This window comes from Balaenoptera musculus, chromosome 9 (assembly GCF_009873245.2).
Source record: "Balaenoptera musculus isolate JJ_BM4_2016_0621 chromosome 9, mBalMus1.pri.v3, whole genome shotgun sequence".
Taxonomy (NCBI): Eukaryota; Metazoa; Chordata; class Mammalia; order Artiodactyla; family Balaenopteridae; genus Balaenoptera; species Balaenoptera musculus.
Window position 1 is genome coordinate 45,217,203 of NC_045793.1, and position 68,947 is coordinate 45,286,149.

General features: G+C 40.2%; 2 protein-coding genes and 1 non-coding gene across 5 annotated transcripts; 1 reads left to right on the forward strand and 2 right to left on the reverse strand.

The window, feature by feature from the left end:
• Positions 1-24,956: 24,956 nt before the first annotated feature.
• KBTBD2 (kelch repeat and BTB domain containing 2) lies at positions 24,957-47,678 on the forward strand. Of its 3 annotated transcripts, none has more exons than XM_036863297.1 (4): positions 24,957-25,374; positions 37,012-37,115; positions 42,611-42,776; positions 44,988-47,678. In XM_036863297.1, the coding sequence occupies exons 3-4, from the start codon at positions 42,615-42,617 to the stop codon at positions 46,521-46,523; spliced, it is 1,698 nt and encodes a 565-aa protein (XP_036719192.1). In that variant the 5' UTR covers positions 24,957-25,374; positions 37,012-37,115; positions 42,611-42,614; the 3' UTR covers positions 46,524-47,678. The 3 variants fall into 3 exon arrangements, with proteins under 3 accessions (XP_036719192.1, XP_036719189.1, XP_036719190.1); XM_036863294.1 differs by having other exon boundaries at positions 24,959-25,374; positions 37,012-37,524; XM_036863295.1 differs by lacking the exon at positions 24,957-25,374 and adding an exon at positions 25,572-25,917 and having other exon boundaries at positions 37,012-37,524.
• Positions 43,289-43,361, reverse strand: TRNAI-UAU. Its single transcript has one exon. It is a non-coding gene; the product is annotated as a tRNA-Ile (tRNA).
• An 11,110-nt stretch (positions 47,679-58,788) lies between the features above and the next one.
• Positions 58,789-59,861, reverse strand: LOC118900859 (V-type proton ATPase 21 kDa proteolipid subunit-like). The gene has a single exon (XM_036863682.1). It carries the CDS (start codon positions 59,777-59,779, stop codon positions 59,177-59,179), a length of 603 nt encoding a protein of 200 aa, XP_036719577.1. The 5' UTR covers positions 59,780-59,861; the 3' UTR covers positions 58,789-59,176.
• Positions 59,862-68,947: the final 9,086 nt, after the last annotated feature.

Sequence of the window (68,947 nt, forward strand, 5' to 3'; positions counted from 1 at the left end):
CTCCTATAAAATACTGCTGGTTGAAATTCCTACAGCACATTTGTCTCATTTCTCTACTCAATCTGGATTAGCCCCTTATTGCCTACAGGATAAAAATCTATAAGTGAAGAAAAACACGACTACTTTACCCCATTCTCCTTGGCCTATTTCCCAATTCCTCACAAGTCTTCCCTCTGGCAGGATGGTCTCGAGAGGAATCCTGCGCTGGCTGCCCATTTGAGCTCACGCTACTGTCTCCATTCCCACTCCAAACTTGCTCCTCTTTTGTCTCCAAACCACAGAACCTAAAACTGTGTCAAAATTCTCTGCCTCCACATGGACTGCCCATTCTCAGCAATCCAGCTAGACTGATGTCCTCCTGACTATCTCAGCCCAACTCTCCTTACTGCTATCACCCAGCTTTCTATCATCTTCTACTAGAGAAACTTTGTTTCAAATTACACTGCAATTTCCTAGAATGCAGGAGTTCTAACTTGGGATTCTCTTTGCAAATCCTATGACTATGGGCACCTACAGCTTAAGTGACAACATACCTTCAAATCAGAGAAATCCTATTGATTCACAGCTGCCTTTGTATCCAGGACCTGGTATGGAACCGCCACAGACAACCAGATAGGATGAACCCACTAGTCACTTACATTCCAATGGTTTGTGACAGGCTCTCCTGTACTCCAGTCCCTCTGGCTTGGGCATAGTGTGTTTTCTTCGGAGGGTGACACCAGTGCTTTCACAGCCATCCTGTCGTTTCAACTGGTAAACCACAGGGACGACGTGCTCATATTCACCACCAGCTTGTAATAGCTTGTACTTATTTCTGGTGGGCCAGACCATAAGTTGGGGAGGGACAGAGCACTCAGGTGGCATCCTCATTATCCTTCCAGCCTTCAGATAAGACCTTCCTTTGGAAGATGTCAGAGGGCCCTGTGGACTCACTTCTTCAAGGAGGCATTCTACCTCATCCATTACATCTTCAACTTCCAACTCAGAGTCTTCTGAATCCTCAGGAAGCACAATGGTCAAGGCAGCGCTTTTCTTCAACAAATAGGCTGTCTTAACATTTGAGAAGCTGCTCAGGTCTTTCAGCTTCCTGCCTTTCACAGTCTTTTTAATCTCTGCACACCTTTTCTCTTTATGCACCTCCCCAATCTCATCATTCACCATCACTTCATCTTTGTCTGTACTTAATTTCCTATTTGTGACTGGCTTTTTCCATGACCCCTTGGTTTTGCAGTCTGGTGAGGTCCCTTCATCTCTGGAGGGCATTTGCTGGGGGGATTTCTCTACCTGTGCTTCATACCAACTCATGTTGCACTGTATACCCTCATCTACTTTGGTAAACTGGGCCAACCAGGTAGGGGAGGGAACGCACCCCTCGCAGCCATTGTTCTCTACCTCATCAACTTCATCCTGGTTCCTGCTCCCCATTGACATCTGCTCTGCTCCCTTTCTACCACTTCCTGGTGAAGACTCAGGGGAATTCTCAGACTGTACCTCATACCACCAACTCATATCGCATTGGGTGGCCTGACCTACTTTGTTGAACTGGGCCAACCAGGTAGGGGATGGAACACCCCCCTCAGGGTAGCTACTGCTCTCTACCTCTTCCTCTCCACCCACATTCTCAGGGGAGCCGTGGCTCCCACTACTGTTCTCTGGCATACTTTCCCCTACAGTAAGGAGTTTCTGAGATTCTGAATGTAGGCTCGGGTCTTTAACTGCTTCCGTGCTGGCACAGAGTGGCCTTTCCTGATGAAGCTTGTTGATATCTCCAGTAGACTGGTACAATTTTGAGTTCAGGCTATTCTGGATCTCATCTCTGTCAGTTGGAGGTGGTGGGTTTTGGGAAACAGCTGCATATTCCTTCTTTTCTTCACCCAAGTTCATCTCCATGATAGATCCTGACTTAAACATCTCATGTCTTACAACATCAAGACACTGCTCTGACTGGACAGCTCTGTGTTCATCTTTATATGCAATGCAGTCTCCACCCTCATGAGGGTTACAGAGCACACCTCTACTTTCACAGGAACTCTGTGAAATCCCATTGTGCTGCAGTATGTTCTCTGGCATGGCTTTACCATAAGCCACATCATACAAACCCATAGTTTCTTTCAATGATTTCCAGAATTTTATTATAGAGGATCCTTTGCCCTGTACTAGCCCCCTTTGCTGTTTCTCGGATACACAGATTCCTTGAGGTGCATCTCTATACAGAGTGTTATTAGAAGGGCTCTTGCTATGTAGCTCCCTCTTCTGGGCAACAGAAGTCAAAGCCCCATCTGTTTCTTGATGAATGTTGTCAGTTTCAATGTCAATATTAGTAGCAGGGATACTGGTCACCCTTCCTATGTCATGGCTGTCGCCTTCTGTGTGCATGTCTTGTTTTTCTCTCATGTTTTCAGCCTGTTGAGGTTCAGTCTGTGTGTGTTTCGTTTTCATTTTTTTCCCCCAGCCACCATATTCTCTGAACTGTGCCGTGTTATAAAACATAGGGACTATGGGTCTTCGGTTAAGAGTAGTGGGCAACGGGGATTGAGGGATGAGGAAGCTGGGATACTCATTGAGCACCACAGGATATGGAAAATACAGACTTCCATTTCTCAAACCTAGAAAGAGAAAGGCATAGCCATTTTGTCTCCTGTGGCCAGTCACAACATTCCGCCAGAACACCTGTACAGCCACACCAATGGTTAAAATACTGAGTTTTCTCTCTGTCAGTTGGTAAGGCCCCCAGTTCCTCCCTGGTCATCCACAGGAGTCAACCAGTGAAGGAGCAATGACTAGAACAGTGGGGCCTCCAGAACCCTTCTTCACACTAGAACAGCACTAGAGTAGGCATCTGTTCCAACTGGTTGGTTCCCAAGCCATCAGTTGGTCAGCATAGTAAGAATAGCACCCCTACTTTGTAGCCTTTTAAAAGAGACCAAGCACATACCAGGCATAACTCAGGCTTGTCATGGTTGCAAAAAGAATAACATCAGGCCTTACAGAGCAAGAGGGAACAAAAGTTCTTTGGATTTAAAATCCTTTCTAAGCCTATGTATTCAGCACTATTCATTCACACACACACACACATCTTCCCCTATTTCCACTCTTTAGGGATAACCACTGCAGTGGTGTCAATAATGCCAGACATATTTCTCTCAAACAAATATATTTTGGGGTAAGGCATTTGACCTTGCAAGACAGATTTGTACAACTGACAAATGAAGCTAAGGTAAAACTTCTAACTATATAAAAGAAGGAACAGTCATATTCAAATCAGTGTTCATGAAGCAATTTAGCCAATATTGTGCAGTAGATCTTATGAACCCAGTTTCACTGTTGAGGAATGTATCAGTGTGCCTCTAGTACCTGGCTAATATACCTCTAGTATATTTGTATAAGCACATGCATATGGGTATTTTCCTTTACTGAAGGAAAAGGAAATCTCAGCTTGGGTTTCAACACTGTCTTAAGAGGTTAGAAGCCACAGAAGGAAGTTCATCTAACTACAGAGACAGATAACTTCAAAGCCAGTCCATGGAAGGTCAGGTTTGGAACTTTTGTTGAAACTACTGGAAGAGTGGTCTCTTCTCTTGGATCACTAGCCATAGACTCATTACAGGCCTGGAAATGCTGTGACCATCTTTGCCACTTTGAAATAATGGCTGACAGTGAGGCCAGCAAAGAGAAAGTCAGAACCTAGAAATAGAGGGAAACAGACTAAAAAATGGATTATGTGTTTTGAGTCCCCATCTAGCCAACCAGAAGTGGCTTCACTCTTGGAATTCTATACATTCCTTTTTACACTAAAATCTGAATTATGTTGCAATTTAAAAAAAAATACAAATTTTATTCCTACTCCCAGCACCATCCACTTTAATTCCCCTAAACCACAACTCTAAAGGATAAATAATTTAAACCTTAAGCTGAATGGTGTGGAAAAACCACAGAGGTATAGCATCTCAACCTGTTAATTCAAAGAATGTTTAAGATACAATATGAATTGCTTTCTCTCAGAACTTTCTACCCTCTGTACTCACACAATTCCTTTCTCTGCACCATTTCAAAATAGCATTTCAATGTCTGTACTAATTAGGGAATCTCCAGAGAAACAGAGCCAAGAGTTTATATACGGTAAGATTTCTTGAAGGAGCTGGCTCATGTGGAGGTGCTAGTCCAACATGTGCCAGGTAGAGACACAGTGAAGAATTGTAGGTCACAGGCCATACGCTGGGACAGGTCCCTCTTGCTCAGACTGAGACTACTATTCAGCTGGCAACAGTGCTGAATTCAGAAGCTCTCCTTATCACACCTAGTTTTCTACTTGGAAAAGTTGCGTAATATTTACAACACGCTTTATCTCCAGCAGGATACTCAGAAGAGCAAGTTTAACGTTATCTTTCCTACTTGGAGAGGTGAGATGGGAGAATCACCCCATGGATCCTCCTGCCTGCCTAAAGCCCTTCCCCCACGTACTGAATGAAACGCTAGATGTCTACCTTCCAAACATTTTCAAGTCTTGCTTGTCATTCTCCCTCCAGAGGACTTTTCTGACTTCACCATAATAGGTTTTAGAACCTTTAGACCTTGTCAAAAACAGTACAGGGACTAAGAGCTCTAAAGTACCTCTTCCAGCCAGACTGGTCTCACAACATGAGGAGACTTTGGTTGGATTACTCTGTGACCCTGGGCCAGTCACTGACTAGGAGCCTCAGTTCCCTCATTTGGGGAGCAAGGAGAGCAACAATACCCAGCTCATGGGCTGCTGAGGTCAATGAGACAACCTATTTCTAGCATTTAGCAGAGTAACTGGCATATAGCTAGAATTCGAATGTTTCCTATTAACCTGAACAACAAACACTGCCCCATGCGCTGCTGCAGTCTCTTTGGTGTGAGCACAGGGTGAGGAAAGGGAGGTAATGGACACAGGTGTTAGAAACCTTCAGGCTTTGGCTTACAGGGAGGGTCCCTAATCCCACTAAACCTCTTTGGGGATTCAGATTCCTTACCTGCCCCAGGAATGGAGAATGGATTATACACAGGATTCTGGTACCAGGGACCCAGGTGAAGCTGCTGGGCCACGGGGTGCACATAAAAGAAAGGTCTGGAGTTACTGCCCTCAAAAGTTTCGTTGTTTCCTGAAGAGTTCATTGCCCAGGCTGAAAAGCAGGTGTTTGTAGTTAGGAAAGCACAGCCGCACTCTGCCCTGTAAAGTGCTGCGAAGGAAGAAAGTCGTCCTTGTCCCCCATCAGAACTGGGAGCCTGGGTGGGCAGGTCCCTTACCTTCTTTCTCTTCCCGCTCGCCTGGGATGGGAACACGCGGGGGCTGCCCTGCGTGCGTTTCGACCAGGGCAGCAGCGCCCAGAGGCCCGGGCCCGCGTCGTGCTGAGCAAGTCTGGCTCCCCCGGCAGGAGCACCGTGGGGAGATGAGGCCTTGGAGGTGCGGGGTACCTAGTGCCGGGCGCCAAACGCCAGGGGCCGCGCCCCGCGGCTGCACTGGGAGACGCGGCCTAGGCCTCGGCTGCACCGCCCTTGTCCGCAGCCTCTCCAGCCTGCCCTCCAGCCTCCACCCGGGCCGAACCCCTCCTCAGTCCGGGAGTCCAGACCCCCGGCTCCGCGTCTCCTAACACCCCCCTCCCCGCAGGCCAGTCTGTTCCCGCGACCTCCACACCCTGCATCCCCGCGCCCTGCAGGACCCGCGCTCGCATTCGGGACACCAACCTGCTCTAGCTCGACGTCTGCGACTGGCAGCCTCTACGGTGGCGCACACGACCCGCGCCGAACCGACCTCTGTAACCGAGGGAATTTACGCTGCCGGTGGCCGAGGCTCTAGCCTTTATCTGGGCGGCTGGACGACAACGTGCTGCCTCTTCCGCAGGCACCGCCCCTGACGCATTCCCTCCCGCGCATGCGCCCTGTCAGAGCTTGTAGGCCAGGTGGGTCGGATTGAAGGCGCTGGTAGAAGCCGGGGCTGAGACTTGGTGGAGGGGAGAGGTCCTGTGCACCCTGCTCCCGGGTGAACCCCAGTCCTCCCTTCTGCACACCCCTGTGTGTGTGTGTGTGGGCGCCCTGGCCTTGACTCTTCTAGAGGACAGAGCCCTTCCCGGTCCCTTCGCTCTCCACGACTGTCCCCTCCTCTGAGTGTGTTGAGTTAGGTCGGGTCAGGCCGCTCCTCTGAGCTCCTGGTCTCCTTCCTTGGGCCTAAAGCCGCTGACACTTAAGGAAGAGGAGCCTACCGAGGAGAAGCAGAGAGGAAGGAGACCAACCTGGACGGAGGACAGACCTGAGAGGAGGAAGTTTCACACAGGAGAGGTGAACAAGCGTGCTTAATGCTGCTGAGAGCAACATCTCTGGGCGGCGGGGGTGGGGTGGGGGGAAGGGGCTTCGGCAATTTGGACGCTAGTGGTCGGGGGAAGTGGTGGGACAGGAAGGCGCTGGAAGTCTGTGGGGTGATGGATGCGCAGTTAGAAGGGGGAAGCTGGCAAGTACAGAGTACTGTTTGTGTGTGAGTGAAAGGAAAGTCATAGGACAGTAGTGGGGGGAGGGGAGTCGGGGGGTTGTAAGGAGGATTGTGGATTTCGTTTTGTTTTTGAAAGAAAGGGATTGAGGTATATTTATCCTGGGATGGACTGACAGGGAGACGTTACTGATAGTGGAGAGAGAAGGATGTTAGGACGATGTTCTGAGGATGGGAGAGTAGCCAAGGCTGGTTACAGTGCTTGGCCTTGGACAGAAGAAAGTCCTTGTGGTCGGAGGGAAATGAAATCCTGAAGGCAGGAATTTAAGTGCATTAGCATCTGATGACCTTGTTATTACTATATTTTCAGTCAAGAGGGGTAGGAATAGTACTAACCATGTCTGCCGTATTTCCGCATGGAATGGGAAGAGCAGTAATTTACAGACATGCAAAAAGAGCTGCTGGTAGAGTTGGGGGCCGACCTGGGGTGAGATTCAGTAATTTGTATTGGCCTTCATCTGCAGTGTTATGTCACTTGCCTAGTCATTTTCAGTTGCTTGGGAGAGACACAGTGGTTGGATGGATCAAGGACTGTGGTTTTGTAGGGCTTGTGGGAAGAGAAGTCAGTGGTTCAAGAAAGTTCAGTGTAATGGTGAGAAGTTAAATACATCATGGCATATGATGTATACCCTGCACTCGTGTGACCCTGAGTGTGAGTGCCTCCATAAATTGTGCTCCCTAGGTACCTCACCTCACCCTACTTAGTGGCCTAGCATGTAGTCAGGAAGAGAAAGTAATGTCAGAGAGGAACTGATCAAGTTAAGAAAAAGTAATGGAGGTCTTATACATGAGAATGAAAGAGCTAGAGGAGGGCGTTCGTGGTCCGAGAATGGAAATCTGAAGTTTCGGCTTTCAGAGTTGGAGCAGTTGTAAGTTGTAACAAGGTCCACAGGGTGGCCATTGGTTTGCTGAAGTCCTGTGGGCATGAAGGTCATTTGTGCTGAGAAAGGAAAAGATCTGGGAGGCTGGGGTTTTGTATGAGTCACCCCCTCTGTTGCTGAACCCAAGTTTGTGTGCCAGACACACAGTGAGGGCAAACAAACTGAAACATGGGAGTTTGGAGCAAAGAAAGGTTTACAGTATTTGTTGAAGAGGCACCAACCCAAAAGATGGGAGACCTAGACTCATCTCAAATCCATCTTGCTGGCTGGCTGGCTGGGGTGCAAGGTTTTTAAAGGCAACAGAGGTAAAGGTTCTTTGTGATTTCAGCTTCTTTATAAGACCTCAACTGCAGACTTCCTGGCTTCCTGTGACTTGATGTGTCATTGGTGACTGTGATTGATCTATGTGTTCCTGCAAAGCAAACTAGTGAATCATGGTCTTGTGATCCCTTAACTTCTTTCTAGGAGAGAGCAAAAGCAATGGTTGAGGCATTTTATTCTGTACTTAGAGCCTTCATGATGGTTCAGGAGCTTCAGTTCTTAACTGACCCTCCAGGTGTCATCAATTTTAAGTCTGCTTGGGGCCAGCTGGTTGAAGCCACAGGACATTATCTCGACAGTTTGGGGTCATAAATCAAGGCATTCGTTTAAGCTAACAATCATGGAAAAGATTATGTCGGGCTTGCTTTTCCTTTGTTTCTGCATTCCCTCACTTCCCCAGTTAGTAACTGTTTGAATCTGCTCTTTGGGATTCAGGGAGAATCTAGGAGACTTAAACCTTTTTCTACAAATGAGAAATGGCAGACACAGAAAGGCTTTTGTACCCGGGAGGGCCCTGCTGCACCCTGTTTCATTTCACCTCTTTCGTATTGTAGTCATTTAGAGGTTCCCATGTCCTCAATGAATGTGGCAGAGTGACCAGCAAGGTGAGAGATAGAAACATCACAAGATGTTTGTATTCATAATGTGATGTTTTTCTTAAAGAGAGTCCCCCAAATTTTATAATCTTCAGTCCCCAGAAAACTTGGATCTGCCACATGCTAGTGGCCATGTCAGCCCTGGAGTGCATGGAGAGTGGGAGAATGAAGAACCTCCTTATGAGGGAACAAGTTTCAATGACTATTCAGTAAATAGGGTGAGGAATATGGTGGCTTGTGCTTAGCCAAACAGGGCTTCCAGGTTGCAGTGGCTGGGAGAGTTGGTAGGTGGGTCAGCAGGGAGAAGGACTGGAATGAAAGTGTCCCAGAAATGCCAGCTAACTGGGAACTTTGAATTTGAGGCAGTGCTGGAAGATGTCAAGAATGAAACATAGAATGGTACTACCTGGCCCATAGATTCCAACTAGACCGCTGATGTAAGGATGTTTTTGTGCCAACTGAGGCATTTTGTGTTGGGTGGGGTGTCTGAGGTTAGATGGTGGTTGCTATTTTTGCATTAAGTTCCAGCTAGTAAACTGTGTGTTCTCTGCTCAGGATTCCAACTGGTTGTTATTATTATCATCTCTATTTTAAGATGAGGATATCTGAGATTCAGGAAGGTTAAATAATCTGTCCACATATGTTAAGTTGCAGTTCTACTAGTTGGAAGGGGAGTGGGGTGAGGTCTTTGAATTCCCAGACCCAGTGCCTTTTCTACAGTTTGTGTGGTCAGTGTCACTCTCATTTTGACAGTTTGACAGTCTTCGTCTCCCATTAAAGCAGAGTAATTTCCACTTCCCCCTCAACTGACATGCTGATTTCAGATAGAAGTTTTAAACACAAATGTAATGATAGTCTTGCTTTCCACACCTAAAAACCTCCTTCAGCCTCACTAGTGATCCTTCATTTACTCATTCCATTCACAAAATTTGAGTCCCTATAATGGTACCAGCACAATTTTAGCCCTAAGGAAACAGAGGAAAAACAAAATTGTAATTCCTAAGGAGCCTACATTCTTGTGGTATTTGCAATGAGATGCCATTCACAACTAACATATTGGGGAAAAAATGAGTCTGACAACACCAAGGGTTAAGGAGGAAGTGGAGTGACAGGAACATGTATACATTACTCCTGAGAGTGTAAATTGGTAAAAATCACTTTGGAGAGCAAGTTGACAGTATCTGAAAAAGTTGAAAATGTGTCATACCCCATGAACCAGCAATTCTACCTCTCGAAATATCCTAGGGAAAAAACCTTGTATGTACACACAAGGAGCTGTTTATTAAAAATGTTTGTTACCATAGCATTGCTCTTAATATATATATATAAAAAAACGAAAACCACCTAAATGTCCATGAAACAAGAGAATGGATAAATAAGTTGTAGTATAGATAAATTATGGGAAACTACATAGGAGTTAAATGAATGAACTAGAATCACATCTGTCTCCATGGATAAATCTTAAATACAAGGTTCTAATTTATAATTTCTTTTATAAATATCTTTTAGAGTTATAGTTTTCTTGCTATTGAAAATGATTTATTTAAACTACATTTTCTAACTGTGTTGGTGGTATATAGGAATAATATTGATATTTACATATTGATTTCATATTCCAGCAACTTTGCTGAACTCTTTAGTTTCAATTTTTTATGGATTTGACTAGATTTTCTATGTGAACACTCAAATCATCTACAAATAGTGAAGCTTTTTTTTAAAAATATATTTATTTATTTTTGGCTGCGTTGGGTCTTCTTTGCTGTGAACGGGCTTTCTCTAGTTGCGGTGAACGGGGGCTACTCTTTGTTGCGGTGCGCAGTCTTCTCATTGCGGTGGCTTCTCTTGTTGCAGAGCATGGCCTCTAGGCACGCGGTCTTCAGTAGTTGTGGCACGTGGGCTCTAGAGCACAGGCTCAGTTGTTGTGGCGCATGAGCTTAGTTGCTCCGCAGCATGTGGATCTTCCCAGACCAGGGCTCGAACCTGTGTCCCCTGCCTTGGCAGGCGGATTTTTAACCACTGCGCCACCAGGGAAGTCCCAATAATGAAGTTTTGTTTCTTCCTTTTCAATGAATATCTTCTCATTTCTCTTATTTGTATTAATCTTCTAAGACCTTCAGCACAATATTCAATTTAAAACACTGATAGCAGATAGCATTGTCCTGTACTTAATTTCTAATGATACACTATAAAGAATTATTGTAGGTTATTTTCAAGATACTCTTTAGCAAGTTAGTAGGGTCTGTTATTCCACATTGGCTGAGAAGTTTTAAAATTTTGAATGAATGTTAAGTTTTAGCAAGTGGTTTCCTGCATCTTTGAAATAATATTTTTTCCTCTTTCTTCATCTTGCTAACAAAGCAGATTCCTTACTAAATTTTTCTCTCATTAAACAATCCCTATATTCCTAGAATACACTCAACTTGGTCTTGATATATTTTAATATACATTGCAGGATTCCATTTGCCAGTATTTTATTTAGAATTTTGGAATCTAAGACTATAAGTGGAATTGTTTTATAATTTTTAATTCTCATATTGTCTTTTCTTGGTTTCAAGATATCCTAGCCTCATAAAATAAGCTAGATAACTTGCCATTTTTTTCTGTTCTCTAGAGCAATTTGCGTAAGACAAGGATTATCTACTTATTCCTTGAAGGTTTGATAGAACTTCCCTGAAAGAGTATGTTGTGTATTTTGTTTTGTAGGTAGACATGGCTACTGATGCAGTTTATCTAATGTTTATAAGTCTGTTTGGTTTTTCCATTTCTTGATTTGGTTTTGATGACTTGAATTTTTCTAGGAATTTGCCCTTTTTGTCTGAGTTTCCCAGTTTATAGGCATAAAACTTTTCATAATTTTTGATTTTTTAAAAGTGCTTGTGATATCTGTAAACATGTTTCCATTTTGATATTTAATATTCTTTGTCCTCTATATTCTTTCCTGATCAATGTGCTCAAAACTATATCCATTTCATTAGTCTGATCAGAGAACCAACTGTTTTGTTGTTCCTCTCCTTTATTTCCTATGTAATAATTACTCTTCTTTTATTTCTATTCTTAAATGCCTTTGTGTTTCCTCTGTTGTTTGCTTTTCTAGCTTATGAGTTGGACATTTACCTAATTAATTTAATTTTTTATTCCTTATACATATATATGTTTAAAGCTATAAATTTCCTTCTAAATACTTCTTTAGTTGTATTTCACAAGTTTTGTTGTGAAGCATTCTCATAGTCATTTATTTCTAAAATTTTCTAATTTCCACTCTTTGCTCCTTTTTCTAATTACAATATGCTTTCTGTCATGATCCTTGAATTGTTAAGAACTAGGTTTTTCAATTTACAAACATCAGATTATTTTGGTTTACATTTTATTAATGATTTCCAATTATATTGCATTTTGGTCAAAATACATGATTTGTAAGTTACCAATAATTTGGTATTTGTTTGGACTTGTCTTATAGCCTTGTAAGTATTCAAATTTTGTAAATGATTGTAGTAAGCTTGAAAAGAAGTTTTATCCACTAATTATCAGATGTTCCTTATTTATAAATATCCTTTAGATCCAATATTTTTCTGTTCAATTTCTCTGTACCCTTACTAATTTTTGGTCTACTTGATGTATAATTTACTGAGTTACACGTGTTTGAAATCTCCCATCATGAGACAGATTTTTCACTAGTAGAGGAGAGAGTTACAAATATGGAAAGGGGGAATGAATCCACTGTTGTTGGATTGGAATCAGAGATGTTAGTGTGAACTCATGGCATGTATATAGATAGATATAGATAGATAGGGATAGAATGTATGTATATATGTTGATATAAATGAGTGTATATACATGTAAATATGTACATATATATATATATGTGTGTGTCTGTATGTATGTGCTTACATCTGTTTTCTGGTTCTGTTTGCTGAGAGGGCCTAAAGAAATAATACCTTAGGGGCTTCCCTGGTGGCGCAGTAGTTGAGAATCTGCCTGCTAATGCAGGGGACACGGGTTCAAGCCCTGGTCTGGGAAGATCCCACATGCCACGGAGCAACTAGGCCCGTGAGCCACAACTACTGAGCCTGCGCGTCTGGAGCCCGTGCTCCACAACAAGAGAGGCTGCGCTAGTGAAGAGGCCCGCGCACCGCGATGAAGAGTGGCCCCCGCTTGCCGCAACTAGAGGAAGCCCTCGCACAGAAACGAAGACCCAACACAGCCAAAAATAAATATAATAAATAAATAAAAGATTACTATTAAAAAAAAAAAAAGAAATAATACCTTAGGAACAAGGAGCACACCTAGCCCTCAAATCTTGGTTTCTAAATGCCATTCTCCACTCAAAGGAATCAGAGCTTGGAGAAATGGCTGTTTCTAGGACAGGCAAATACAGAGAATCACAATTTACTGGAGAAGCTCAAGAGCAGCAACCTCTATGGGAACTAGCACTCAGTAGGGAAACCTGAACTGTAATTGACAAATTGCTGGAGGCTCAGTGTTGACAAGTCTGAGAAATAAAAACTCCAGGTAAGCCCAGTCATTGGTGGGGCCCCCACACGTTTACGAGTTTTACCTCCTGGAGCTCTACAGTTTTCTCATGGTACATATTGCAGAATAATCCCAGAGTGCTTTCAGCAGGGGTAGCAGAAAAGGAACCATTTTAAAATATGCCAGATCATTCTTTTCTTCTTAACAAGGTCTGCCCTCAGGAGAAACTGTTCAGAGCCTACCCTTCTGGGGTTTTATCAGAACCTAAACTACTTCTGGGAAGGAAAGTTCCCAACTACATACACTCTAGCTGTCCTATCCCACCTAAGGGTTGGGAGGTGGGACAGAGAGACATGTGTGAAGTTCACAATCAGAGATTTAAGCTCACTAAAAGACTGAGACATAATCGTAGGAATATAGAACACTTGCCCTGACCCCATACCATAACACTACATTGCTAAAAGCTAATTTACAGCAGTTCTTCAGCCAGTACCCATGATGTACTTTACCCAGTGCATTATGTCCAGCTATCTAGAAAGAAATTACAAGATACATTAAAGGGCAAAGACCACAGTTTGAAGGTACAGAACAGGTATCAAAATCTGACTCATATGTGGCAGAGATGTTGGAATTATTAGACCTGGATTTTGAAACAACTGTGATTAATATTCTAAGGGCTCTAATAGATAAAGTAGACAGCATGCAAGAACAGATGGCTAATGTAAGCAGAGAGATGAAAATTCTAAGAAAGAATCAAAGAGAAATGCTGGAGATCAAAAACATTAACAAAATGAAGAATGCCTTTGATGGACTCATTAGTAGACTGGACACAGCTGAAGAAAATCTTTGAGCTTGAGAATATGACAATATAATAATAGAATTAAAAACTTCAAAAATTGAAAAAAGACTGAAAAAAGCAGAACAAAATACTTAAAAATTGGGAAAACTATAAAAGGTGAAACATAAACATAATGGGAATACCAGGAGGAGAAGAAAGAGAAAAGAACAGAAGCAACATATGAAGCAATAATGACTGAGAATTTCCCCCAAATTAATGTCAGACACTAAACCACAGATCCAGGAAGCTCAGATAACACCAAGCATGATCAATACCAAAAAAAAAAAAAAAAAAGCCTACACCTAGGCATATCATTTTCTAACTATAGAAAATGCAAGCTAAAGGAAAAAATCCTGAAAGAAGTCAGAGGAGAAAAACACTTTTACTTATAGATGAGCAAAGATAAGAATTACATCTAACTTTTTCTTAGAAACCATGCAAGCAAGAAGACATTGGAATAAATACTTAAAATGTTGAGAGAAAAAAACCAATCCATCAACCTAGAAATCTGTACCCTGTGAAATTATCCTTCAAATGTGAAGGAGAAATAAAGACTTTCTCAGACAAACAGAAATTGAGGAAATTTGTTGCCAGTGGACCTGCCTTGCAAGAAACGTTAAAAGAAGTCTTTAGAGAGAAGAAAAATGATATAGGTCAGAAACTCAGATCTGACCTATAAAGAAAAGATCATTACAGGAGGAATATGTGAAGGTAAAATAAAAACTTTATTTTTCTTATTCCTAATCTGACAGATAAAAGTTTACTCAAAATAATAATAGCAACAATGTATTCAATTATGTATGCTTTTGTGTATATATATGTTTATATATGCTTACCTGTAATTGAAATGAATGATAGTAATGATAAAAAGGTCAGGAAGTAGGAATTAGGAATTAGTAAGGTACTCATACTATTGGTGGAATCAGTATAGTATTATTTGAAAGTGGACTTGGATTTGTTGTAAATGTATATAGCAATCTCTAGGGCAACCACTAAAAAGAGCAAAAGCAGAAGTACAACTGATAGGCTAAGAAAGAACAGAATCATATAATATGGTCAGTAAGAACCACAAGAGGCAGAAAAGAGTGGAAGACAAAAATGGAGACAAAGAACAAGGGCAAGAAGTAGAAAACAGTAATGTATATGGTAGATATTAATTCAACTATATGGGTAATCAGTTTGGATGTCAGTGATCTCAAGCACCAAATAAAAGATGCAGATTGACATAATGGATCAAAAAATAAGATTCAACAAGAAATTGACTTTAAATATTAAGACACACGGGGACTAAAAGTAAATGGATGGAGAAAGATGTACCATACTAGCACTAATCAAAAGAAAATGGGGGGCTTCCCTGGTGACGCTAGTGGTTGAGAGTCTGCCTGCCGATGCGGGGGACACGGGTTCGAGCCCTGGTCTGGGAGGATACCACGTGCCGCGGAGCAGCTAAGCCCGTGAGCCACAACTGCTGAGCCTGCGCGTCTGGAGCCTGTGCTCTGCAACGGGAGAGGCGGCGACGGTGAGAGGCCCGCGCACAGTGATGAGGAGTGGCCCCCACTCGCCGCAACTGGAGAGAGCCCTCGCACAGAAACGAAGACCCAGCACAGCCAAAAATAAATAAATTAATTAATTAATTAATTTTAAAAAAGAATACATAAAGAGGATCTAAACTAGACAGGGGAAATAAAAATAAAATTATAGCATGGTTTGAATCTCACTAAGATGTCAATCTTTTTTTTTTTTTAATTTTTTTTAAAATTTATTTATGGCTGTGTTGGGTCTTTGTTTCTGTGCGAGGGCTTTCTCTAGTTGTGGCAAGCGGGGGCCACTCTTCATCGCGGTGCACGGGCCTCTCACTATCGTCGCCTCTCTTGTTGCGGAGCACAGGCTCCAGACACGCAGGCTCAGTAATTGTGGCTCACGGGCCCAGTTGCTCCGCGGCATGTGGGATCTTCCCGGACCAGGGCCCGAACCCGTGTCCCCTGCATTGGCAGGCAGATTCCCAACCACTGCGCCACCAGGGAAGCCCAGATGGCAATCTTTTAAAAAAAAAAAAAAAAAAAAGAAAATGGGAGGGGACTTTCCTGGTGGCGCAGTGGTTAAGAATCCGCCTGCCAGGGCTTCCCTGGTGGCGCAGTGGTTAAGAATCTGCCTGCCAACGCAGGGGACACGGGTTCAAGCCCTGGTCCGGGAGGCTCCCACATGCCGCGGAGCAACTAAGCCCGTGCGCCACAACTACTGAGCCTGTGCTCTAGAGCCTCCATGCCACAACTACTAAGCCCACCTGCCACTACTACTGAAGCCCGCACGCCTAGAGCCTGTGCTCTGCAACAAGAGAAGCCGCTGCGATGAGAAGCCTGTGCACCGCAACAAAGAGTAACCCCCGCTCGACGCAACTAAAGAAAGCCCGCACACATCAATGAAGACCCAACGCGGCCAAAAATAAATAAATTAATTAATTAATTAATTAAAAAAAAAAAAAAGAATCCGCCTGCCAATGCAGGGGACACAGGTTTGAGCCCTGGTCCAGGAAGATCCCACATGCTGTGGAGCAGCTAAGCCTGTGTGCCACAACTACTGAGCCTGAGCTCTAGAGCCCGTGAGCCACAACTACTGAGCCCGCATGCCACAACTACTGAAGCCTGTGTGCCTAGAGCCTGTGCTCCACAACAAGAGAAGCCACCACAATGAGAAGCCCACACACTGCAATGAAGAGCAGCCCCTGCTCACCACAACTAGAGAAAGCCGGCATGCAGCAATGAAGACCCAACACAGCCAATAAATAAATAAATAAATAAATAAATTTATTAAAAAAAAAGAAAGTGGGAGTGGTCATATTTATTTCAGACAGAGCAGATTTCAGAGCAAGGAAAGTGATCAGGAAATAAAGAGGGGTATGTCATAATGATAAAAATGTCAGTTTTCCAAGAAGACATAATAATCCTTAACATGTATGTGCCTAACAACAAAGTGTCAAACTAAGTGAGGCAAAAACTGATAGAACTGCAAGGAGAAATAGATGAATCCACTGTTGTAATTGGAGACTTCATTACCCCTCTATCAGAAATGAGCAAATCCAGCAGACAGAAAATCAGTAAGGACATAGATGAACTCAACAACACCATCAATCCCCTGGATAAAATGGACATCTATAGACTACTTTATTCAACAATAGCAGAATATACATTCTTCTCAAGTTCATGTGTAACATATTTAATGGTGAGAAACTTGAAGGCTTCCCACTAATATCTGCTACAAGGCAAGTAGCACTGCTTTTCAACATCGTACTGGAAGTCCTAGCTAATGCAATAAAATAAGAAAAGGATAATAAAAGTATACTAATTGGGAAAAAAGAAATAAAACTGTCCTTGTCTGCAGAATACATGATCTTCCATGTAGAAAATCCAAAAGAATGGGTAAGAAAACTCATGGAACTAATACGCAATTATAGCAAGGTTGCAAGATACAAGGTTATTATTCAAGAATCAATAACTTTCACATTTACCAGCAATGAAAATTTTCAATTTGAAATAAAAGACACATTACACAAGCACCCTCTAAGAATGACATATTTAAGTATAAATCTGACAAAATATGTATAAGATCTATGAGAAAAACTACAAAACTGATGAAAGATATCAAAGAACTAAGTTAATGGAGAGATATTCTATGTTCATGGATAGGAAGACTCAATCTTGTCAAGATGTCAGTTCTCCCAAACTTGATCTCTAGATCCAGTGCAATCCCAATCAAAATCCCAGCAAGTTATTTCATGGCTATCTAAAAACTGATTCTAAAGCCTATATGGAGAGGCAGACTTAGAACAGTTGACTCAATATTGAAGGAGAACAACAAAGTTAGAGGACTGACACTACCTAACTTCAAGATTTACTGTAAAGCTACGGTAATAAAGACAATGTGGAACTGGCAAAAGAATAGACAAAACAATCAATGTAATCTAATAGAGAGCCCACAAATAGACCAACATAAACATAGTCAACTGATCTTTGACAAAGGAGCAAAGGCAGTACAGTGGAGCAAAGATAGTATTTTCAACAAATGATGCTGGAACTATGGGACATCCACATGCAAAAACAAAAAAAAGAATCTATACACAGACCTTACACCCTTCACAAAAATGAACTCAAAATGGATCATAGATCTAAATGTAAAATGATGCAAAATTATAAAACTCCTAGAGGATAACAGAAGAGAAAACCACGATGACCGTGGGTATGGTGATGACTTTTTAGTGACAATTCCAGTGGCATAATCCATGTAAGAAAGAATTGATAAACTGGACTTCATTAAAAGTTAAAAACTCTGGGAAAGATACTATCAAGTGAATGAAAAGACAAGCCACAGACTGGGAGAAAATATTTGCAAAAGGCAAAAGGCATATCCGATACAGGACTGTTATCCAAAATGTACAAAGAACTCTTAAAACTCAACCCTAAGGAAACCAACACCCCAATTTGAAAAGAGATCACAGACCTTAATGGATACCTCACCAAAGAAGATATACAGATGGCAAGTAAACATGTGAAGAGATACTCCACATCATTATGTCACTAGGGAAATGCAAATTAAAACAACAATACACACCTATTGGAGATACAACGACACACCTATTGGAATGGCCAAAATCCTGAACACTGACGACACCAAAGGCTAGTGAGGATGTAGAGCAATAGGAACTCTCACTCATTGCTGGTGGGAATGTAAAATGGTATAGCTGCTTTGGAAGAGAGTGTGGCAGTTTCTTACAAAACTAAACATATTCCTACCATACAATCCAGCCAACTATTAAAAATGCACATTTTCTCTCTGCCACTGTGACAGTAGCAGTTTTGCTAGATAAAGTACTAAGGACTTTCATGATTTTTAGAATTAGAGTACTTTTGAAGCCAAGACGAATTAAGCGTAAGACAAACTTATCTCATTTTAACATCACAATAGACCTAGGAAGTAGGTACTATTATTATTTTTCCCAGTCTATAGATGAGAAAACTGAGGCTTGGGTAGATTAGGTAATTTGCTTTAGATCACAGATCTAGTAAGTGACAAAGCCAGGCCTCTTTCCAATGTTTTCTTGTTGTTTTGTTTTGTTTTAACCTTTTTTTTTTGGTAAAATATACAGAAAAATTATCATTTTAACCATTTTAAGCATACAGTAGCATTAAGTACATTCACAGTGTTGTGCAAGCATCACCACTATCTGTATTCAGAACTTTTTCATCATCCCCAAACAAATTCTGTATCTACTAAACAGGAACTCCTCATTCTCCCCTCCCACCAGCCCCTGACAACTACCGTTCTACCTTTCTGTCTCTATGAATTTGACTACTCTATGTACCTCATATAAGTGGAATCATATAATGTTTATCCTTTGATGCCTAGCTTATTTTGCTCAGCATAATGTCTTCAAGGTTTATCCACAATGTAGCATGTGTTAGTTTTCTTCTTTGAAAAGGCTGAATAATATTATATTCCCCTTGCAATAATATTCCAATGTATATATCACATTTTGTTTCTCCCTATATCTATTGATGGACATTTGTTCCTACCTTTTGGCTATTATACTACTATGTACATGCGTGTACAAATATATGGTTGAGTCCCTGCTTTCGGTTCTTTTGGGTATATACCTAGGAGTGGAATTGCTGGAGAGTATAGTAATTCTCTGTTTAACATGTGGAAAAGAACATAATTTTAATTACTGTTATTTATTTATTTTATAAATTTATTTATTTAATTTATTTATTTTTGGCTGTGTTGGGTCTTTGTTGCTGCACACGGGCTTTCTCTGGTTGCGGCAAGCGAGGGCTACTCTTTGTTGCAGTGCGTGGGCTTCTCATTGTGGTGGCTTCTCTTGTGGAGTACGGGCTCTAGGTGTGCGGGCTTCAGTAGTTGTGGCACGCAGGCTCAGTAGTTGTGGCTCGTGGGCTCTGGAGCGCAGACTCAGTAGTTGTGGTGCATGGGCTTAGTTGCTCTGCGGCATGCGGGATCTTCCCGGACCAGGGCTCGAACCCGTGTCCCCTGCATTGGCAGGCGGATTCTTAACCACTGCACCACCAGGGAAGCCCTACTGCTATTTATTAAATGACTACTGTGTGCTAGGCACTTTACTTATATTGTCTTGAATCCTTATACAATCTCAAGGTATAGTATGCCCATTTTTTATATGAGGATATAGGCTTAGAGAGGTTAAATAACTTGCCAGGAAGATGTAGCTACTGAATGGCAAGTTGATAAAACCCAGTCCAGTGCTCTTCCTGAAGGACACTCTCGTTTACCATGTTGGTCTCATGGATTGATTGTCTTTGTAGCAGGCATTGTTGCTAGTTTTACTAGTGGTCTCACCCACTTCTTCCTTGCTGGGAGAACCACAATTTTGTCCAGATAAAGAAAAACAATGTGTTCAGAGAAAGTAGGTCTTTTCCCCCTCTAGCCCCATCAATGTCTGAAAACCAACTACAGGAATCTCATTATCCTGGGCAAGAAGATATCAATGTAAGAGGAACTTTGCTGAAGATTCTGAGAAATATTTTTCCTATCTGTTAATCCAAGAGAAGGGAGAAGAAAAATCACCTCTTTTTCCTTCCTGCTCATACTACTTAAACTATGTTACTGAGATAATATGGTAGTTCCTAAGATTTGAAGTGATACACGGAAGCAGTTGGCTAGGAGAAAAGAAAGCAGTAAAACAGAGTAGTTAAAATCATAGACACTGGAGCCAGGCAGCCTAGATTTTAATCCTGGCTCTGCTAATTTATTAGTAGTGTGATCTAGAGTGAGTTACTTAACTTCTTTGTGCCTTAGTCACTTCAACTGTAAAGTGGAGACAATAGCAGCAAACTCATACAGTTGTTGTAAGGATTAAATGAGTTGATATAAAGTGCCTGGCACATAATAAGTACTCACCAAGAGTTAGATTTTGTTTTGTTTTTATTATTATTGGTGTAGAACAAAGACCTCAGACACTCAGAGGCTGGTAGACATACTATCCCTTGAGTGAGACCTGCAGTTACTAACAGCCTAGCTTGCTTTCCTCTGCTAACACACAAACTACTCAGGTTGCATTTTGACTTTTTGGGACACTGCTACTTTTTGCTTCTACTCTACTACTTACTCTTCATACTGTCTTTCTACAACACAAAACTGATTCCACTGCTAGGTCCCCATTAACTTTAGGATAGAGTCCAAACTTAACCTATAAGCAGCTTCATGATCTGTATCTACCTCTTGCTTTCCTCTCCAGATACCCTGTCACTCCCCCACAAATACTCCATGTTCTAGTCATGGCTAATGACCTTGTTCACCCAACAAATATTTATGAGCGCCTAGACACTCACTGTGTAAGGCATTGGAGAGTCAACAAGATATGAAAGGGGTTTCCGCATTCATGGAGCTTACATTATAAAAACATTTAATTATAACCATCAGAAGGGCTGTGAGTTAAAAATACTGTGCACAATGAAAACATAATAGTGAAACCTACCAGCTCGTTTGTTTAAACCTCTATCCTTGACCCCTGCTATGTTCCTCTGCTGGTCCCCTTCTTTTTCTGCCTACCCTACTCCACTTTTTCTGAAAAAACTTTCTTGAGCTTCTTGTTTTTCTTATGTACTCTTATAACACCAGTGTACATATTGCTTTCACAGAATTTATCCTACTGTTGATTTGCTTGGGTCTTTTCCTCCAACATTCCTGTTCCTCTATGAGCCTTTTATCTCTGTATCCTAGAGTACTAAAGCAAATCTTTGTTGAATAAATGATATCCACTTTCTAAAACTTTTTATCTTGAAATAATTATAGACTCAGAAGTTGCAGAAATAGTACAGAGAGTTCCTTGTGTACCCATCACCCAACTTCCTACAGTGGTAACGTCTTATATAACTATAGTACATTATCAAAACTAGGAGACTGACATTGGCACAGTGCAATTAATTAGACTATAGGCCTTACTCAGATTTCATCACCTTTTATATGCACTTATTTTTTGGTAGGTGTTACATGTAGTTCTATTAAATTTTATCATATGTATATGTTTATACCACAATCAAGATACAGAAATGTTCTGTTACCATAAAGAACTCCCTTGTGCTACCCGGTAATAATGATGTCCATTTTAATTGGATTTTCTCTGTATATAATACAGGGAAGCAAGATGGAGAGGGTATACACTTGACCCTTGAACAACATGGGGGTTAGGGGCACTGACCCTTCTCTAAGTACATGTAACTTTATAGTGGGCCCTCCCTATCTGCAATTCCACACCTGCAGATTCAATCAACTGTGGATTGTGCACTCTCCCCCCTCACAGATGGCCTGGTAACTTCCTCCCCCAAATCCAGGGTTTTTAAATAGGTTAAAATTAACATTAAGAATATTTTAGATTATCTTAATATCTTAAATGATTCTGATGTGTAACATCAGAAATGGTTAAGCAAAGATTCAACTTTAGAAAATGTGTAGTTGCATCTTTATTTTCCCAGGAAATCATTTCTGTTTTCTTTCTAGAATCATGACAATGTTTAAAATGCAGTCTTAGAAGGATTCTGTTTCATGGCCATTGGCACTTAATTGAAAGAAAATGCCTTATTAACTAAAAGGGAATGCTTAAAACAATGTCATGTGCCTAATTTTGGATATAGATCACATGGGAGCTACTTTACATTGTAAAAAAAAAATAGTATAATAGCTAGAAAATACTGATTTATGATCTCCCTAAACTGGACTCTCAAACTAGCTGTGATTGTTCCGCTTCCAAGCTACGAGGTGAAATCTGTAAAGCAGTCAAGGTGGTGTTGATGCTCATAATGCCAAGCACCCTATAGTTGTTCTACCACAGCAGCTGCAAGGAGTCAGCCTCCTCTGACTGCAGCAGGCGCTTCTTCCTGATGGTTCCAGTTCCCTCTGAGGATTTTTAAGGGGATGGCAACTTTGAGGAGAGAAGGAATGGAAAACAATTACAAATATTTGAGGATAAATTTTCAACCTGTTCTTTTCCCAGTTAAGATAAAACACCAAAAAGATTGGCTTCTTTGAAACTCTAGAAACTTCAATCCAGGCTACCAGCCCACAGTGTTTTCAATGTTAAAAAGTGATGCTTTAAGTATTAACCAAGTGGCAGACTGCTATTTGCCTGACCCAAATAGCCTTTTGCTAGAGCTTGGAAAAACTTAAGTCCTCACAGCTATAGTTGGCTGAAAGACAGTTCTAGAAAATGAGATGTATGTGAGAGTCAGCTGAGTTGGGGGTATGGAGTATTATCCTGAGAAAGCTTTTACTTTCCTGGAAAAAAAGAAAAAGAAAAAGGTGGCTGAAGCCACTCCTTTCCCTATCTTCCTGCCTTGAACAACGGGGGTGTAAAGAGTAAAACTGCTGCAACCACCCTGCAACCATGTGAGAAATGTCAAGAGAATCACAGAAATTGTGGCTCTCCTGTTCTTGAGCTGTTGAACCAACGATAACCAACTACCTGCAGACTTAGGTGACTAAAGAGACGCTTCTTTAAGCCATTGCAATATAATGTTTTTTAATTCGCAGCCATATGCATTCCTAACTGTGCAGCTATTAAAATGACACCTTTTTAGTACTCTCTTTCATCCTCACAATTAGCTACTCTTCCTATAGTTACTGCTATTACTATCTAGTCACCCTAACTGGAAAACTCAGTCATCCTTCACTTCTTATTTTCCCTCATCCTCTTAGTAACCAAGTCTTGTTTATTATATCTAGCTAGTTTCAAGTCCATCTCTGCTTCACTATCCTCGCTGCCACTACGTTAGTTTGGACTCTCTCTCCACCTCCTCTCTGGACTATTTTTACAGCCCCCTCATTAGATAGTATCCCCACATCCAGTCCACTATCCACCATGCTTCAGAATTACTTTTCTAAAATCTTATAAGATACTCTCCTCCTTAAAAATCTTAAATGGCTCTCAGTCCTCTAGAGGAGGAAGCACAAACTCCTTTTTTTGTTGTTTCTGCCTTCTTGTTTAGGCTTTGCATCTCCAGGATCCAGTCTGGCCCAGAGTAGGAGCTCAGGTGTTTGTTAAATGACTGAATCTTTTGTATGGCTTCTTTGTTGTTAAATATCAAAACACGTAAACATTTAATCAGACTAAGCAGCGTGATAGCATCCTGGATAGTCAATAAAGATTTGCTGAGTTAATCTAGCTTCTAGATTCTACTGTAAAATCCTTTATCAGTAGTCCCAGATATACACATCTTGGTGTGTATTCAGTTGATTTAATCTGGCCTAAAGAAAGAGGCTCTTCAGTAACGTGTACGCATTTAGTTTAAAACTGGTCACGTACATCCTCCAGACTGGGCTTGTGCCAAGAAAGGAAGTTACGAAGGTGGGTGAAGAAGCCTATATGGGCATTTCTGACAATTTCGATCTATGAATTACTGCTATCAAACGAGAGAGTAAATCGACTTCTGGCAGGCTCGCAAGCCGTACCAAGTTAACCACACTAGTGTGGGCCACAGCCTACAGCTGCTACAAAGGCTTCGCTTTGTGAAGCGGAAGGCTCTCCTTTGGAACTTACTGCGGGGAGCGGGGAGCCGCTGCATCGCAGCACAAAACTAGCTCAAGGCTTCCCGTGCAGAGCTTCCCCAGAACTGCGGGCTCTTTCAGGTGCTGCTTCGAGTTTTTTCTTGGCCTAGAGACCAGGGCATGAGGCCTCTCTTGACGAGATCAAGAAAACGGAGCGTGCTTTGATACGTGCAGAGCGTGTTTTGGAGAGCAGGGGTCGAGGAGACAAAGCCCACTCAGCCAGCCGCCCAACATCTCCCTTTCTTCCCTGGTCTGGTGTTGTCTAGTCCTCCTCGTTTCCACTCCCCGACTCAGCCTGCAAACTTCTATATTTCAAGAGGGAAAAATCACTCTACGGCATAAAACCTGGTGCCATGCTGTCCGCATTTCCTAGCACTGAATTTCTCCGGCCTCCCTTTTCGCCAGGCTAGGCCTGAAGCCTTCACCGCCCGAACCCCCTGGCGCCCCAGGTCCGGGCGTCTCGGGGGCGACCCCTCCGCCGCGCACGCGCCCTACGCGGGATCTCCGCTGACCTTCTCCAGAAAACCCCTTCAAAAGCGTTTCCCCTTCACCTCGCGCCATCCCCGCCCTTCCGGCTCTTCCTCCACGCGCCTGCGCGGACCCAATTGTTTTGGCTTTCCGGTGGGATCCGGCAAAGGAAAAGGGCGGGGGAAGCGAGGGTAAGGGCGGGTGGGGTGGGGGCGTCTCAAGAACCCGGGAAACTGCAAAATTGACGTTTGTGCTGCTAGACGCGGGCGAGCAGCGGAAAGGGGAAGCTGGCGAAGGCTGGCCCACGGTCTGCTGTCCGCGCGTTCCCGGGCCTCAGAAGGGGCCCGCCAAGGGGGCGAGAGAGCGCTGCAGGGGCGGGGCGGGAGCGGCTAGCCGGGCGTTTCGCGGCTCCGGGGCTGACGAGGCGGCGCGGGCAGGCTGCGCGGCTCCCGGGGGAGGAGTCTGGCGGTGGTCGGGCCTTGTGGAGAGTGCAGCTGCGCCCAGAGAGGACGCTGCTTTCCGCTCAGGACGCACCGGCCGAGGGAGGGCGCGAGGGGAAACCGGAAGGAAGGGGAGGCGGCGGCGCCAGCCTTCCTCGGAGGGAAGCAGAAGCGAGACCCCGGCCCTAGCCGCGGCAACAGGGCCACGCCCCCGCCGCCGCGCGTGAGGGGCCCAGTGTCTTCGTGGCCACCAGCCGCATCGGATCCCAATCCTCGGGACTGAGGGACTCGGGTGAGCAGGCGTCGCTAGCGCCGGGCGGGGGTACCCCGAGACGACCTGTGGAGGAGTTGGGGGAGGAGGGCCGCGGCGGGAGGGGGCTCGGCCCTTTGTGGCTCGGCGGGCGGGGGGCGGCGGCGGCGGCGGCGGCGGCATCTTTCAAACCGGAGACGCTTCCGCTGCGGGCGGGGGAGGGGCGCGGGCGACTGGCGCCTCCCTCCACCCCCGGCGGCGGCCCCTCTGCGGCTCTGCCTCCGGCCGGTGCTTGGGGCAGGGGCGGCGGGGCTTGCCACTCGCGGGGGCGTTTCCGGCCGCGGGTCTCCCAGGCGGCTCCCTGGCCCCGTCTGGCGCCCGCATTGCCAAAATGAAGCTGCTTCCCTTAAAGACTCGCGACGTCTTCGGGAGACGGTGGGCAGTAGGAGGGCAAGACCTTCCTTGCATTTTTTTCCCGGTACTTTTGAAGTAACCAAGAGATGTCTAGATTAACTGAGGCCCCATTGTGATCTACTGATGATTTTAAAAAGAAAGCAGAAACTGCCCTTTGAAACGGAAAATTCTGTACGTATTTACTTTAGACTGTGAAATCACTAACTTATTTGAACTCGACCACCTTTCTCTCCCTATGAATTGAGAAACCGTGAAGTGGAAGAATATCCCTTAGTTTGATGTGGAGCGGTTATTTTGAGTTAACGGGTTTTTTTATTTCTCGTTTGTTGATCTAAGATCTCTTTTTATACTACCTCAAAGAGAGAATAATATATCCTCCACAGATCTCTAGAATTGTCCGATGCCACGATTGCCCCTTCAAATGAAAATAGAAAAAGAATCTAAAAATGTAAAATTAACTGTGAAAGGGTATGTTTGTGTGAAATATCTATCTTCTATATCAGTAGTGTTATAAAAACGTAGGGTACAGGACTGGTCACGTGTTGTTGACACATGAATCTGTACGTCTGGCTCACTTAGCATTCAGGCATTCAGAAACAACCCTATCAGCAATGTGGTCTGACTAAAATTTTATTTTCTTCTATTGAGGCAACCAGTTAACAGGGTGGAATTAACAGAGTGGTTTTCTTCCTCTTTTTCTTTTTTTTTTTTTTTTAAGACAGGGTGGTTTTTTTTCCCCCCCTTCCCGCTGTGTTGTGAATTTTTGCCTGAATTTGAGTGGTATGGACTTCAAATCTCGCAGTTGTGAGTGACTTACTTTAGTTAACCTTTGGTAGGGACCTTTTTCCTGACTTTTTTTAGAAGTACTTTTTCTGACTGAAAGTAAATCGAAAAGTCAAACCAGTCAGTTGTTTTCCAGTCTTGATGATGTAGAATTTTCTTAATGTTAAGCTTACTTCTTCACTTTGATCTTTTGTTGGTCTAGTGTTTATTGAAGTCGCTTTAGATTGGGCCCTGAAATTCTCAAGAGGTTGTTGTCCTCAGTAAACAGTACAGGGCTATGGCATTTCTGTTGAGCTTGCTTTATAGTTCGTGCTTTTCCACATAGTACTATTTTCTCTACAGTTTTGTAAGAAGAGTTCTAAGTGCCATAACTCTTCTCTCCTTTTTGCTCTCATAAGCATTACCATAAAATCTGTTAGCTTTGATTATTCACATGCCCTTTAAGGAGATGGGTGGGAATAAAGGTGTCATAGTGCTTTAGTCCACACTTCTCCATATATTTTCTTCTGGTTAATGGAAATAACGAGCTGTCTCATAAAATCCAAATATTGAGCACTGAATGTGTTTAAAGTGGATGGTAGGGACTTCTCTGGTGGCACAGTGGTTAAGAATCCGCCTGCCAGTGCAGGGGACACAGGTTCCATCCCTGGTCTGGGAAGATCCCACATGACGCAGAACAGCTAAGCCCACGTGCCACAACTGCTGAGCCCATGTGCTGCAACTACTGAAGCCCGTGTGCCTAGAGCCTGTGCTCTGAAACAAGAGAAGCCACTGCAATCAGAAGCCTGTGCACCGCAACGAAGAGTAGCCCCTGCTTGCCACAACGAGAGAAAGCCCATGCGCAGCAACAAAGACCCAGTGCAGCCAAAAAAAAAAAAAACGTGGATGGTAAATTCATAGAAACTTGAATGCAGTCACAAAAGCCAAAAGATACTTTGATTTTCCCAAAGATTTTACTCATATACTTAGAAAAGAGTTGTATTTTTTCTTGCTCTCCTTCCTAAGCCCAGGAAAAAGGATTGGTCCTGCTATCATAAAAAATACGAATGAAAATGTCAAAGTCCTTCATTATATCTTAGTCTTATCATTTTCAGTTTTGTGGAGTTTGAATAGAGCAGATGATATTTAAATAACTCAGGGTATTGGAAATGATAGGTTGATTTCAAGTAACGTTTTAAGTATATGAAGGTTACTCGTGGTTCCCTTGCCGGATTTTTCAGTACCTAGATTCCTCTGTGTGGGAAGAAGGGATTATTGGAGAAAATTTGGAGTAATCATTTAATGAGAGATGCTTTTTAAAGTCTTCCCTTTTTTTCTCAGCTCCACTCCCATACCTCTGACAAGTGGCAACATGTAGTAGCTTCCATGATAGGCAGGGGATTCTAAGTATTTCTCAGTTTACCCCCCCTTTTTTTTTTTAAAGAAACTGAGAAATTTAAATAGTCATAATCATTGTTAAGCAGCTATGCCCTTAATGACCTCATGAATATATTTATTATCTGGGAAATATTTTCTTCTGCTGTTGTGATAGAAAAAAATCATTGATTTGGTGGAAAATGAAATCCCATTGAAAAGGTTAAGGTCAGTTTTGCTTTAGTCTATACTTCTCCAGCTTTCTTAAGTCTATGCAGAGCTGAGAAGAAAAGAGAAAAGTGATATCCAAAATAAAAGGACATACTACACTCATATAATTATTCTATCACAGATGGTGTCTCCTTTATGTTCTTGTTTAATTTTTTTAAAGTGAGACAACTTATAATTCATAACGTAGAACAGAAGCTTATTCTTGTGACCTGAATTTACTTAGGGTACTGAGCATAATTAACTTGATGGAGCCATGTAGTTTTTTCAGTATAGTTGGAAAGGAGGAGCACAAGGGAATAGACCTAGGCCCTGAATTTGATTAGAGGAAGCTGTACGGAAATTTATCAAACTTGATAAATTATTTAAAAGGCAAGGTGTTTGGTCTTTTTTTTTTTCTTTGGCTGCATTGGGTCTTTGTTGCTGCACACGGGCTTTCTCTAGTTGTGGCGAGCAGGGGCTACTCTTCGTTGCGCTGCGCGGGCTTCTTATTGCGGTGGCTTCTCTTGTTGTGGAGCACGGGCTCTAGGCGCACGGGCTTCAGTAGTTGCGGCTTGTGGGCTCAGTAGTTGTGGCTCTCGGGCTCCAGAGCGCAGGCTCTGTAGTTTTGGTGCATGGGCTTAGTTGTTCCGCGACATGTGGGATCTTCCCAGACCAGGGCTCGAACCCATGTCGCCTGAATTGGCAGGTGGCGTCTTAACCACTGCGCCACCAGGGAAGTCCAGGTGTTTGTTTTTTAATTGATGCTTGTCACGACTCCAAAAATTTCTGTTTGTGTAGTGGTTGACAATCAGTCTGAAGATCAGGTGGTCTTCCAAACATTCTCAACTGTCAGGGTTGTTTTGGTAACTTGAAAGCAAAGTATTTCTGGCACCAATATTTTGTCCTCCCTAAGGAGAAACCTGTTTTCTCACTGAAATGAAGAAAGGCTTGTGTTATGACTGGTATCATTTAGTTTTTCTGCATGGGCGTCAGCCTTCTCAAGGTTAGTCTTTGTTGTACTAGTTTGTTTCATGACTTGTACCATCAAAATACTCCCTAAAATCTTTGAATAAATTTCTCTTATCTAAAATATCATTCACCCAGCATGAAAAGAGAACTGTGTTTGAGTGTTGAGACCTTGTAATTGGGACTCTTAGACCTGTATAGGTGTGAAGTTTTGAAAGTCGGGAAAGTGCTACAAAAAGCTTGACCAGTGAGTGCGTTAATAAAAATAATTGCCAATTTTTTTGCACACAGTAGGAGTGTTGTGTGTCAGGCAGCACTGTTCCATGCTCTTCATAGAACTCATTTAATCCTTAATTCATTGAGAAGAATTCTATTTTTATCCCCCGTTTTACAGATGAGCATACTACAGGACAGAAAAGGGTCACACAACTAGTAAGTTGCAGAACTGGGATTTCAACCCAAGTAATTTGGCTCCACAGTTCACGCTTTTAATTTTTTGGCAATACATGACATTCAGAATGCCCTGGATTCTTTCTAACAAAAGTTTTTGATTTTCTGTATTGACATTTGTAGCACTGGAAGATGGAGCATCACCTAAGTTAATACTATACAGCTTGAAAATGCTTCATACACATGATAACCTGTAGCCCACTGCCCTTCCTTTTTATCACTCTTTTATCCTTACTGTGTAATTTTTGTGCAGTCCTTGTTTGCAGCCTCCTCCCCATCTTTTTATCCTTCCTCATTTTACATATACAGCTCAGTTAATTGCTGAGCAGACTCATATTCACAATCAGTAGTTATTTAATCTTTTATTCTTTCCTTTATCCTCCAGGTCTTCCCTGTATAACATTGGAAAAGCTTGTTTTGTATCTGTTTGAGTTTCTATAGCTACTCTGTGGAAGGGCACTACAAATGACACACCTGTGGGAATGAAAACTAGATTTCAAAGTGAAGTTAGACACATCTGCTTCCCCTAATAAAAAACCACTGCCATCCACCTCTGAAACCTGTGAAAGTATTTGGAATTTTTTTTTTTTAATATTTCATACCTTTTTCCAATTAATCTTGATTCCTGTTCCTTGAATATCAGTATTTAAATCCTATGAAATTTATTGTTACTATTATTTTTAAATTATGAGTATTATAGTAGCATTTACTTTATGTAAATTTATGTAAATTTTCTTTGCAGATACACTTTTGGGCATATTTTAGCTTTTGCAGCCTAAGGACTTCAACAGTTTTTTTTATAGGAAAGTGAAGTGAGGATTTCAGACAACCAGCGTAAACTTCTGGAGTACAACTGACCCTTGAACAACTCGGGGTTGGGGCGCCAACCCTCCTAATACTAGAAAATCTGCATGTAGCTTATAGTCAGCCCTCCAAATTCTATGTTCTTCCATATCTGTGGTTCCGCATCCGAGGATTCAACCAACTGCAGATCGTGTAGTGCTGTAGTATTTACCATTGAAAAAAATTGGACCTGTGTAGTTCAAACCCCTGCTGTTCAAGGGTCAGCTGTACAGGTACTTTGAAAGTTGGATTTTTCTACAATTTGATTCTATGGTGAAAATGAAAAACAAGTTAGCTCTGTGAAAATTTACTTTATAGTCGCATTGATTATTCAAAGGGAGGAAAACCTATTGAAATAACTTTCCATAGGAGGTGTTTCAGATTTTTAAGTAGAATTGTATATATGGATATGGATTGTTGACTGATTTAATCCTAATGACCGTTTAATAACAGAATGTTTGTTTTGAAACTGTTTTGTGTGGTGGAATTCACTCAGAACCTTGGAGGCTTGGGTATCCTAGAGCAGCGGTCCCCAACCTTTTTGGCACCAGGGACTAGTTCCGTGGAAGACAGTTTTTCCACAGGCGGGGGTGGGGTGGGGAGGGGAGGGTTCAGGCGGTAAGGCTGCCCTCCTGCTGTGTGGCCAGGTTCCTGACAGGCTGGGGACCAGTACCAGTCCACGACCCGGGGGTTGGGGGCCCCTATCCTAGAGAAAATGTTAGGATCAAAGTTTTTGCTTTTCCTTTTTTTCTCTCAATCTCAAGCAATTTATAAATTTTCTGCTCTTATAGGAAGCTCTTAGATTTAAAAATAAGTTGGTCTTTGTTCTGTACTTATTTGCAGGAAGTCGGTAAAAAGGAAAGGATCTCATCCTATGTATAGCATTCTAACCTTATTCATTGCTGTTATTCTCTGCTATCAAACAGATCAATCAAAAATATTGAATTGAGCTCAGAACTTAGAAAAAAAAGTAAGAATGTGCATAGTTTTAATGCCAGAGTACATTGTACTTTATTAGATTCTGAATTTTGTTATATTGTGTTTGTATGACTCCCATTTAATTCTTACTCTAGTTGGTTTTTTTCACTGTGGAATATGTTCTGACAACCAGCTTTAAAATACAGGACTTTTCTATTAATCTTGAGGTGCCTGCTACCAGGAAATGTGGCAAGTAATAGTGGTTTCCCAGTCTTTGGCCCTTGGTTCATCTAATGAATCCGTGTGTTCACTAAATGTCTTTACACATTGTCTTGTATACATCTTCTATTTTTCAAATGTATGTAAATATGTTGTAGTTGATAAAAAAAAAAAAAAGAGAAAGTGTTTTTGACTCTAAAATAGTTTTTTCTCATTGTGAGTTTTTTCCAGCAGATTATCTTCAGAAAAAAAGTCCTTTTTTTCTAAGCTTAATAAAGGATACTCACACTAGATTAAAAAAAAAAAAAAAGTGTTTCAAAAGTCCACTGAGCCTGTAGTAAGTGGGGAAAGCGGTTGTGTGATTAGGTAAGAGACATTAAAATATTTCAGTTGGAACGTGGAATATATACAGGTTAGATTAAGAATTATATTTAGGACTTCCCTGGTGGCACAGTGGTTAAGAATCCGCCTGCCAATGGAGGGGACACGGGTTCGAGCCCTGCTCCAGGAAGATCCCACGTGCCGTGGAGCAACTAAGCCTGTGCGCCACAACTACTGAGCCTGTGCTCTAGAGCCCGCAAGCCACAACTACTGAGCCTGCGCGCCTAGAGCCGGTGCTCCACAAGAGAAGCCACCTCAATGAGAAGCCCGCGCAGCGCAACGAAGAGTAGCCCCCGCTCGCCGCAACTAGAGAAAGCCCGCGTGCAGCAACGAAGACCCAACACAGCCATAAATAAATTTATAAGAATTTTATTTAATTCAACTTTCAAGCATTTGAGGTTTGTGCTTTTTCCTTGTTTCTGTGATCTGAAGGGAAAACAATCTTCTAGGAAAAACAGCTTGAGATATGTATTTTTGTCACTGATTTTTTTTTTAATTTCTTAATATTTGATCAAGAAGCAGCCTGAAGCAGAGATTGGTACATTTGGCCTGCAGTCTGTTTTTGTAAATAACATTTTATTGAAACAGTCATGTCCATTTGTTTACAGGTTGACTTTTGCTGCTTTCAGGCTACAATAGATTAAGCATTTGGGACAGAGACCTTAAGGGCTTGCAAAGCCTAAAATATTTTGTCTTTATGATGAGAAAAGAGAGTAGTATACCTTTTGAAAGTTTGGGTTTTTTAATTAAATAATCATTGCATATGTTAACAAAATTCAGAAGGTTTAAATAGGTCTTCAATAAGTTTTTCCTTCCTCTGCAGTGTGAACCACTGTTAGCAATGGGGACAAGTGCCAATTGCCTCCTTTCCTCATTTTACTTGTGCCACAATTGTTCTTATGGTAAACAATAAAATTTTCTTGTATTATGTCTCTATCAAAAGTTTGGAAATGAAAGATCAAGACAGCTAGATTTTATTCATTTGCCTGCCTCTTTTTGAGTTTGTCTAGAATAATTGGTTTTTAAAACACCCTGTTTTTAAATGATAGTCGTGTTTTGGCTGTAGTAAGAGTAAATGCGCTTGGTGTCTTGGAGCTCTAGTGGTTGGCAACTCTCAGTCTGAGTCCTTAGAGTACGATACAATGACCAGCCCTTAGTAAATATTCAAACATTTGTTGAGTTAAATTTAAGTAGCCATTAATCTATAATAGAAAATTAAGTAAACAATTTCATTGATACCTGAGAATTACTAAGTCTGAGGATGCTAACTTCTGCAGACAACAGGGAGTATGACTTTTTTTTTTTGAAACTAATTTTAGGTATAACACAGAATGATATATGTGGTACAATATATTTATTAAAAAGGGAAAATTCATAAAATGTCAAATCATTGGTTATTAAGTAATATAGTACAGACATTGTGAAATGTTTCAGAGTATGTAGGATATTGATTTTAAGGGTTTTCTTTTTTTTCTGGAACAAGTTGGGAAATTATTTAAGTTTTAGTTTTAGGAGAGAAGGAATCTTGTTATAAAAAATATGTTACGGGCATTTAAGGTGGTTGTTGTTGATCATCTTAAACTTTGCCATTTTTCACATTTTTATTTAATACATTTTGAAGTCTATGTTCCCAGAGAAGGGACACTGAATTTTATTTTGGATTGTACTAGATACAGATCAGTTTAAATTAAGTTTACTTAACACGATGTCTGAATGACTTTCTTTTTCTGCCTATTTTAATATTAAGATATCATAAATAAAAATTACTTTATTAGGAAGAAATGTACCCTAGATTTCAAAGGAAGGGGTGGGAATAGGGTGTATAAAGCAGTGACAATGAGATTATATAAAGTTGGCTCGCCATGTAGTATTCTAAAAGCAGACTTCAGTTTTAATACAGTTTCATGCATATGATAAAAAGAAATCAAATCTAGTAAAACTGAGACAAATTCAGTGGGGCTCAAAAAAGTCACTGCAAAAAAATCAGGTCATAGTATGAGGTCAGAGAAATGACCAGAGTGAACCTGTACAGCTACCCTGCAAGGAATTCTGGAGTCTAGAGTATAATCTAAATACATCCCTGCACTGGCCACCAGTTCCTGTCACCTGGTTTAAATATGGATGGGGGGGCTTCCCTGGTGGCGCAGTGGTTAAGCATCCACCTGCCAATGCAGGGGACACGGGTTCGATCCCTGGCCCAGGAAGATCCCACGTGCTGCAGAGCAGCTAAGCCTGTGCACCACAACTACTGAGCCCGCGTGCCACAACTACTGAAGCCCATGTGCCTAGAGCCTGTGCTCCACAGCAAGAGAAGCCATCGCAATGAGAAGCCCGTGCACTGCAACGAAGAGTAGCACCCGCTCGCTGCAACCAGAGAAAAGCCTGCAAGCAGCAATGAAGACCCAACGCAGCCAAAAATAAAATAAATTTAAAAAAATAATAATAATAAATAAATAAATATGGATGGGGACAATTTTGGGTCCTGCAGCTGGGGTTAGGACTTATAGTCTATTAATACATGCATTTCTGTAAGATAGATTTTTAGAGGTAGAATTGAAAGATTGAGGTATTAAGCATTTTCACTGCCAAATATATCTTCTATAATCATTTGCAATCTGAAATTCAAAAAGCTCTTAAAATCAAGTTAAAAAATTTTTTTTTGCAAAACTTGACCTGAAATAACATAAGACTGTACATAGTATTGTTTTTCACGCTGTGCATATTTCCCTCAGTGAGAATAGTAGGATGTTCAGTTCTGGAGCTCTGCCCCAGACCCTTTGTAATACATGATATATGTACCACATTACCTCTGTAAGATCTGAAAAATTCTAAATTCTAGAACACAGCTGGCTCCAAGAGTTTGTTTTTGTTTGTTTGTTTTTGTCTTCATTGGGTCTTTGTTGCTGAGCGTGGGCTTTTCTCTAGTTGCAGTGAGCGGGGGCTACTCTTAGTTGCAGTGTGCGGGCTTCTCATTGCCGTGGCTTGTCTTTGTTGCGGAGCACGGGCTCTAGGCACGCGGGCTTCAGTAGTTGTGGCACGTGAGCTCTAGAGCACAGGCTCAGTAGTTGTGGCGCACAGGCTTAGTTGCTCCACGGCATGTGGGATCTTCCTGGACCAGGGCTTGAGCCCGTGTCCCCTGCATTGGCAGGCGGATTCTTTTTTTTTTTTAAGTTTATTTATTTATTTTTGGCTGCATTGGGTCTTCGTTGTTGGGTCTTCGTTGCTGCACGTGGGCTTTCTTTAGTTGTGGCGAGCGGAGGCTGCTCTTCGTTGTGGTGCGTGGGCTTCTCATTGCAGTGGCTTCTCTTGTTGCAGAGCTCGGGCTCTAGGTGCACAGGCTTCAGTAGTTGTGGCACGCAGTCTCAGTAGTTGTGGCGCACCGCCTTAGTTGCTCCACGGCATGTGGGATCTTCCTGGACCAGGGCTCGAACCCGTGTCCCCTGCATTGGCAGGCAGATTCTTAACCACTGCACCACCAGGGAAGTCCCAAGAGTTTTGTTTAAGGGCTTGTACGTATGTATCAACTTATACTCCTCTGTAAGAATGCTTGTTTTCCCACACCCTCACTAACACTGGGCCTTGCTGCATTATTAATATGTGAAAATAGCCAGTGATTTTAGGTATTATTAGCTTTGGAGGTTATAGTAGTAAACTTAGATTTATAGTGTAACTTTCAGATTTGGAAGAGCAAAGTCATTACCTTAAATGACCCAAAGTCTCTGCCTTTGCACCTGTTTTAGTTACTTGCATATAGTTAACTTGGCTGGAAATTTGACAGTCTACGTCAGGTTTGCAGTTCATGTAATAGTATAGTTTGGCAGGAAGTACAATGTGATCTTCTCTTTGACATATGGATGATATTTTTGTGAGAAAAAGTATTAGTGGTTCCAGTGATGGTCAAATATATTTATAGGTTTCATGTCAACAGCACTTGACTTTGATTATGGAGCTAAGAGTCATCTAATTAGGAAATAGGTGATAGTTTTTAACTGTTATTAGCACTGTATATTCTATATGTTTTTCCTGATTTGTAATTCCTTTGCCATATGTTGTAAATACTGATTTCTAAATAACATTTTAAATTAAACTTTAATGCAGCTGGAATTTCTTTTGATGAATGGTATGCAGTATGACTAAAACTTAGGTGGGTTTTTTTTTCCTCCAGTGGGTAACCAGTTGTTCCAACGTTATTTGTTGAAATAACCCAATCTTCTAGTTTGAAATGACTTGTTTATCTTTATCATATCTAATGTCTTTTTTTTTAACATGGATGTATTGTATTTACTTATTTACTTATTATATTTACTTATTTTTGTTTACTTGGGTTTATTGTAGAATTGTAATACATTTTATTATTTGTTAAGAGTATGAGGAAAAACCTGTCCTCCCTTCTCAAATATCTTGGCAGTATTTGTGAATTCTTCCAGATGAATCTTCTGCAAGTTGGATTTGTATTAAATTTACACATTTTGAGAACATTCATATCTGTATAGTATGAAGTCTTCATGTAGGAATACATTTCTCTATTTTATCATGTTTTATGTTTCATTTTTCAGTAAAATTGTATGTTCTTATAAAGATTTCTAGGAAGGAACCACTGTACAGAGAGATATGTTGTATTTATCTCCGTTACAGGATTGAACTGCAAATTTTATAATATAGTTTATGCTTTGGAAATAAACAAATTCAATCTATTTATCATATAGTTTAAGTAATTTAAATATAAAGGCTGTGTGAATACATTTAAATTATACTCCCCAAATGAGAATCTCCTTGCAAGAGAAAGGGGGTTTTTTTTCTCTTAAATTACAGTCATGTATTGCTCCTAAACAAATAAGTAGGAGATTTGGCTTTGCTGGTAATTGAAATTATTTATTTTTAAAGAACTTTAAAAAAAATGTATGCTTGTTGATGTGTTCCTTATTTTCTAGAATGTTTATATTTTGTATAGAAGGCAAAGAATTAAAACCACAAATGTAATAAACTTATTAAATGTCCCTTTTCTCATGTTTCATTTTTATGGTAATGTCTAAAGTTGAACTTCAAAAAAATGTAATTCATATTTAAGTCTGCAATTTTAAACATTGTATTCTAAAAATGTACTGACCTAGATACTCTAACTGAACTTTTTTTTCTTTTTAGTTACTCCAGAGGATCCACAGAACATAGGATGTTGCCACAAAATCTACCTCGTGTGTTATTCTCTTTCACTCATGAGTTGAACAACAGTTACAAATTTGAGCAAGGTATCTGCAGACTGTGTTGAAAAACTCTGAAGAACGTAATTAACACAGGATGACCTGCTAGTGATTCTAAGCCTAAAAAGATACTGCTCGTTAGTGAATGTGTCAATCTTGGTTCTGAATGCTGCAGATAACAGCAAGCAGAGTTTCTCCTTTCTTTATTTCTGAAGCATTCACTTGACCTTCCATCAGTAAGACTGACTTTTCTAATCTGTTCCTGGATATATTAATGGAATACAGTCATGTCCACTCAAGACGAGAAGCAGATCAATACTGAATATGCTGTGTCCTTGCTGGAACAGTTAAAACTGTTTTATGAACAGCAGTTGTTTACGGACATAGTGTTAATTGTCGAGGGCACTGAATTCCCTTGTCATAAGATGGTTCTTGCAACATGTAGTTCTTATTTTAGGTAAGTACTGTAATCTTGGTTAGTTTATAATTTCAAATGCAGAATGTTAGCTTGTTTTAATCTTTTAATAGGAATTCTTTTAAACATTTAAATTTTTTTTAAAAGTTAGGTGTCTTAATGTTTTGCTTAAATTTTCTATTTGGGTGATATAGTGCTTGTCAAATCACCTCCTTGCGTGTGTAAGTAAGGGGCAGGCGAAAGAAGTTTTTACAAAGGATTAAATACAAGAAACTTGTTGAAATTAACTAAGGTAAAGTTTTAATGATGGGGAGGCAAAAAGGTTCAGAATACTGTTTTTTCATTGAAAGAAAGAAAAACGAATGGGCTGATTTTCACTTTTAAGATTTTAAAATATTAAATTTAGAAAACAGTCATTGTTTATAAATTTAAGAGTTACAGGAGGCTTAATAATAACTTTTAGAAGATAATTGGTACTGTTTAGACATGTTAAGGACTTTTATTTCCTTTGCAAAAATGAGTTTCTTTTCTCACTCTTGGTTTCTTCATCATTTGTGCTATTGTTTTAGCTGTACCAGACTCCTTGCCAGATTGAAATAGTTAATAATTAATAATGTTTTTGTTCTCTATGCCTCAGAATTTATAAGTTGATTTAGTTATTTGTTTGCTAATTACAAATAAATAAAGCTTAACTTTACATTTTTATGATCTTTTGCAACTTTTAATCTTTTTAAGGTAGGTTTCCCTTTATTATGTGTTTCATGGGAGGAAAAGAATTAAGGCGTAGAAATTCCTATATTTGGTCTCTGCCCTTAGGTTGAATTTTTACTTAATATTTGAAAGGGACAGGGAGAATAAAGATGAATGAAATGTGGACCAGTATATTCCTGCTACAAATCTTAGCTGGCATAAGTGGAGATCAGCAATGAAAGTTATTTTCTGCTGCTCCTTAGTGGCAGCTGTAGACAGGACAAGTTTAATCTTGACGTTTCAAGGCCTACATACACGAAGGTGTAGAAATTTAACATTCCTTAGTATAACACATCTCATGATGATTATAGAAGCTAAGGCCCAAATGTCAGTTGCCTTGCTCTGCCTGCCATTGTTTCAGGTGTAGCTGTGGATATTTCATGCAATTTCAGACATTGATTTTCTTATCTTAGGAAGCTTAGCATATTTGCAAACAGTGGTTCTAGAGAATCTAATGGATCTAGAGGATGCTCAGAATCCTCTTGTGCTTCTACAAATAGAGATTCTTGGATTTTAAACCTAGAAATTATGATTCAGTGGGTCTGAGTTAGAGTTTCAGGATTTGTATGTTTAAGAGCTTCCCAGATGATTGTGATGGTCGGGTTTTTTTGTTTGTTTTTGTTTTTTCATATTTATTGACTTAGTAGATGGTGTTAGAAATTCAAGGTTATAGATTCAATCAAACCTGGGTCCATTAGTTCTCCCTTTTTAATGGTTATTAATTACAAATTGATTATCCATTATTGGAATGAGCTATATGCTTTAGTTGTGGATTTTCAGATTGATATTTGTAATCATAGAGTAGAATCTTTTGTGGTAATATTTTAGCAGTCATCTTGTGTAACTTTTAAACCTATGCAGAAAGTCTATCTCCATATTTTCTGAATTGTCATCATCTTTATCAGGAAGTAACATGTGGGTTTATGGGTTAGGTATCTTACCCTTTTTTCTTCCTTGCTAAGTCTGTTTTTTATTGTATAGATAACACACTATTCTTTAAATTCTCTAGCCATGAGGTTATTATTTATCTTTAATTGGGTTGGAATTGGTTTTCCTGAAGACCAAGAAGTTTAAGTATTTCATTAATGTTACAATCTTAAAAACAACACATTCTCTTTAAGGCTGCTGTTATTAACTTATCACTAGCTAGTTCCCTTCTTTAGCATCCTTGGTGTTCTGAGAGAATATATTCTCCCTAAAGCAAATCAGATACTAAGAAGTAGAAATAATAGTAGAAAGAGTAGTCCTATCCATGTTTGGGCTTAAAGCCATCCATCTTTAAAATCCTGTGTCTGGGCCAGTTTCATAATCCACAAGATGAAGACACTTATATATTAATTTTTGCTCCCATGTATATCTTTTCTCTGGACTGGGTAGATTATTGTTACTGTATATTCCCACAATAATAACCTGATTTTCTCCCAAGTGTTCTTCAACTGGATTCTGCTTTCAGGTTTGTAGATTTTGGTATCCTTACATATAATGTTGCTATCAATCTTTATCATTAGAAATTTACAATTAGAAATTTTGCCTTTTGAAATAGATACATTTCTCCTTTGTAGTTTACCAGTTCCATCCCACTAAGAATCAAAAGAACTTCTAAAAATTCAGAGAATCTCTGAAATGGTAGTTTCTTCTTCTTGGTAACATATACACTTCATTTTAGACCCTAAATGAAGGGAATTACTTGAGAATTACTCAACACCTCTTCCACTATGGTAATTTAGCCTCCTATAATATTATGCAATTCAGTTATTTACTCTTTCTTTAAAAAGTCTGTTTAAAATTTTTATAATCAAGTTGGCTAGGCTTCTACTAATCTTTGGTCTTCAGGAAGCATAGTTCCTTCCCAGAAGTCCATCATTCTGGTGTCATAAACCATAGTCTAGAATAACCAGTCTCAGTGTCATCTGTATAGTCAGCTGTTCCCTTGCCCTACTTCCTCTTCCAAAGTTAACTACCTTCTACTGGCACAGACAGAAAGGCACATGACCCCTAAATCTTCCATTTTTACTCAGAGCTCCTATAGTTCTTTTCAGGTTGCTTTTGTTATTTCCCATTCTCCCGTGTCACACAAGTGAAGCCAGTAGCAATTGGTGTTTTTATTCGTTTCTTGTCACATCTTGGGTATTTTTCAACAGCACTTCCTAATCTCTGTTACTTGGTTGGGTTTATTTATGGCCATTCTGTATTCTTTGGGAGGAAGTTATCAACCACCCTGATTGATGTTTTTGCCACTCTTCCATTCCCTAACTGCCTGAACTTTAGTTGCTGTTCTTACTGCTCATTCTGAGCTACACTAGAAATCACCAGTGCCTTCCTAATTGCTTTTGCAATGTTTGTTATCCTTGACTCTACAGTTTTTGACACCCTACCTCTCTTGCCCTGAGTAGCATTGTACTGACTGGCTTGTTCTTATTTCTCTGATGAATGTTTCTCAACGTTCTGTCATTCTTTTTTCTTCTAATTGAACTCTACCTCAGGTTGGTCATTGGGATTCTGGGTGGGTTTCTTTTAGTCTCCCTCAGATAACTTACTTGGCTTTAACACATGTCATTTTGTAGATAATTCACAGTCTACTGCATTAATGCCTGACCTTCAAAGTTCCAGTTGTATTAAATACTTAACTGATTATTGTATTACTTGCATTTGACTCAGCTGCTCACACCTCAAATTAAATATATCTAAAATTTAACTCACCTTTTTTGCAAGATTAACTGTTTTCCTTGACCTTATAATTTTTCTCTCAATGGTTAACAATATTTTTTTTCAGGTACTTACTTGAAAATAAACGGATAGCTTTGATTCTTTCCCTCTCTACTTCCTACTCTAGTCTATTCCGTACGTTCAGAAAATCACCGGATCTTGTTGGTTTTTTGTAAAAGCTTTTGTATCCATTTCTGCCACCCTAGCTCAGGTGGTTCTTACTTCTAATCTAGATTATTGCAGTAGCCTCAGAACCCTTTTTCCTATCTCCAGCCTTTGGCTCAGGTGGTTCTTACTTCTAATCTAGATTATTGCAGTAGCCTTAGAACCCTTTTTCCTATCTCCAGCCTTTGGCCCTTGAGGTCTGTCAGTACAAAATATTCATCCTAGAATACATTTTATTACGCTAATACATCCATGCTGAAAACCCTTCAGTGAACCCTTCTTCACTATCTACAATAAAAAGCTCAGACTCGTATGTCTGTGTGTGTGTGTGTGTGTGGTTTTTTTTGGGGGGGCCATGCTGAGGGGCTTGCGGATCTTACCCCAACCAGGGATTTGAACTCGGGCCCTGGCAGTGAAAGCACTGGGTCCTAACCACTGGACTGCCAGGGAATTCCCTCCTATATCTCATTTTAAAATCCCTCTGTGGGACTTCCCTGGTGGTCCAGTAGTTAAGACTCTGTGCTGTCCATGCAAGGGGCGCCAGTTTAATCCCTGGTCGGGGAACTGAGAATCTCACATGCTGCGTGGCCAAAAAAAAAAGCCCTCTGTGATCTGACTGCCATTCATCTTCCCGATGTTTTGCATGAGCCCTTATGTTCAGCAATGTCACTGGGAAAAACAGTTCTTATGTTCTACCCTGACTCACTATTTTATCCATTTTAAAGCCTTTCTCATCTTGTCCTTGAGGTTGCCCAGGCTAGTTCTTGTGCTACCCACTTATGATCACTATAGGCATTTCTGTACATGCAACAATATTCTTTGTTTTTTATACCTCTTCCATGTATATGGGCATTTTACTTTGTATTCTCCACAACACTAATTGCCTTTCCAGCATATTTTCCTGCATGTAATTTTTAGGAAACTGTTCTGCATATTTTTAGGAAATCATTTGAGTAAATGAAAATTTTAACGGCTTTATTGAGATCAAATTTACACACAATTAAATGAATTTTAGTATATTTAAAGGGCTGTACAACCATCATTACAATTTAATTTGAAACATTTCCATCACTTTGTGCCCATTTACAGTCACTCACTGTTCTTACCCACAGTCCTAGGTAACCACTAATCTCTCTTCTGCCTCTATATATTTGCTTTGGGGGGACATTTCATATAAATGGAATCATACAGTATGTGGTCTTTTGTATCTGCCTTTTTTCACTGAGCATAATGATTTTGAGGTTTGTGTTGTAGTACATATAATAGAGTTCCTTTTTATTGCTGAATTCCTGTATGACTATAAGGATTAAATTAATTTTGATGTTATCACTCAGAATGGCACAGTGGAATAGTTTGGTATATCTTTGGCACTGGATTATAATTTTCTATTGTCTCCCTTGAAAGCTTTCCCTATAAGTTGTCCATCAGCAAATACCCTAAATAAACATCCCGTGTTGTCTAGTTTTTCTTTTTAGCCTTACATTTGTTTTCCCCATCTCTGCTATAGGGCCATGTTCATGAGTGGACTAAGTGAAAGCAAACAGACACACATACACCTGAGGAATGTGGATTCAGCCACCTTACAGATAATAATAACATACGCATACACGGGTAACCTGGCAATAAATGACAGCACTGTAGAACAACTTTATGAAACAGCTTGCTTCCTGCAGGTAAGCAGTTTTTTCGGTGTCTTATAGCTATGTAATTTTATTGCAGATTTTAGAAGGTAAAAGTTTTCTTCTCTTTTTCAAATATGTAAGGGAAAAACAATAGGATTTGATCAGCTAATAAACTTAGTTTTATGATGGGAACTTGACTAAAAAGATAGGTGAAAATTTCATATTAGTTTCATATTCTGCCTAATATACCACAGGATTTAGATTTCAAGTAAAAGAAATTTTTAACAGCATTTGTTAAATTTAAGTGCTTCAGTTTTTTGGCTAAAAGCTTAGATGTGCTAATTTTTGATGGTATTTTCACAGAAAATGTCAAGATTCTTATGGAAGTTATCAAACATAAATGTTTATAATAGGCTTGAGACCTTACTGAGCTATTAAGGAGAATTATTTAAACTAAAACAAAAAGTGATGATTGATATATTTACATATGATAAACTATTTCACTGTTTCCCCTTCAACTTTTTTTCTTTTTTGGCCGTGCCACGTGGCTTGCGGGATCTTAATTCCCCGACCAGGGATGGAACCTGGGGCCCCTGCAGTATAAGTGCAGAATCTTAACCACTGAACCACCAGGGAATGCCCCCCTTCAACATTTCTTTTAATTTTAAGAGGAATATAAAAATGTTTTCCTCATTTTCTCCAAAGGGAGAAATAAAGTTTCTCCAAAGGGAGAAACTTTAAACTAAAGGTTAAATTCTGGGAGCACAGTTCATGATACCTAGTAGGTACTTGATAAATGTGTGCTGAATAAATGTGAATGACGCCAGTCGAATGCCAGTTTCTGGGTGTAACTCTGGGAACCAGAACTCAGTCTGTCCATGCCCTAAGTACCTGTCTTCCTTTTTAGTTCTGTATTCTTTCCCCCACCCTGCCCATAAATTGTGCAGTGTCCTACTATACCTATAACTCTGGGGACACGGAAGCCATGGTAGCTTCCTGGTGCTTTAGAATGGAAGACATTCACATCCTAAATCCAAACCTAAAAGGGAGAAATACCTACTGTAAGAACTGTATTTCTTCCATAGCTTATATGTTTTCATTACCTCTTTTAATTTTTCAGCAATTCTAAAAGCACGTTTTTTTATAATTGCTAAAAAATTGAGGAATTTTAAGAAATTTGGATTCCAGAACACTGTTATTATAGTGATACCTTTCCTTATAATTTTTTCTATCATGTTAGTGAAACCTATAGGCATGTGCTTGGCCAAATGCAAAACAGGACTCTGCCTCTGGGAGTAAGTTGCCCTGGCAAGCCCGGGAATGTGGCATTTTATGACTACCAACATGGCTTTTACTATTAGCCACATGAAATGATGTTTTTATATGCTAGATTCTGTACTAATGCTTTATATAGGTTCTCATCTAATCCTTAAAATAATCACTTGTAAGGAAGGATTTCCCCATCTTATACAGGAGAAAGCTGAGGCTTAGAGAAGTAAAGCTACTTGTCTGATATTGTACAAGTGTTGACTGGCCAATCCAGGTTTTGAATCCAAGCAGCCTGACTTCTTATCACAAACTGCTTCTAGTCAATCACTGTGACATTGAATAAGTATAGTAGGTAGCACTTCTGACTCAACTGAGATCTACTGTTTCTTAAGAAACAACAAATCTAGGAAAGTTAGAGTGGCTAAGATGGGTCATTTAAATGTAGGTAATTTGTAATTGCACATGAATATATTCTTTTGATTGGTTATCCTACTGCTCCACGTAAGAAAGGCGAATAATAACTACTGTTAGGCATTGTGTATGATTTTCTGCTTCTATATGACTGTCTTGTCCATGTTGAGAAAACCAGATTCCAGCTTCTCAACAGTAATCATTTCCTATACTGATTTACATTGTTTTCATTTGGTTCTCTCAGTTACATGTTTTGCTAGGCTTTAAAAAATACATAACTTATGCATGAATTAATTTCTTTCCCTTTCCCTTTAAGGCTGTTTAGGTTTTTAAGAGCCTATTTAATGTTATACTACTGACTCCTAAATAGGGCAGTTAAGTAGGCCACTGGACAGGAAGACGAAATGCAAAATGCATAGTCTTCTAATTTTATTATCACTGAAAGACATTATCTCTTAGCCCAAAAGTGTATCTAAAAATAAAAACTACAGTATAGGGATCTGATTAATATACCTGTGTGTTACATAAAAATAAAATTTGTCTAGCCTGCCTTTATCAGCCTTTTTTTTTTTTCCATTTTAGGTAGAAGATGTGTTACAACGTTGTCGAGAATATTTAATTAAAAAGATAAACGCAGAGAACTGTGTGCGATTGTTGAGTTTTGCTGATCTGTTCAGTTGTGAGGAATTAAAACAAAGTGCTAAAAGGATGGTGGAGCACAAGTTCACTGCTGTGTATCACCAGGAAGCTTTCATGCAGCTGTCACATGACTTACTGATAGACATTCTCAGTAGTGACAATTTGAACGTAGAAAAGGAAGAGACAGTTCGTGAAGCTGCTATGCTGTGGCTAGAGTACAACACAGAATCACGATCCCAGTATTTGTCTTCAGTTCTTAGCCAAATCAGAATTGATGCACTTTCAGAAGTAACACAGAGAGCTTGGTTTCAAGGTCTGCCACCCAATGATAAGTCTGTAGTTGTTCAAGGTCTGTATAAGTCCATGCCCAAGTTTTTCAAACCAAGACTTGGAATGACTAAAGAAGAGATGATGATTTTCATTGAAGCATCTTCAGAAAATCCTTGTAGTCTTTACTCTTCTGTCTGTTACAGCCCCCAAGCAGAAAAAGTTTACAAGCTATGCAGCCCACCAGCTGATTTACATAAGGTTGGGACCGTTGTAACTCCCGATAATGACATCTATATAGCAGGTGGTCAAGTTCCTCTGAAAAACACAAAAACAAATCACAGTAAAACAAGCAAACTTCAGACTGCCTTTAGAACTGTGAATTGCTTTTACTGGTTTGATGCACAGCAAAATACCTGGTTTCCAAAGACCCCGATGCTTTTTGTCCGCGTAAAGCCATCTTTGGTTTGCTGTGAAGGCTATATCTATGCAATTGGAGGAGACAGTGTAGGTGGAGAACTTAACCGGAGGACCGTAGAAAGATATGACACTGAGAAAGATGAATGGACAATGGTAAGCCCTTTGCCTTGTGCTTGGCAGTGGAGTGCAGCAGTTGTGGTTCATGACTGCATTTATGTGATGACACTGAACCTCATGTATTGTTATTTTCCAAGGTCTGATTCATGGGTAGAAATGGCCATGAGACAGACTAGCAGGTCTTTTGCTTCAGCTGCAGCTTTCGGTGATAAAATTTTCTATATTGGAGGGTTGCACATTGCTACCAATTCTGGCATAAGACTCCCCTCTGGCACTGTAGATGGGTCTTCAGTAACTGTGGAAATCTATGATGTGAATAAAAATGAGTGGAAAATGGCAGCCAACATCCCTGCTAAGAGGTACTCAGATCCCTGTGTTAGAGCTGTTGTGATCTCAAATTCTCTGTGTGTGTTTATGCGAGAAACCCACTTAAATGAAAGAGCTAAATATGTCACTTACCAGTATGATCTGGAACTTGACCGGTGGTCTCTGCGGCAGCATATATCTGAACGTGTACTGTGGGACTTAGGGAGAGATTTTCGATGCACTGTGGGGAAACTTTATCCATCCTGCCTTGAAGAATCTCCATGGAAGCCACCAACTTATCTTTTTTCACCGGATGGAACAGAGGAGTTTGAACTGGATGGAGAAATGGTTGCACTACCATCTGTATAGTCAGGAGTTCAGGGAGTGCACGCCTGATCTATTTGCTTTGTCATTTTCTTTGCTAAATGAGAGAGGCTATGAAAGGACTGAATATGAGTACATAAAAATCTATCTTTGATAAATTTTATTTTTATGCCCTACTTAATATTTGCATCAGTATAATATATATCGGTGAGTCTTAAGAAAGATATGCTTCCATAATATGAAATAGATATCCAATAATTGAGAAACTTTTATGTGTATCATGAGAGCATAAAAATCTGGATTATCTAACATTGTTAGCCCTGTGTATGTACAGTTCCAAAAGTTCTCTTATTAAAGTAGTTTTCCTGTTCCTAGTGTGGTATATCGCAAATTATGCTGAGGTTATTTTATTATATGTATTTCATTCCTGTGCTTCTGTTCTGAAGTCCTGGAATAGTTTTTTCGGTGTAGTTAATTGAGCTGCACTTAACACTAATGTCCATGTTGGTATAGAAATGTTGTCTAAATCCTATAGTTGAGGAAGATCTTCCATTTTATGGTATTGCACAGGGAAAGTATGACTGCAGGATCAGTCTAACTATTAGGTGCATGTATTCTCTCACTAACTTATACTTGTCTATCTAGAATACAGGTCTTCCAATCAGCTGGTCATTTACCAGGTGTGGACTTAAGTTGCTGGGCTTGCAATATGAATTGCTAGTCCCTCATTGTGCGGGTCTGTGTGGAGCTTTAATCAGTAAATGCCTCCACTTTCTGTATTACATTAACATTGGCTCATGCATATAACTACCTGCTGCTGTTGTATTTCTCCATCTTAAGATTTAGAGTGGGTTAACCAGGTCATTACATCTTAATTTAATAACAAACATTACTGTAGAGTGATTGTGTATAGATATTCGTTAGCTGTCAGGGTGTGTTTTTTTTTAACCTGTTGTGTGTTGGGGGTAGGATTAGAAAGGTGAACTGTTCAGGAATTCTCTGCACTAGTGGTGCAGAAGAGCAGATAACTAGTGCTGCTCTGGCATTAATCCCAGGAACCACTAGCAGTAGCGGGGTGCCGCCAATCTAACATGAGCACAGGTGCTTCATGACAAACATTACTAGCATGTTCAACTGCATAATGTTCTGGCACTGTATTTTGAATGACATTAATTTATTAAATAAATTGTATATATTCAATATCTGTTTTTCTTTTGTGATGGGAATTGTGTGCTTTTAGTTTTAGTTTTACGGGGTCAGCTTAGTTTGTTACAGGTGATTTCTTCAGAATTTTGTTGATTATATGATATTTGTCTGATTTGAGCCTTACTGTAGGAACACAAATTACCTAAAAAGTAAGAGGGAAACCAGAGCCTAATGTTAAAAAAAAAAGATTTTTAGTTATTTGAATGGGCCTTGTCCTCTTTCACATATGGGTTTTTCTGCCTCAAACACTCTTCCCCTTTGACTGGTTAGCTCTCAGGTGATTATACATCCTAGTTTGTGCCTGTTTTCCCTTTCACTTTGAAAAGTGTCCCTGTTTGGATAGTAAATGATATGGTAACCCTGGTTGAATTCAGTTTACACTTCAGGTAACTTCCTCCAACTGGCTTAAAAAAAAAATTCTATTGATACTACCATGAGTACCCTTTGTTTAAATCTCAACTGTGGGACTTCCCTGGTGGTCCAGTGGTTAAGACTCTGTGCTCCCAATGCAGGGGGGGCCTGGGTTCCATCCCTGGTCAGGGAACTAGATCCTGCATGCTGCAACTAAAAAAAAAAAAGATCCTGCAAGCCACAACTAAGATCCAGTGCAGCCAAATAAATAAATAAATAATTTTTAAAAATTTTTGGAAAAAAAAAAGAATAAATCTCAATTGTACCCCATATTACCTAATACTCGTTAAACTATCTTATACTTATCGATTGTTTCCACCACTGCTGTGAGGGCAAGGGCTTGTGTCTACCCTATTTCTGCATCCTAGCACAGGATGCCTGGCACATAGTAGGCACGCAATAAAACCTGTATAAAGGCATGCATAGGTCACAAGGGGAATTTGAATTACAGTAAATCATTCACACCACTATTTCGGAATTGTAGTAATTATTGGAGTATCTGACAGTATGGAAAAGGATTTGTCAGTAGATTAACATCAAATGAGCTGGCATTAAAAACACAAACTTTAAAAACACAAACTTTCCGGGGCTTCCCTGGTGGCGCAGTGGTTAAGAATCCACCTGCCAATGCAGGGGACACGGGTTCAGTCACTGGTCTGGGAAGATCTGACATGCTGTGGAGCAATTAAGCCCGTGCGCCACAACTACTGAGCCTGCGCTCTAGAGCCTACGAGCCACAGCTACTGAAGCCTGCAAGCCACAACTACTGAAGCCCGCAAGCCACAACTACTGAAGCCCATGCACCTAGAGCCCGTGCTCTGCAACAGGAGAAGCCACCACAATGAGAAGCCCCCACTCACCACAACTAGAGAAAGCCCGCGCACAGCAACAAAGACCCAACGCAGCCAAAAACAAAAAAATAAAACACAAACTTTCAAAAACAAACAACAAAAAACCCCACAAACTTTCAACAATATAAAAAGGATTTAAGCAAGTGGGGTTTATCTCAGGAATGAAAGGTTGGTTTAACATCTGAAAATCACATAATATAACATATTAACAGAATAAAGGAGAGAAATCATCATTTCAGTAGACACAGAAAAATTATTTGACAAAATCCAAGGACCATTTGTGATCTATGATATATATATATATATATATAAGTACTAGAAGAAACATGGATTAATTCCTCTATAATGAGGGAGTAGGGAAAACTTTCCTAATAATAGCTCAAATTCCAGAAGTAATAAGACAAAATGTAATTTCACATACAAAAAAATAAAACTTTGGTATAGAGTAAGACACCTAGGCAAGACACCATAGGCAAAGTAAGAAGACAAAAAACAGGAAAAAAAATTCCAAGTGCTAGTATCTTTAATATCTTTAAAGAGCTTTTAAAAATAAAAAGGCCAAGAACTCTATAAGAAATTGAGCTTCTGAGGTGAAAAATAAACCATATAATATATGCTAAGAGAAACACACAATAAAACCAACACTGAGATACTATTTATCATGTATTAAATTGGCAAAAATCCAAAAGTTTGAATACTGTTGGTGGAGAAACAAGCACATCCATACATTCCTGATAGTCCTACAAAATACTATGGTAGCTGTGGGAGATTTGACAATACTGGTAAAATAATCCTTTGATCACAATCCTATATCTAGGGATCTCTCCCAAAGATAAACTGGCAAAAATATTTTTTAAATGTATGCACAGGTCTGTTATTCCTTACAACAGTATTTGTAATAGCAAAGAGACCAGAAACAACACAAAATCCATCAGCAATTGGTTAAATCAGGATTGGTTAAATAATGTCAGATCCATAAAGTAGATCTCCAGAATATATCATTAAAGGGCAAAGTGGAGAAAAGTGAAGTGTGTATATACAGTAAAATGTACATTATTTACAAAATTTGCTATGTGTTTAAGGTAAAAAGATAAATATAAACATTTTTAAATGGTTAACTAGAGGGAAAGGAAAAGAACAGTATGAGGGATAAAAATAGAAGTCTTCTTGGAACATACCTTGTTTTATAAATTTGACTTTGGAATTATGTAAATATTTTACATAATTATAAAACAAAATTAAAATTAAAGATTTTAAGATGAAGCAAAAGAATCTAAATTAGTATATGGGGGTGGCATAACCCCACAAAAAGGAAGTTTCAATCAACTTAAAACAGTAATTTGTGCATCCCTAGTGGAATAAACCCTAAGGAAAAAAAAAAGGAAAAAAAACCTTTAACTTTTTTTAGTCACATTATTAGTGGTAGTGTTGGTATTAGTATTCTAAGACTACTGTGTGTGTGCTGTGGTTAAAGCAAATGAGTAATAATCTTACCTGTTATTACTAGAATCTTCTTAGAACTGGAATTCCCTGCAGAGGAGAAAGGAAGAGTAGAAGAGGATAAGTAAAACCCTGAGTTTGCAGGGTTTTATAAATAAAACCCTATACAAATTCACAATACATTTTACTTAAAAAAAAAAAATTTTTTCTCCTTTCTATTGAACAGGCCTCAAAACAATCACCAATCCTATGGCAGTGAGCATCCTAGCCCGTGGATGGTAGTCTTGAAATAATACTTCCCACTAAAGGAAGCAAAGATTCTTGACAAAAAAAAAAGGCTAATTCCAGATGTGAGACGAGAAATGTACAAAGGAGGCTATAAGTTAGAGAGAAGATGGCAGAGTAGAAGGACTTGAGCTCACCTCCTCATGAAAAACACCAAAATCACAACTAACTGCTGAACAACCGTCAACAAAAAAGACTCGAACTTACGAAAAATGATAGTCTACATCCAAAGACAAAAAGAAGCCACAATGAGATGGTAGGAGGGGTGCTTTCATGATATAATCAAATCCCATACCTGCCAGGTGGGCGACCCACAACCTGGAAAATAATTATATTGCAGACAGAGGTTCTCCCACAAGAGGGCAAGTTCTGAGCCCCATGTCAGGCTTCTCAGCCTGGGGGTCTTGCATCAGGAGGAGGAGCCCCCAGAGCATTTGGCTTTGAAGGCCAGCAGGGCTTGAGTGCCTGAGCTCCACAGGACTGGGGGAAACAGAGACTCCACTCTTAGAGGACACACACAAGGTTTCACATGCACTGGGAGCTTGGGCCAGACCTACCTGTGGGTCTTGGAGGGTCTCCTGGGGGAGGCAGAGGTCAGCTGTGGCACACGGTGGGGGCAAGGACACTGGTAGTGGAGGCCCCAGTGAATATTCATTGGCATGAGCTCTCCTGGAGGTCACCAGTTTGGTACTGAGACCTGGCCCCATCCAACAGCGTGCAGGCTCCAGTGCTGGGACACCTCAGGCCAAAAAACCAACTGGGTGGGAACACAGCCCCACCCATCAGCAGACAGGCTGCCTAAAGTAGTCCTGATCCCACAGCTGCCTCTACACATATCCCTTGACACGGCCCTACCCACAAGAGGGACAGGACACCCAGCTCCATGCACCAGTGGGCAGGGAGTCCCTCCCACTGGTCCCTCCCACCAGGACACTTGCACAGGCCCTGGACCAACCTCACCCACCAGGGGGCACACACCAGAAGCTAGAAGAGCTACAACCTGCAGCCTGAGGAACAGAGGCCACAAACACAGGAAGTTAGACAAAAAGAGTTGGCAGAGAAATATGTTGCAGACAAAGGAACAAGATAAAACTCCAAAAGACCAACTAAATGAAGTGGAGATAGGCAATCTTCCTGAAAAAGAATTCAGAGTAATGATAGTAAAGATGACCCAAGATCTCAGAAAAAGAATGGAGGCATAGACCAAGAAGATACATGAAATGTTTTACAAAGAGCTAGAAGATTTAAAGAACAAACAAACAGATGAACAATACAATAACTGAAATGAAATATACACAAGAAGGAGTTAATAGCAGAATAAATGAGGTAGAAGAACGAATAAGTGAGCTGGAAGACAGATTGGTGGAAATCACTGCTGTGGAACAGAAGAAAAAAGAATGAAAAGAAATGAGGACAGTCTAAGAGATCTCTGGGACAACATCAAATGCACCCACGTTTGCATTGTAGGGGTCCCAGAAGGAGAAGAGAGAGAAAACGGGCCTGAGAAAATATTCGAAGAGATAATAGCCGAAAACTTCCCTAACATGGGAAAAGAAACACTCAAGTCCAGGAAGCGCAGAGAGTCCCACACAGGATAAAACCAAGGAGGAACACATCAAGACACATATTAACCAAATCACAAAAATTAAAAACAAAGAGAAAATATTAAAAGGAACAAGAGAAAAGCAGCAAATAACATACAAGGGAATCCCCAAGAGGTTATCAGCTGATTTCTCAGCAGAAACTCTGCAGGTCAGAAGGTAGTGGCATGACATATTTAAAGAGAAGAAAGAGAAAAACCTACAAACCAAGCATATTCTACCCAGCAAGACTCTTGTTCAGAGTTGATGGACAAGTCAAAAGCTTTACAGGCAACCAAAAGCTAAGAGAATTCAGCATGACCAGACCAGCTTTGCAACAAATGCTAAAGGAACTTCTCTAGATGGAAAAGAAAGGCCACAGCTAGAAACAAGAAAATTATGAATGGGAAAGCTCACCAGTAAAGGCAAACATACAGCAAAGTAGGAAATAATCCACACACAAATATGATATCAAAACCAGCAACTGTGAGAAAAGGAGAGTACAAATGCAGGATATTGGAAATGCATTTGAAATTAAGAGACTAGCAACTTAACATAATCTTGTATATATATAGACTGCTATATCAAAACCTCATGGTAACCACAAACCAAAAATCTACAATACATACACACACACACAAAAGAAAAAGTAATCCAAACACAACACTAAAGATAGCCATCAAATCACAAGAGAAGAGAACAAAAGAGGAAGGGAAGAAAAAAGACCTACAAAAACAAATCCATAACAATTAACAAAATGGCAATGGGAACACAGTATCAATAATTACCTTAAATGTAACAGATTAAATACTCCAATCAAGTCATAGACTGGCTGAATGGATACAAAAAGAGGACCTGTATACATGCTGTCCACAAGAGACCCATTTCAGATATAGGGACAAACACAGACAAAGTGAGGGGATGGAAAAATGTATTCCATGCGAATGGAAATCAAAAGAAAGCTGGAGTAGTAATACCCATATCAGACAAAATAGACTTTAAAATAAAGATTGTTACAAGAGACAAAGAAGGACACTCCATAATGATCAAGGGATCAATCCAAGAAGAAGATATAACAATTGTAAACATATATGCACCCAACGGACTTCCCTGGTGGCGCAGTGGTTGACAGTCCACCTGCCAATTCAGGGGACACGGGTTCGAGACCTGGTCCGGGAAGATTCCACATGCTGTGGAGCAACTAAGCCCGTGCACCAAAACTACTGAGCCTGTGCTCTAGAGCCCGCAAGCCACAACTACTGAGCCCATGTGCCACAGCTACTGAAGCCCATGCACCTAGAGCCCGTGCTCCGCAATGAGAAGCCACTGCAATGAGAAGCCCACACACCACAACAAAGAGTAGCCCCCGCTCGCCGCAACTAGAGAAAAGCCTGGGTGCAGCAATGAAGACCCAATGCAGCCAAAAATAAACAAATTAATTAATTAAAAAAATATATATATATATATGCACCCAACATAGGAGAACCTCAATATATAAGGCAAATGCTAACAGCCATAAAAGGAAAAAATCGACAGTAACACAATAACAGTGGGGGACTTTAACACCCCACTTTCATCAATGGACAGATCATCCAAACAGAAAATCACTAAGGAAACACAGGCCTTAAATGACACATTAGACCAGATGGACTTAATTGATAATTATAGAACATTCCATCCCAAAGCAGCAGAATACACATTTTTCTCAAGCACACATGGAACATTCTCCAGGACAGATCACATGCTGCACCACAAAGCAAGCCTCGGTAAATTTACAAAAATTGAAATCATATCAAGCATCTTTTCCGACCACTATGCACTATGAGATTAGAAATCAATTACAAGAATAAAACTGTAAAAAACACAAACACATGGAGGCTAAACAATATGTTACTAATCAACCAATGGATCACAGAAGAAATCAAAGAGGTAATCAAAAAATACCTAGAGACAAATGAAAATGAAAACACAGTGAGCCAACACCTATGGGATGCAGCAAGGGCAGTCCTCAGAGGGAATTTTATAGCAATACAATCTTACCTCAGGAAACAAGAAACATCTCAAATTAACAACCTAAAATTACACCTAAAGCAACTAGAGAAAGAAGAACAAACAAAAACCAAAGTTAGTAGAAGGAAAGAAATCATAAAGATCAGAGCAGAAATAAATGAAATAGAGACAAAGAAAAATATAGAAAACATCAATAAACAAAAAGCTGGTTCTTTGAAAAGATAAACAAAATTGATAAACCTTTAGCCAGAGGCATCAAGAAAAAAGGGAGAGATCTGAAATCAATAAAATTAAAAATAAAGAAGATACAACTGACACCACAGATATACAAAGGATCATAAGAAACTACTACAAGCAACAATATGCCAGTAAAATGGACAACCTAGAGGAAATGGACAAATTCTTAGAAACATATAACCTTCCAAACCTGAACCAGGAAGAAATAGAAAATATGAATAGACCAATCACAAGTACTGAAATTGAAACTGTGATTTAAAAACCTCCAACAAACAAAAGTCCAAGACCAGATGGCTTCACAGACGAATTCTATCAAACATTTAGAGAAGAGTTAACACCTATCCTTCTGAAACTATTCTTAAAAACTGCAGAGGAAGGAACACTCCCAAACTCATTCTATGAGGCCACCATCACCCTGATTACAAAATGAGACAAAGATACCACAAAAAAAGAAAATTATAGGCCAATGAACATAGATACAAAAATCCTCAACAAAATACTAGCAAACAGAATCCAACAACACATTAAAAGGATCATACAGCATGATCAAGTGGGATTTATCCCAGGGATGCAAAGGTTTTTTAATATCTGCATATCATTCAGTGTGATACAAAAATTTTTTTTTTTCAAAAAGTCTTTTAGGGCTTCCCTGGTGGCGCAGTGGTTGAGAATCTGCCTGCTGATGCAGGGCACACGGGTTCAAGCCCTGGTCTGGGAAGATCCCACATGCCACAGAGCAACTGGGCCCGTGAGCCACAACTACTGAGCCTGCGCGTCTGGAGCCTGTGCTCCACAAGAGAGGCCGTGACAGTGAGAGGCCCGCGCACCGCGATGAAGAGTGGCCTCCACTTGCTGCAACTAGAGAAAGCCCTCGCACAGAAACGAAGACCCAACACAGCCAAAAATAAATAAATAAATAAATTTATTTAAAAAAAAAAAAAAGTCTTTTAATTGTTCAAAATAGCACAAAATGACATCGCAGTATGGTAATACTGAGTCACAGGGGTTACTCTACAATAGATGAACGGGCTTACTGTTTCCAGAAATGAGAGATCAAAGGGTGCTTGGGAATAGGGATGGGGGAAAACAATGGGACCAGGCAGTGGGCTCCAAGGTGACTAAACGTGACGTTTTCCACACATTAACAAATTGAAGAATAAAAAACATATGATCATCTCAATAGATGCAGAACAAGCTTTTGATAAAATTCAACACCGATTTATGATAAAAACTCTCCAGAAAGTGGGCATAGAGGGAACCTACCTCAACATAATAAAGGCCATATATGACAAGCTCACAGCTAACATCATACTCCCAATGGTGAAAAGTTGAAAGCATTTTCTCTAAGATCAGGAGCAAGACCAGTATGTCCATTCTTGCCACTCTTATTCAACATAGTTCTGGAAGTCCTAGCCATGGCAATCAGAGAAGAAAAAGAAAGAAAAGGAATACAAATTGGAAAAGAAGAAGTAAAACTGTCACTGTTTGCAGATGACAAGATACTATACACAGAAAATCCTAAAGATGCTGCCAGAAAACTACTAGAGCTCATCAATGAATTTGGTAAAGTTGCAGGATACAAAATTAATACACAGAAATCTCTCACATTTCTTTTTTTTTTTTTTAACATTTATTTATTTATTTATTTGGCTGCACCAGGTCTTAGTTGTAGTACGCGGGATCTTCATTGCAGCACCCGGGATGTTCACTGCAGTGTGTGGGCTCTTTTAGTTGCGGCATGTGGGCTCTTTTAGTTGCAGCATGCAGGATCTAGTTCCCTGACCAGGGATTGAACCCAGGCCCCATGCATTGGGAGCACAGAGTCTTAACCGCTGGACCACCAGGGAAGTCACTCTTGCACTTCTATACACTAACAACGAAAGATAAGAAAGAGAAATTAAGGAAACAATCCCATTTACCATCACAAAGAATAAAATACTTAGGAATAAACCTACCTAAGGAGGCAAAAAACCTGTACTCGAAAACTATGAGACGCTGATAAAAGCAATCGAAGATGACACAAACAGATGGAAAGATATACCATGTTCTTGGATTGGAAGAATCAATACTGTCAAAATGACTATACTACCCAAGGTAATCTAGATTCAATGCAATCCTTATCAAATACCAATGGCATTTTTCAGTAGAACAAAAAATTTTTAATTTGTATGGAATCACAAAAGACCCTGAATAGCCAAAGCAATCCTAAGAAAGAAAAACAGAACTGGAGGAATCAGGCTCCCTGACTTAAGACTATACTACAAAGCTACAGTAATAAAAACAGTATGGTATTGTCACAAAAAGAGAAATATAGCTCAATGGGATAGGACAGAAAGCCCAGAAATAAACTCATGTACCTATGGTCAATCTATGACAAAGGAGGCAAGAATATACAATGGAGAAAAGACAATCACTTCAATAAGTGGTGCTGGGAAAACTGGACAGCTACATGTAAAAGAATGAAACTAGAACATTCTCTAACACCATACACAAAAATAAACTCAAAATGGATTAAAGACTTAAATATAAGACCAAATACTATTTAAAACTGTTAGAGGAAAACATAGGGCACTCTTTGACATAAATTGCAGCAATATCTTTTTGGATCCACTTCCTACAGTAATGAAAATAAAAACAAAAATAAACAAATGGGACCTAATTAAACTTAAAAGCTTCTGCACAGCAAAGGAAACTATAAATAAAATGAAAAGACAATCCTCAGAATGGGAGAAAATATTTGCAAACAATGCAACCAACAAGGGATTAATCTCCAAAATATACAAACAGCTCAATATCAAAACAAAAAACCCAATCAAAAAAATGGACAGAAGATCTAAATAGACATTTCTCCAAAGAAGACATACAGATGGCCAAAATCACATGACAAGATGCTCAACATCCCTAATTATTAGAGAAATGCAAATCAAATCTACAGTGAGGTATCACCTCACACCGATCAGAATGGCCATCATCAAAAAGTCTACAAACAATAAATGCTGGAGAGGGTGCAGAGAAAAGGGAACCCTCCTACACTGTTGGTGGGAATGTAAATTGGTATAACCACTATGGAGAACAGCATAGGGGTTCCTTAAAAAACTAAAAATAGAACTAGCATATGATCCAGCAATCCCTCTCCTGGGCATATATCTGGAGTAAACCATAATTACAAAAGATACATGCACCCCAATGTTTCATTGCAGCACTATTTACAATAGCCAAGACATGGAAGCAACCTAAATGTCCATCAACACAGGAATGGATAAACAAGATGTGATACACACAGACACACACACACACACACACACACACACACACACACTGGAATATTACTCAGCCACAAAAAAGAATGAAATAATGCCATTTGCAGCAACATGAACGGACCTAGAGATTATCATACTAAGTGAAGTCAGTCAGACAGAGAAAGACAAATATCATATGATGTCACTTACATGTGGAATCTAAACAAATGATACAAATGAACTTATTTACAAAACAAAAACAGACCTACAGACTTCAAAAACAAACTTATGGTTACCGAAGGGGAAAGGTGGGAGGGGAGAGGGATAAATTAGGAGTTTGGGATTAACATATACACACTACTATAAATAAAATAGATAAATCAACAAGGACCTGCTGTATAGCACAGGGAACTTTACTCAATATTCTGTAATAACCTATATGGGAAAAGAATCTGAAAAAGAATGGAAATATGTATATGTATAACTGAATCACTTTTCTGTACACCTGAAACTAACACAACATTGTAAATCAACTATACTCCAATATAAAATAAAAATTAAACTTAAAAAAGAATAACTTCAATTGCAAAAAAAAAAAAGGAGAAATGTACAAAGGAACCTAGAATATCTTATTATACCAGATATAAAGAAAGCTATCAAAGACTATTAGAGTCACGTTAAATGACTCTGGAGCCCACTAGTCAACAAGAACCATTGAGCAGGCCTGACTACTGCTCCATGGGATGGGAGACACCTGGGATGCTTGACTGCTGGACCCACAAGGACAGCAGGGACTGTAACCACCATTCAAACCTCCTCGTCAATCGCACAGTGTGGGCAAACCCCTGGTCCCAGGAATATGGCCTGGTGGGCCACAGAGGCCTGACGCCGAAGGGCAAGTGTGCAAGAGCTAACTGCAAACGTGTGTTCCACTGTGACTCAGCATCAAGGCTCCCTGGAATCAGTTCTCAGGTCTGGCTGTGTAGAGATAGATGAGGCCACAAAAAATTAAAAATGAACCAAAAAACCACTGAGCAGAGAGAGGGCAGTATGAGCAACAGTAAGAATAAAAACTCCAACAAGAGGAAGATATATTAGGCTAATGATTTGTTGAAAATTAAAGCTTCTGAATTATAACACATTTCCCTTTCACATTTTTTTGACCCAGACAAATACCACGTTTATTTCACAAACACTGGGAAGATGGGTTGGAGGCAGAGGTGGGACACGGGTGCAAAGCTGCACACAGTCATCAGCAGCCCACAAGCCACACTGAGGGTCCAGCCAGGCAGTGCCTCCAAGTCCACAGGCAGCAGAAGTGAGTGCAGGGAGGGCCCTGAACACCAAGCCCCCTGAAAGCCTAAGGGGCACAGCTCCAGCTGTCCCGGGAAAACCACAAATAAACAAGAGTGGGGGGTGGCCCCACCCACACAGACCATCTAATCACCCATCTTCACTCTGGAGGTCTGAAGGATTGCAACGATGACCCCAAAGAGGCCGATGGCGCTGCCCAAGATCTCCACGATGAGAATCTTTACAAAGAGGCTGGGGTTCTGCACATCAGCCAAGGTGGCTCCACTGCCCACGACGCCCACACAGACTCCACAGAAGAGGTTAGACAGGCCCAGTGTGAGGCCAGTCCCAAACATGGAGTAGCCTGCATGGTAGTTTTGATGGCCAACGGCCTTGGGGTCAGTAGCACTGCAAGGCTCAACCATGTTGCTAATGACAATCGCCATGATGATGCCGTAGATGGCCACAGCCTCACAGAAGACGACACTGATCAGGTTCTTGGTCTTAATCCTGGGGGCCTTCACCCCCTCCCCAGTGATGTAGATGCCCCATGCTGCCCCAACCACAGACAGGGAGATAGCTAGGCCAATGCCTAGGTTTGACCACATGACGGGGGAAGTCTCCGTCAGGAACCATGCCACATCAAAGAGGGAGCCCAAGTCAAAAATGGTGTAGCAGATTCCCATGACGAGCAGGCAGGCCCTGAAGGCCACGAAGACCCCGGAGTAGAGCAGCACTAGCCCCGTCATGGCGGCAACAACGCCATGGCGGGGCAGGAGCTCAAACCGCGTCCCTGCATCCGCTATCCACCCTGCAGCCTGTGGGCCCGCCCTGCAGCGTCACCTCCTCTTTCATTTTTATTGTGATTCCTTTTCCCTGTTATTTTTCATTGTACCAGTAACATTATTTTTAGAGGAAAAACACTGAAATACAAACATTAATATATGTATTTGAAAGTAGGTATTTTCCCAATACTAAGCACATGTTGTATCATGTATTTTCCATGTTGAAAATATTCTTCTCTCTGTGGGAGAGTACCAGCTGTTTAGTGGTATGCAAAGGAACTTATTTTACCCTTAATCCACTGAATCTCCTAGGGGATACCACTGTAAAATATGTCAATGGTTTTTTTTTTCCTGGAAATGGTCTACTAAATAATCTCTTTTCTTTATTGTCTTCAGAAATTAAAACATTAGCATGAAAAATTTCAAAATTTCTTAATTATTTTTATTTGGGAAAAGTGTACTCATTAGAATATATGGAATATTAAACCCTAAATAAGAGGACTTTATATCAAAAGAAATATCATTAATCATCTAACGAATGTCAAAAATTCTATTTGTGTTCCTGCCAAAACACAGAAACTTATTTTTAAAAATTGAACTATTACTTTCTTTGTGTGTGTGTGTGTGTAATTCAGATATTATTGCTTATTATATCATTCCATACAATTTTAAGTAAACAGACTTTGAGAAAATATACTGGGAATATTAAACAGATGATGGCAATATTGATGAAAATGTTCAAGTGTTTTACATAAGGTAGTATAAGAGGCACCACTGCCACCATCACCCTCCGAAATTTGTATGTTTCACATAAAAAGAGTAAAATAGTTCATTGGCATTTAACTAGCATTATTCTTTGTAATTTATGCACCAAGATACACCTAAACAACTGCAGAATCTTCAGAGCAAAACAAAGCATTTTCTTTCACTAGCAGATATAGCAGTTTCAGTTTCTTTAAAAAACAAGCAAACATGGGCTTCCCTGGTGGTGCGGTGGTTAAGAATCTGCCTGCCAATGCCGGGGACACGGGTTTGAGCCCTGGTCCGGGAAGATCCCACATGCCGCAGAGCAACTAAGTCTGTGTGCCACAACTACTGAGCCTGTGCTCTAGAGCCTGTGAGCCACGACTACTGAGCCCGCGAGCCACAACTACTGAAGCCCGCGCGCCTACAGCCCATGCTCCACAACAAGAGAAGCCACCACAGTGAGAAGCCCGCACACCGCAACAAAGAGTAGCCCCTGCTCGCCGCAAGTAGAGAAGGCCCACACGCAGTAACAAAGACCCAATGCACCCAAGAATAAAAATAAAATAAATAAATTTAAAAACAAGCAAACAAATCAACACAACTACACACACAACCCCAAAACAAAAGTTGGCGTATTTCAGTGGTCCTGAATTTTGATGTTTCTATTGTATTAATTAAAGAAATAAAATGTGATTCAGCATTTAAAAATGAGACTGATCTTCTTCACCATAATTATACTTACTTTATAATTCAAACGATTTAACTGAAGCCAATGTTAACCCAGCAAAAACCATGGATACAACTCAAACTGCTCTTTGGCTAAGGAAATTTCTTTAAAAGTTAACTATTCTTTAAAAACTCAAACCCAAGCTGCACAGGTGTAACTTTAAGAACCAACAACTGACCCTTCCAGAAACCACAGCAGTAGTTCCAAGTGTTTTGAAGCTGGGGAACATACACAGAATCACTGTAAATCGCACATACACATCAGTAACTTCCTGATAAAACTGTACTAATAGTTTCCTCTACTATGACTAAAAAAATAAATCAAGCAGGTACTACAGTTCAGCATTTAAAAGACTTCTATGCCTATTTTTACAAAGATGCTTGGGCTGAGACATACATTTGGATATGTGAAAACAAACAAGGCTTGAAATGTGGTTTTATGTGAAACCACTTAGAAGAACTCAGTTAACCAAAAACTAAAAATACACAACAGATAAATAGGAATTTATTAAAACCACTGTCTCTAACCATATAAAAATTAAATATTAAGGCGTCTTTTACTCTCATCTTGGTGTATGCAGCAAAGAGAAGTGTTTTAAATAGGAACCAGCACTTCTATTTCAAATGGTTTCTAACACATTTGGCAGATTTTTTTTCTTTCTCCTATTCCACATTCCATTGAAAGCTCTCATGATCAAACACCATGACCCAAACCAAGAGAAAAGTATAAACAGACATTGACTTATTAAAAAGCAGTTCACCCTTGAAAAATAAAAAGGAACTACAAAGAATATTCTGTATAGGGAATTTCCTGGCGGCCCAGTGGTTAGGACTCGGCGCTCTCACTGCCAAGGGCCCGGGTTTGATCCCTGGTCAGGGAACTAGGATCCCGCACGCTGCGCGGTGCGGGGAAAAAAAAGAATTATGCATAAAGTTCAAATACTAGTATTTAAATTTCTCTGAAGCAATTTGCCCTTCAGTAATTAAGAGAACGAAGGGATGAAGACGTAAAGACGAGAAGCCTATTAATATGGATCACACTGTGGACTCGTTCACTCGTAGTCTGCTCTGTTGAGATGAGAATTTGAAAAGGGCTTCATACTCCCTTAAAAAAAAAAATCAGGGCTTCCCTGGTGGCGCAGTGGTTGGGAGTCTGCCTGCCAGTGCAGGGGATGCGGGTTCGAGCCCTGGTCTGGGAAGATCCCACATGCCGCGGAGCGACTCGGCCCGTGAGCCACAATTACTGAGCCTGCGCGTCTGGAGCCTGTGCCCCGCAACAAGAGAGGCCGCAACAGTGAGAGGCCCGCGCACCGCGATGAAGAGTGGCCCCCGCCCTGCGATGAAGAGTGGCCCCCGCTTGCCGCAACTGGAGAAAGCCCTCGCACAGAAAACGAAGACCCAACAAAGCCATACATACATACATACATACATACATAAAAAGAATGTAAGCAGACAAGAATAGCATTAAAAATAATAATAATAAAAAAAAAATTTTTTTTTAAAAAGTAATTAAAAAAAAAAAATCACATTCACCAGAATAAGATCATTTAAATTAACACTGATTATATATCATTCCCCATATTTGTCCACTTATGAAGCTCAATTTCTTCATAAAATATACTAAACAGTAACATTTTCACCTTTTATTAAGGCAAGTTTGGGACTTTACGTTTGTCGAGTAACAGGCCATAGCATGTAATCTTGCCAGCCCTCCCGCCCCCATCAAGTGTGAATGTGATCAAGCCTCTACACCCAGCTACCAACCTATGAAACTACAGATGTTAGAAGAACATGTTAAATTATTTATGCCTAAAGGATCCAATCAGCAAAATCCAGATCTTGGAAAACTGTACAGGACAAATGACCCAGTTTCTTCAACAAATTGGAAAAAAATACAAAGTTGTAGAGGAGGAACCTATGGTGACTTGAAAGATTTATCAACTAATGGCACTGTGTAGACTTTAGTTCAGTACCAATTCAAACAAACTAAAAATAAATATGGCTCCACACAAACACTTGTACATAAGCAATTATTCGTAATAGCCAAAAAAATGGATAAACAAAGCCTGGTAAATCCATACAAAGGAATATTATTCGGCCACAACAAGGAATGAAGTCCTTATTCATGTTACAACAGATCAACCTTAAAAACTTTATACTAAGTGAGGGTGTTACCGAACCAGGTTTGTTCTGCCGGATGCGCAGAAAGTCAAAATGGTGAGACGCCGAGGTTTGCAGCAAAGCGAGGAGACGGGAAGACAAATCTCAAACCTGCCTTCCCAAAGGCAAGGGGCTCAGGTATTTATGGGAAAAAGAACAAAGAAGCAGGGCAGTCCGAGGCATGGAGGAAGAGGAAAGGTTATTGGAAAAAGGTGTGATAATTGTTCTGGGCAGGCCTCTGCACGTTCAATATGTCACAAGCAGATGCTCCCGCATGCCCAGTTGAAGGGTTAGTGGTCCTATCCAGTCCTAAGCAGCTCGGCTCAAACCAGACAGAGCTGACTCTTGGCTCAACTTGAAGCAGAGGCAGCTGACTCCAAGTTCCTGGAAAACACCTTGGGCAAACATATTGTTTAGGCTACGTGCTGCTTGGAGGACCTGAAAGTCTTAAAACCTTGATTAGTGAAGGCAGGTGACGTGGACTGCACCACGGTTTCAAATGAAGCCAAACATAAAAGACCACATATTGTAATTATTCCACTTATATGAAATATCCAGAAGAGGCATACCCACAGAAATTAATTTGGAAATGGGTAGTTACTGCTAATGGATACAGGGTTTCTTCTTGGTGTGATGCAACTAGTGGTGATGATTGTACAACTTTGTGAAAATACTATAAACCACTGGACTGTACACTTTAAAAGGGTGAATTTTATGTCATGTGAATTGTATCTCAGAAAATACAGCATTCATGGGACAAATGGAAATTTGAATAATGACTTGCTACTTGATAATATTATCAGTTTATAATATTAAAAAATATTTATTTTTTGAGATACATTCTCAAAAATTTACAGATGAAATATGATGCTAGAATTCGCTTTAAAAATAATACAGAATAGGTGGGAAATCATTATTTTGAGTAAGGATTACATCAGGCAAGAATCATCAATGGATTCTGTAATGGTCCTAACATATGCCCACCAATTCTTTGATATTCTCCCTTCAAGAGTTGGAACTTTAGGGAATTCCCTGGCAGTCCAGTGGTTAGGACTCAGCACTTTCACTGCCAAGGGCACGGGTTCAATCCCTGGTCGGGGAACTAAGATCCCACAAGCCGCGCGGTGTGGCCAAATATGTTCCTATAAAAGGGTTTCATCTTCAAGAAATTCATGGAAAAGACTCTGACAAGTACAGGTTTCTGGTAACTGACTGTACTGCTGAACTGAATGAATAAGCATTTTCAGAACTCTAATGAAAAACTGATGAACTCATAAAAGTGCTAACAAAAGATCAAGATGAAAAAAAAAATTAATTACATGGGACTGAGTGAACTGATGAGGATGAGTATAATTTTTGTGACTTTCTGTCTGAATTTAAAAAAAAAAAAAAATCCCACAAGGACTCAGAGGCAAAGAATATACAAATCAATTTTCACTGCAAAGTAAAGGAGCTGTTACAGTGGAGGATTACTGGACTGAATGTCAATATTATGACATAGTATGAGTGTGTTTCATGTTTGGTAATTGCAATCATTGTTGCTTTTGTTGTGGTCATCCATGTACAATGCTTGGTGTCAGTCTATTTATGTCTTGTAAAAATAAAATACAGTGTGTGTGTGTGTGAAAAAAAAAAAAAAAAAAAAAAAAAAAAAAAAAAAAAGAACAAGGGCAAGGTGCAAGAGTGCTTTTAGGGAACCATAAACTTAGGGCTAAAAAAAAAAAAAGATATTCAAGTCCTTCTTTTATTTTTTTTTAACTATTCATAAAGCATTAAGTGCTAACTGTAAAAAAAAAAAAAAAAAAAAAAAAAAAAAAAAAAAAAAAGAGTTGTAACTTAAAAAAAAAAAAAATTGGAGCTAAATTTCCCTTCCCTGGAATGTGGGCTGGACTTGGTTCCTCACTGCTAATGAGTTGACTGTAGTGGAGGTGACAGTGTGTGACTTCTAAGACTAGGTCACAAGGTTTTGCCCTCTCCTTGCCCTCTCAGGGATCACTTGCTCTAGATGAGGCCAGTACCATGCTATGAGGACACACAAGCAACCCCAGGGAGAGGCCCATGTGGCAAGGAACCAAGGCCTCCTCAGTTCCCACTAACTAAGATCCCATAGGCTGTACGGTGTGGCATTGAAAAAAAAAAAAAAAAAAAAGCTCTGAAGAACACAATTGACAAAACTGGAATAAGAATGGTACAGTAGATAAAATTATTGAGTCAATCTTCAATTTACTGAGGTTGATAATTATACTATGGTCTATAAGAGAATATCCTTATTCTTAGGAAATACACAATGAAGTATTTAGGGATAAAGGATTGTGATGTATGTTGCCCTCAAATCATTCCCCCAAAAAAGTGTGTGTGTGTGTGTGTGTGTGTGTGTGTGAGACAGACCTACAAATGAAGCAAATGGAATAAATGTTAATAATAGATGAAAGTAAAGGGTAATGGGTATTTGGTTTTTTACTATTTTCATTTTTGCAACTTATATGTAGGTTTGAAATTATTTCCAAATAAAAACTTTAGAAAATCATATGGAGGGCTTCCCTGGTGGCACAGTGGTTAAGAATCCGCCTGCCAGGGGACACGGGTTCGAGCCCTGGTCTGGGAGGATCCCACATGCCGCGGGGCAACTAGGTCCGTGAGCCACAACTACTGAGCCTGCGCGTCTGGAGCCTGTGCTCCGCAACGAGAGGCCGCGATAGTGAGAGGCCCGTGCACCGCGATGAAGAGTGGTCCCTGCTCACTGCAACTGGAGAAAGCCCTCGCACAGAAATGAAGACCCAACACAGCCAAAAATAAATAAATAAGTAAATAAAATTTAAAAAAAAAAAAGAAAAAAAAGAATCCGCCTGCCAGTGCAGGAGACACAGGTTCGAGCCCTGGTCCAGGAAGATCCCGCATGCCACGGAGCAACAAAGCCCATGCACCACAACTACTGACCTGCGCTCTAGAGCCCGAGAGCCACAACTACTGAGCCCTTGTGTCACAACTGCTGAAGCCTGCATGCCCTAGAGCCTGTGCTCTGCAAACAAGAGAAGCCACCACAGTGAGAAGCCTGTGCACCGGAACAAAGAGTAGCCCCCGCTCACTGCAACTAGAGAAAGCCCGCGCACGGCAACAAGACCCAACGCAGACCAAAAAAAAAAAAAAGAAAAAAAATCACATGGCAAAAATATTCTATGGGAGGGAGGAAAATAAGTGAGGGTAAAGATGAAATAAGATTGACTATAGGGGACTTCCCTAGCGGTCCAGTGGTTAAGGTTTCTAACGAATGGGTTGTGGGTTCGATCCCTGGTTGGGGAGCTAAGATCCCACATGTCTCAGGGCCAAAAAACCAAAACATAAAACAGAAGCAATACTGTAACAAGTTCAATAAAGACTTTAAAAATGATCCACATAAAAGAATCTTAAAAAAAAAAAAAGATTGACTATAAATTGATGAGTACTGAAGCTGAGTGGTTTATTATAAAAAGCTTAGGAACTTCCCTGGTGGTCCAGCGGTTAAGACTGTGCTACCCCCAATGCAGGGGGCCTGGGTTTGATCCCTGGTCAGGGAACTAGATCCCACAGACCTGGCACAGCCAAATAAATAAAAAAAATTTTTTTTAAAAAAGGAAGTTTATTATACTCTCCTGACTACTTTTGTATGTATTTGAAAATTTCCATAATGAAGGTAAACAACAATGAAGCGACTGAACTTGAAGATCCCCTATGTCTCTCGGAGTTCAATGGTCTTTTTGAGCGTGGTGCGTTATGGATGATGTGAATTTGAGTTTCACCTTCGTTCAAGTTTTTCCTCCAAAAATTGGGGATAATAATTTCTACTAATAGGATTATTAACTTTATATTACACATGTCAAAGTTGTTAGCACATTTTCTAGCATATCCAATTTTTCAATATGTGTCAGTAATAATTATTACTATTGGATGAATAAGTGAAATATAAAGATTAATTTCCACTTGAGGTTAAAAGAAGTATTGTCTTTGGAGTTTGCTGTTAAGGGATTAGACCTGCATAACCACGATCATTATAGGCATGAGGTATTGGAATAGGTTCACCCTGGGTGCTGCGGAAAGAACAATGTCTTTATAATTAATTAGGTTGACTCCTATGTGTTAAGAAATTTTTTTTTTAACAGGATGTAACAGAGTCCTCTATTTACCCAAAATATCTTGTACAGAGCCCCCAGTAAAAGTACAAGACATAAAATTAGGCTTTTCCATCATTAAACAAAGGACTGGTGGAATCAAGCCTGCATTAAAAGTTGTGGTAAAACACACATAAAATTTACCACGTTAAGTATTTTTAAGTATACAGTTCGGTGGCATTAAGTACATTCAAACTGTTGTACAACCATCACCACCATACACCTCCAGAACTTTTTATCTTGCAAAACTGAAACTCTGTACCTATTAAACAATATAGCTCCCCATTCCTCCCTCCCCCCAGCCTCTGGCAACCACCCTTCTAATTTCAGTCTCTGTGAGTTTGACTATTCCAGGTAACTCACACCAGGGGAATCAATACAGTAGTTGCCCTTTTGTGACTGGCTTATTTCACTGAACGTAATGTTCTCATGGTTCATCCACACTGCAGCATGTATCAGGTTTCTTCCCTTTTTAAGGCTGAATAATATTCCATTGTATGTATATGTATCCACCACATTTTGTTTATCCAGCGATGGACACTTGGGTTGTGCACACCTCGTGATGACTGTGAAAAATGCTGCTATGAACCTGGGTGTACACAAATCTCCTCCAGTCCCTGCTTTCAATTTCAAGCTTGGATGTTTGCAATTTGTGGGAGAAAGTCGTATTTTAAATTCCTCTTACCATCTGGCATTTAATTTGTTTGTTTGATGTGTTTAAGTGACCTGTAAGGGGACAATGATAATGCTTTTCCTGATAAAATACTAACATGAATGGTCTTGACCTATTCATAATAGCTAAGCTTCCGTTTCATTTCAGGTGAGTTCCTTCATGTGCAACACTACTCACGTGACTACTGGAAAGTTATTTCTATTGGAGGGATTTGAAATAGCAACCTTGTTTTAGGCTTTGGATGCTGGGTGAGGATGGGGAAAACTGAAGCTGGTCAAGTTCATGGGAAAGGGCCTGGTTTCTCTTCGCAAAAAGTCTTCCTCTTTGAGGCCTGAGAACTGTTACTTGCTCACATTTGATTTTCCCCGTGCACCCCTGTACGATGGCACTTCTTCCCTCTTTCCTGGAGGGTTACATAATTATGCAGCTCGACATCGTGGGCCTTTTTCCCCCAGACAGTACTTTCTGGAACTGCTAGATTTCCAGATGAGAACTGTTTATTCTGGATCAGACTTAATTTGGTCATCTGAATTCTCTTGGGTATGGAGAGTTTTTCTTACCCTTGGCCTACTTTTTGTGGTGCTAAATATCCTCTTACAGTTTCACCAAGCACTTTGTAAGACAGAAAGAGTTGAAAGCACTGCTTCTTTTGCTTTCTCAGTTCCTCTGGCTGTTTCAGTG

Coding starts and splice junctions, on each gene's coding strand:
- KBTBD2 (XM_036863294.1), top strand. CDS start 37,355: ATGTCCACTCAAGACGAGAAGCAGATCAATACTGAATATGCTGTGTCC. Junction 37,525..42,610: donor ACATGTAGTTCTTATTTTAG/GTAAGTACTGTA, acceptor TCTCTGCTATAG/GGCCATGTTCATGAGTGGAC. Junction 42,777..44,987: donor AAACAGCTTGCTTCCTGCAG/GTAAGCAGTTTT, acceptor TTTCCATTTTAG/GTAGAAGATGTGTTACAACG.
- LOC118900859 (XM_036863682.1), bottom strand. CDS start 59,779: ATGACGGGGCTAGTGCTGCTCTACTCCGGGGTCTTCGTGGCCTTCAGG.